The 71,003-nt window shown below is 41.6% G+C and overlaps 2 protein-coding genes across 2 annotated transcripts; one reads left to right on the top strand and one right to left on the bottom strand.

Moving 5' to 3' along the window:
* Positions 1-30,803: 30,803 nt before the first annotated feature.
* On the bottom strand, positions 30,804-37,067 carry ttc22 (tetratricopeptide repeat domain 22). The gene is made up of 8 exons (XM_082512069.1): positions 36,685-37,067; positions 34,911-35,211; positions 34,528-34,583; positions 34,340-34,455; positions 33,487-33,605; positions 32,600-32,761; positions 32,317-32,469; positions 30,804-32,234 (listed from the first exon to the last, which is right to left on the bottom strand). Exons 1-8 carry the CDS (start codon positions 36,954-36,956, stop codon positions 31,695-31,697), a joined length of 1,719 nt encoding a protein of 572 aa, XP_082368195.1. The 5' UTR covers positions 36,957-37,067; the 3' UTR covers positions 30,804-31,694.
* Positions 37,068-41,822: 4,755 nt separating this feature from the next.
* On the top strand, positions 41,823-60,737 carry lurap1 (leucine rich adaptor protein 1). The gene is made up of 2 exons (XM_082509820.1): positions 41,823-42,566; positions 53,554-60,737. The coding sequence occupies exons 1-2, from the start codon at positions 42,348-42,350 to the stop codon at positions 54,424-54,426; spliced, it is 1,092 nt and encodes a 363-aa protein (XP_082365946.1). The 5' UTR covers positions 41,823-42,347; the 3' UTR covers positions 54,427-60,737.
* Positions 60,738-71,003: the final 10,266 nt, after the last annotated feature.

Below are 71,003 nucleotides of genomic sequence, written 5' to 3' on the forward strand. Positions count from 1 at the left end.
CCGGCGCTGTAACTAACATGCTGAATGGCATATTTGACTGTTACTTTTGAATATTCCTTTGAGTTCTATAGGTTATGGACAATCTCTGCTGATAGGTGCCCGTGCCTCGAAGGAAACCCGATCCACGGATGACCCGGGACGGAGATTTCTTTCAATAATAATAACCACTTCAGCCAAGAAGAGAGCCTGACGAGCCCAGTTGTAAGTAAGCTATTAAGACTCGACTGTACACCGTGTTTGTGTTTTCCTCCGAAAACAATAAGTTCCGTTGGAGCAGCCTGTCAACGCCTCTCTCTGTCAAGAAAAGTTGACCCACACAACAAAGTAAAGCTATTTTTCGGCTACGAGCCGACAGGGACCCCGCTGTATTAGTCAGAGGTCCCTTTACTACAGTTCGGAGTCGCGGCCCTTCAGTAATAGTAATAAATCACACAGCAATAGTACATTCACGTTGTTGTAAAAAGCATGATAATATATTAAGTAATCCAAAGTATTCAGAATACGTTACTGTCATTGAGTAACGTAACGGAATACGTTACAGAATACATTTTGGGGCATGTATTCTGTATTCTGTAATGGAATACATTTTAAAAGTAACCTTCCCAACACTGACTGTATCTGTGGAAGCTCCACGATAGCCACCACACGAAGTAACGAGTAACGACCCTATCTAAATCCCAGTAACGACTAACGCGTTCCTGATTTTGGCATAATAACTAGTTACCGTGCTCGTTACCACAATAATAACATAGTTACTGTAACGCGTTACTTAATAACGCGTTAGTCCCAACACTGGTTACAGATGCTAGCCGCCTGCCAATATCACTGATATATTTGATGTGTACAAGTAAGTTACACTTAGTACAGCGGAGGGGAGAAACTGTAATGAATGTTTATGCGGATATTTCACTCAGAAAAATGGGTGGCGTTCATACACAGCCACCGACACAGCCCCGGTTGTTGTTCTGACGGTGGCCGACTGACGATCCCCTCACAACATGTTAGCTAACACAAACTAATGTAGTGCATGTAACTGTGTGTATACGTTAGTGGTACAGTGTCGGAAGAAATGAGCAAACTGTTAACTGTTTATAATGTCAGAATGACATCATCGTTCTCCTGCACTGTCAGCTCAAGAAGGAAATCATATCTTATACTCTGAGCTGCCCAGTGCACTTAACGCCTACGTGTGGAAATGGTAGGCTACACTACAGTCAACTACCGGTAAAAAATAAACTTAATACAGTATTTGATTTTTTTTTATAGAACAATAAAATAAAAAGTGCTGGCTGAGGAGTGCTGCCGCGTTGAACTTTGACCTCGGATGAACTTATTTCAAACTTTTCAGGATGATGGCCACTTCACAGGGGATTTTTTGGACAAAAGTCTTATCCAATTCTGCTTTCTCAATCTTATTCAGGTAAAAGCATGTGCTCATGCTATGTAATGTCTTAGCTGCATAAATAGAAAATATAAATATGGTTAGAACATTTTTTTTCTTTAAATTAAATACGAATTTTATTTCCATTTTAATATGTCTTGATGCATGCTCAATCAGCCAGTTAAGGAATGTTTTTTGACAGAACATATCTCACACTGAAAACGCTACATCCAGATGAACAGAATCAACTTTTTGGGATTCCATTTTAATACTTTGATGGAATGGTATTCATGTTATCAGTGGAAGTAACTGCACCTTTCTCAGCACAGGTGCATGGAGCATTTTTTTTATTTTTATTGCCACATGGTTTAAATTACTATGGAGTCTGTTACCTAGTGGTCCTTTGGGCACGGTTTCAGAAAGCAATCCTATCATTTGGTTAATTCTCTATTGAAAATATATTGTAGAATCATTGCACACTGAGTATAAAGTGTTGGGCTATCTATTCAACAGTAGAATCATGCAGCACCATTCTGTGTCCATGTGCTGTTTAGTGAAAGTGCTATTTTGTTGTTGCTGCTTGGTTTTACATTAATTAGAGGTCACTTTCTATGTCTGTTGATTAATGAGTTAATAAGCCTCAACTTTGGCTAAATCTATTGGTACATGGTCTGTTTCATATACTTATATTGTGTTGTTTTTCATGTAGGATGAACTTGATGAAGTTGTGAACACATGGAACTCGCACAAAATCCGGCCAAGTGGTAGTGCAGCATCGGGTCGACCAGTAGTAATGTACTCATTTCCAGAGCTGCACAGTGCTGAGGATAGACTGAAGCCTATTTCTATGGAGGATATCACTTTGTGTATGGACCCATATGGAAAAGAAATAGTAAAAACATATATCATTTACTCATGAAAGTGGCCACTTTCTCATTACTTTCATATATTTTTTTAGTAAGTATACAAAACATACAAGTTTCATTATATAATTTTTCAAGGGATCTTATATGTGTTTTCACTCTTCATACAAGTTTCATACAAGACCGATAAAAACTTAGAAGATTTATATATATCTTTTCCATATGGGGAAGAGTGTAGCCCAAAAGATCAACACCCCTGTGATGAAAGTCTTTGAACTGTGTTGTCTGCTTATGGTAGAAAATGAATGGGATGCCCCAGGAGATCCACTTGGTGCTGCGGATCTGTATATTAGGTTAAGAGAAGAAATACTGCAAAGTATTTCTCTTTATCTTGATAACGTGATTTGATAGTAGGTGCCATGTCTTACAGGTACCTTTTATGCAGGTATTTCTGCACTGCATTAAATGAAAGACATCTTTTAGGTGTGACCGAACATGCCATTTTTCAGGTCATTCTCTCAGAATATTGCTGTTTATTTCTGCTGTAATGTAAATTCAGAGTGCTGATAGGAGGTCAGCACCAACTAGTATCATTTTATGTTGATCATAGTAATAAATACAGTTTGGTTGGTATCTTCCCCCCCCCCAATTTGATTGTTTTTCTACATTCACACTACCATTAAACAGAAATGTTTATATATTACTTGAAAAAGCTGATGTGTAATACGCTAGGCACAGACACGCGCACACGCAGGTATGTATTGCCAAGTTCCACATTTATTGACTTTGTGTTACAGTTCAGTTGGTCGCATAGACTGACAGCTCGCGATCCCAGCTGATGTGTGTCTCTGTTTTCCTCTCTCTGGCGCTCCTCTCCGTCTCACTATAACACAGGGGAGGGAAACCATCATCAGACACAATCACCATCAGCTGTTCTTACCGCCCTCGCAGCGCTGCCCCGTTGAGTCATCTGCTCCATTCCTCCCCTGCAGCCGCGCTCCGCCACACACCACCACCGCCAACTCCCCCCCCCCCCCCCCCCCCCCCCCCCCCGCGAGCGAGAGAGGAAATCGGCCACCGCCATCTGCGCCCCCGGCCTATGGATCACCTTGAACTTAAAGGGCTGCAAGGCCAGATACCACCGGGTGATCCGGGCGTTGGCATCCTTCATGCGGTGGAGCCACTGCAGCGGGGCGTGGTCCGAACAGAGGGTGAATGAGCGTCCCAGGAGGTAATAGCGCAGGGAGTCGACCGCCCACCGGATGGCCAGGCACTCCTTCTCCACGGTGCTGTACCGTCGCTCGCGCTCCGCTAGCTTCCTCGGCTGATGTAAAGGACAGGGCGGTCAGACCCCCTCACCTGCTGGGACAAAACGGCTCCCAGCCCTCTGTCCGAGGCGTCGGTCTGCAGAACAAAAGGGAGAGAGAAGTTAGGTGTGTGAAGCAGCGGCTCCCCACAGAGGGCCTTTTTCACTCGCACAAACGCCGCCTGGCACGGCCCCGTCCACTGGACCAGATCCGGGGCACCCTTTCGAGTGAGATCGGTCAAGGGGCTGGTCAGCTGCGCAAACCCCGGCACAAAACGGCGATAGTACCCTGCCAGCCCCAGGAACCGTCTCACCTCCTTTTTCGTCCTGGGGCGCGGGCAGGATGCGATAGGCGCCGTCTTCTCCACCTGTGGACGCACCTGCCCGCTCCCCAGGTGGTACCCCAGATACTGCACCTCCCTCCGTCCAACCGCGCACTTCTTCGGATTGGCCGTGAGCCCCGCCCCCCTCAGGGACTCCAGGACCGCGGCCACCCGCAGCACATGCTCCGCCCAGGTGTCGCTGTGGATGATCACGTCATCCAGGTAGGCGGCAGCATTAGCCGCGTGCGGACGCAGCACCCGGTCCATGAGGCGCTGGAAAGTGGCCGGGGCCCCGAACAGGCTGAACGGAAGTGTAACGAATTGGTACAATCCGTACGGAGTGGAGAAGGCCGTTTTCTCCCTGGACTCGGCAGACAAGGGAATCTGCCAATAGCCCTTGGTTAAATCCAGCGTCGTGAAAAAGCGGGCCGTGCCTAACCGGTCCAGGAGTTCGTCGACCCGGGGCATGGGGTAGGCATCAAAGCGTGACACTTCGTTCACCCTGCGATAGTCGACACAGAACCGGATCGACCCATCCTTCTTCGCTACAAGAACGATGGGGCTACACCAGGCGCTGTGCGACTCTTCTATTACTCCCATTTTCAGCATTTCCGCCAATTCCCTCTGCTCGATTTTCCGTTTATGCTCCGGGAGCCTGTAGGGCCGTGAACGCACCGTCACGCCAGGCTGCGTCACAAAGTGGTGCTCAATGAGAGACGTCCGGCCGGGCAGGGGGGAGAACACGTCCGCAAAACGCTGTTGCAACGCGACAACATCCGCTCTCTGGGCCTGTGTGAGATGGTCGTCACAAGGGAGGGAGGCGGGAACGATAGAATTTGGCACCTCTGGCCCCAACTCATCTCTCTCCTTCACCAAGCTCACCAGAGAAGCGGTTTCAACCTCTCTCCACTTTTTGAGGAGATTGAGGTGATAAATTTGCGTGGCCCCTCCCCTGTCCGACCGGGCGACCTCATAGTCGACGTCCCCGACCCGCCGTGTGACCACGAAGGGTCCTTGCCACTTGGCGAGCAATTTCGAGCTGGAAGAAGGGAGTAACACAAGCACTTTATCTCCCGGTGAAAATTGCCTGAGCCTAGCCCCTCTGTCGTACAGGCGTTGCTGACGTTGCTGGGCCTGGAGCAAATTCTCCCGTGACAACCTCCCCAGCGTGTGGAGTTTTGCCCTCAGGTCCAGCACGTATTGAATTTCATTCTTGGCGGGGCTCGGACCATCCTCCCAGCTTTCCTTAATTAGGTCGAGCACCCCCCGCGGCTTCCTGCCGAACAGCAGTTCGAAGGGAGAAAATCCCGTGGAGGCCTGGGGCACCTCCCGCACTGCAAACAACAGAGGGTCTAGTCAGTGGTCCCAATTGCGTTCATCCTCGGTGATGAACTTCCGAATCATGGACTTTAACGTCTTATTCAGCCGCTCCACCAGCCCATCCGTCTGGGGGTGGTAAACGCTGGTTCGAATAGATTTAATGCCCAGTAATTCGTACAGTTCCCGCAGTGTACGAGACATGAACGACGTGCCCTGGTCAGTCAGGATCTCTTTCGGGATCCCGACTCGGGAGATGACCTGAAACAGCGCCTGCGCCACACTCTTCGCGGAGATGGTGCGCAGCGGAACTGCTTCCGGGTACCGCGTTGCGTAATCCACCAGGACTAACACAACGCGGTAACCGCGTGCACTCCGGTGAAACGGCCCGATGAGGTCCATGCCAATGCGCTCAAACGGGACCTCAATGAGGGGGAGTGGGCGCAGAGGCGCTTTTGGTATGGCCGGCTGATTAACAAGTTGGCAGTCCGGGCAGGACGCGCACCAGCGGCGCACATCCGCTCGGATGCCCGGCCAATAAAAACGAGCCGTTATCCGCTCCAGAGTCTTTTCGGAGCCCATATGCCCTGCCATGGGGTTATAGTGGGCCGGCTGGAAAAGCGTTTCCCGGCGGCCCTGCGGCACCAACAACTGGGTGTGTGTTTCCTCCGTCTGAGTGTCACGACTCACTCGATACAATCTGTCTTTCAATAAGACGAAGCGCGGGTAGGTCTGCGCGGCCTCAGGGCGCACCACGTGACCATCAATAGCCATCACTTGGTCAAAGGCTGAGCGTAGGGTGTCGTCACGAGACTGCTCCAGTGGGAAATCACCCATGGGGGACACTTCCGGAGCCGGCAGAACTTCCCGTGAGGGACCCGCCGGCTCCTCCCCCCCGGAGTCAGCGTCGGACGACCCCGCGTCACCGCTGAACGCCGCGCACACGCTACACCCCGCTTCCGGTCGTGATCGCGCCCCCGCATACTGCCCGAGTAGATGATGAAACCCCGGCCAATTTGTGCCCAGAATCAGGGGGTGCGACAGGCGCGGGCTAACCGCCGCCGTCACTCTATGTGTATGGCCCTTGTATTTTAACAGCAGCGGCACTATGGGATACCTGTGCACATCACCATGAACACACCTCACCTCCACCCATTCTGCCTCCAATAATGCCCCGGGGCGAACCAAGCCTTGGTGCACGAGGGTCTGTGTGCAGCCCGTGTCCACCAACGCCTGGCATATACCCCCTCGAGTCCTTACCGGAATGCTGTATGTCCCTCCTGGACCGGGAGAGGGCGCTGGGGCGCCAGCAACGCGAAACACCTGCCCCACTTCCATAAGTGTACAATCCCTCCTCAGGTGTCCCAGCTGCCCGCACTTCCAGTACTCCTGCCCTGGCGCCTGTGCTGCCCTCCGTGGCTCAGGGGCGGCCCCCTCGGCTCGGTTCCCCTGGACGGCACCAACGCAGCGAAAGGGTTAGTGGGGCTCAGCGCCGGTACCCGCTCTGCCTGCCCTGGTGCAGGCACCCGGCGTCTCGGGGCCGGCACTGGGGCCTGTTTGCTCAGCCTCCGGCCGCCGTGCCCGGGCTCCCCTGCTCTAGCGGCAAGGTGATCCTCCGCCAGCGTTACCGCCACCTCCAGGCTCGCGGGCCGGTGGCACCGGACCCATCTTGCCGTCTCCGCCGGCAACCCCTCCACGAACTGCTCCAGCACCACCTTGTCCACCAGCAGCATCTCGCCCTCCGACAGTCCAGGCTGCAGCCAGCGCACCGCTGCATCACGCAGCTGTCGGGCCCAGGCGAATGGTCGGTCTGCTGCAGCCAGCCGGCAGGCCCGGAACCGCCGGCGCTGATCCTCGGCGGTGAGCCCCAGCCTGTCCACCACCGCCCGGCTCACATCCCGGAAGCAGCTCCTCGAAGCCGGAGGCAGACTCAAAGCCGCCGTTTGTGCCTCCCCAGACAGCAAGGGGAGCAGCCGCGGAGCCCATTCCTCCTGGGGCCACTGGCAAGCCTCCGCCGTGGCACGGAAGGTCTCCAGAAAAACCTGGGGGTCGTCCCCCTCCTCCATCCGGGGCACCGTCACTGACAGCGGTGGGGGCTTTGGTGTGGCAGCGGCCCCAACCAGCTGCTCCAGAACTTGCGTCTGCCAGTCCGTCTGCTCTCACAGCGCGGCCAGGTGGGCTCGCTGGTCCGCCGCCTGGTCCCGGCTCATTGTCGCCATTTCCGCCAGCATCTGCGCCAAGAATTGCAGAGGCTGGGCGGGTGGCGCGGCCTGTGGGTCAGACATCCCCACGCCGGCCTTCTCCTGGGTTTCGGCACCACTTGTGGAATATGCTAGGCACAGACACGCGCACACGCAGTTATGTATTGCCAAGTTCCACATTTATTGACTTTGTGTTACAGTTCAGTTGGTCGCATAGACTGACAGCTCGCGATCCCAGCTGATGTGTGTCTCTGTTTTCCTCTCTCTGGCGCTCCTCTCCGTCTCACTATAACACAGGGGAGTGAAACCATCATCAGACACAATCACCATCAGCTGTTCTTACCGCCCTCGCAGCGCCGCCCCGTTGAGCCATCTGCTCCATTCCTCCCCTGCAGCCGCGCCCGGGGCCACGCCTCCGCCACAGCTGAATATTGTGATATTATCAATCAGTTATGAAACACATGTCAATCCTTTTAAAAGGCCATACATTAAACTGCATTTACAAATGTTATATTTTTGATTGAATCGTAAGTGGTGTAAACCTGCCTACCAGTAAATTGCAATATAAATTTCTGTGTTTTGTTGCCAGACATGTGCATAGTATATAAAATATAAACTGACCAGCTCCCTGCTCATTGTTTTCTGTATCAACCTTTACTCTTAATATTCATGGATGGAAACCCAGGCACCAGCATATGATATGCTAAGTGCCCGGGTTATCTGTGGTATGTTTCAGCAAACCATAGTAGCATTAACAATTCTAGGTCTTGACAACAGCATGTTTCTATAAACGTATCATTGTTAATATTTAAAGTCGTTATGCCTTTTGGGGAGCTTTTAGTGCAATTATATTAAAGCAAAGCTATTATAATCATTTACCCATATGAAGGTCCATCACTTAATTATTAATGTATTTCACTTCTGTTAGTTGTAAGATATTTTAGCTGGTTTTCATGTAAAATGACCATGAGTCATTGCTATACTGATTCAGTGTGAGCTGTTGTACACAAGGCTCCTTTATATCATGAATCCTAAAATTATAAGAAACATACCAAAAATATTTTGACTTTTATTTGTAGTATCCCAGCAACAATGCAACAAAACAGTTCCTGCAAGTGGAACCAAGTTATTGTCACATTAAGTGCAACATGTTTTACATTTATATTTGTGTATCTTTATGAAATGTTTGAAATTAAAAATAAATGGTATTCTTCCATGTTACTGAGCTCATGTGTGGCAGTCTCTTGAATTCTGGCATGTTCAAATAGATAAGGAGCTTGATGAACATATTCAAAACAACAATACAAATGTACTGTGTACAGTAACATTTTATTGGAAAAAGTTTACAAGAAACCTGTTCTTGCCAACGCCAATAACATGGCTAAATCTCATAACCATATAAGCTGCCCTGTAACAAGAATGACTCAACTTTTAAAACAAACTTATAGATCTCATATAGTCTTGTTATGCATCAGTGACTTACTGTAAAGATCATGAACACTGGCTATTGTGGTATCACATATTCCTTCAGCGTCATCTATGGTATAGAAATAAAAACAAGTGTGAATGGCTGAGAACATACACGCATACAAATAAAAATGCATAATTTCTGGCAGTAACAAGACATTTTTTCAGGTGTTAAGATTAATACTATATCTGAGAACATGACAATTTGGCATTACAAAAGGATGCCTGAATAATCACAGCACTTGACCACTGCACTGAACTGTACAGTGTTTATTTATGATCTCAGTAATCAATAACCGTCTTCAAAACAGACTGAATCCTTTAAGCAGCTTGAATGAATTTGATGGATGAATAACAGGTATGCTTAGAAACAATACGGCATTAAGAAAATACTGGAATTTTAAAAAATATTTTCACTAACTTTAAATGGAACCTTTGTAATCAACAACAAATGCCAAACTTTGATACCTTAACCTACCTTAACTAAAAATTGCATATACTGTAAAGCAAAATATTTTCAGACATGACAAATGCTAAAGTATAAAATTGTACTTATTCCTTTTACAATACAGTGTTGCATAACAGCATTACTTTTACGTTATAACTATGTTCAGTTTTAGCCCTGACCTAATAAGGAAATACCATCTGAATGAATTAGTCTTACTACTGATTACTTACAAAAGTATTTGACTGTGCTGAGCTCTCACACCACACATGGTGCATTAAAGAAAGTTTAAGAGCAGTTTAATTATAGTTTATAGATCTTTAGAAATCTTTCTTCATGCTTTTGCTGAAGGTTTCTGTCTTACAGCTGGAAAGCTTGGATTTGGTGAAGACAGCTCTGGATATGGTAGTAAACAGTGTACCCGTTCGTTTTGTTTTGTGACTGTATCATGTAAAACTCAAAATGATAAAAGAAAATGAAATATTAGCCAAAACTGGACTTCTAACAGAGATGAGAAACTTCTCTCTAATTAAAAAAAGTATACTGTATAAGTTCAAAATACATAAAAATACATATTCCTAACATCTCTTTACAATTATGCTCTAGTGTGCATGAGCAGTTCAAATGTAGCGCATTGCTGTCAGAGTCTAAACAAAATCCATCACCCAGACATTACTTTCAAGAACTGCATTAAATTCAGAACGAAAATCTGGGAAGTTTTCATAGCTGTTAGCTAGCTGCAGAACATTCCCACACGTGTGTCCGACTGGTCTTCTTGTAAACTCTGTCATATCTTGAAATTCCACATAAATACTGTTTGTTACTATAAGGTCAGATCCGGTGCAGAAACGCATAAATTTCTGAAGTTTAATGTTATCCAGCTCTCTGATGAATCTTTGGAGAAAATTTTTCACTTCTTTTTGTTGTGGAGTCAAATCCACAGCAAATTTCAGTAGCTGGCACACTTTTTTTGAAGTTGGTTGCAGTTCAGAGAATAATTTGGTCAGTCCCTCCGGACTGAGGGAGATATGGGAGTCGATGATCTCCCTCCAGCAGTCAATAACAAACATTGGTTTTTGGACAAGCTCTTTGTGTGCTATTTCATCAAGGATTGTAAGAAGAGTCTCAGCAGTGATTCTTTTTCTACAGCCACAACTGTCAAGAACTTCCACAAGATCATCCAAGTCAACTGCAGAGAAATCTTTTACTGCTTCCATCAAAACATCACATTCTTGGCTGCTGACAAACTGTAGAAAGTGTGCTTTAAGATCACTGTAAACACCACTGAAAAGCACTTGTTCCAGAAAAGGGATTGCAAGTTTATTTGGAAAATACTGACATTCTTGGTAACCTTTCAAGAGTATTCACCCAACTGCCTTCCATTTTTCAGCAGGAAAATCATGGCGAATGAATGGCACTTTAACGGTTGCACCTAGGGTGCATCGCTCATAAAATTCATGCCAGAAGCATGTGAGTACATCTCTTAGTATTCCTGATCCAGTGCCTGGTTCTTCTGTGTTGTCTGGAAGTATGCGCTTCACATTCAGTGTTTTGCTCAAAATCTCCTCATCAGAGAAAGCAGTAATCATGTCATGTAAAGTGTCAGTATGACGTATGGTGATTGTTATTACGTTCTCTGAATTAGGTGGACTGAGGGGGACAAGAAAACCCTCATAGACTAATGTGTCTTCTGTATCTTCTTCAGCATCAAAAATTGGACCAAAAGTAATTTCTGGATCATCTGAAATTTCTGAACCAGCGATGACTTCATCAAAATTACCCCTGACTTCCCCCACTTGCAATGGATTAATGTCACTGCCACTGCTTTCTGAGACAAACACCACTTCAGATGTCTCGCTGGCATCTTCTTCAGGATCTTTTGGTTTTGTTGCAATGTAGAAGCGTAACATTGTCAGTCTCGCTGCCTCATACATATTGCCAATAGACTGGCAGGTATCATCAGTAAGGTGGTTCTGTTTAAAGTCCCAAACCTCAAACTCAAAATCTGTTTCACATCCCTTAGGAGATATGCCATCAGGAAAAAAAAGTTTCTTTCCTTCCTGAAGAATATCTTTTAATCCAGCATCAGTGGCCATTTGAATTTTTCTAGTGCCACCTAGAAATGTCACGTCACTCCGAGGTCAAAGTTCAACGCGGCAGCGCTCCTCAGCCAGCACTTTTTATTTTATTGTTCTATAAAAAAAAATCAAATACTGTATTAAGTTTATTTTTTACCGGTAGTTGACTGTAGTGTAGCCTACCATTTCCACACGTAGGCGTTAAGTGCACTGGGCAGCTCAGAGTATAAGATATGATTTCCTTCTTGAGCTGACAGTGCAGGAGAACGATGATGTCATTCTGACATTATAAACAGTTAACAGTTTGCTCATTTCTTCCGACACTGTACCACTAACGTATACACACAGTTACATGCACTACATTAGTTTGTGTTAGCTAACATGTTGTGAGGGGATCGTCAGTCGGCCACCGTCAGAACAACAACCGGGGCTGTGTCGGTGGCTGTGTATGAACGCCACCCATTTTTCTGAGTGAAATATCCGCATAAACATTCATTACAGTTTCTCCCCTCCGCTGTACTAAGTGTAACTTACTTGTACACATCAAATATATCAGTGATATTGGCAGGCGGCTAGCATCTGTAACCAGTGTTGGGACTAACGCGTTATTAAGTAACGCGTTACAGTAACTATGTTATTATTGTGGTAACGAGCACGGTAACTAGTTATTATGCCAAAATCAGGAACGCGTTAGTCGTTACTGGGATTTAGATAGGGTCGTTACTCGTTACTTCGTGTGGTGGCTATCGTGGAGCTTCCACAGATACAGTCAGTGTTGGGAAGGTTACTTTTAAAATGTATTCCATTACAGAATACAGAATACATGCCCCAAAATGTATTCTGTAACGTATTCCGTTACGTTACTCAATGACAGTAACGTATTCTGAATACTTTGGATTACTTAATATATTATCATGCTTTTTACAACAACGTGAATGTACTATTGCTGTGTGATTTATTACTATTACTGAAGGGCCGCGACTCCGAACTGTAGTAAAGGGACCTCTGACTAATACAGCGGGGTCCCTGTCGGCTCGTAGCCGAAAAATAGCTTTACTTTGTTGTGTGGGACAACTTTTCTTGACAGAGAGAGGCGTTGACAGGCTGCTCCAACGGAACTTATTGTTTTCGGAGGAAAACACAAACACGGTGTACAGTCGAGTCTTAATAGCTTACTTACAACTGGGCTCGTCAGGCTCTCTTCTTGGCTGAAGTGGTTATTATTATTGAAAGAAATCTCCGTCCCGGGTCATCCGTGGATCGGGTTTCCTTCGAGGCACGGGCACCTATCAGCAGAGATTGTCCATAACCTATAGAACTCAAAGGAATATTCAAAAGTAACAGTCAAATATGCCATTCAGCATGTTAGTTACAGCGCCGGGAGTAGCTTGGGAGAACAAGGAAACACAGACTGCTTCAGGTTGCTTTCCCAAACCAACTCAAAGGTTTATTCATCTTACAACAGTATATATAGAGGAAAAAGGTACGTGTGTCAACAGATTCTCAGTTCAAACCGGTACAGACCAAATAAGGAAACGTCTTCCTGCCTTGTGAGCAAAGAAGTATCCTTTGTGTAGTTTATCAGTTCAGCTACAATTTATGATCATCCCAGCAAAATACACTCCTAGACATAGAATACAGAGTTCTTTCATTAATGAATTCTGAAACGAACCACCTGGCCTTTAACAAGCTCCTTTCTAAGAGATAAGGAAGGGAGGATGGGAGTAAGGAAGTGGTCTCTGTGGTATTTTCGACCTTGAAGTACCAGCCTGTGATTCTTACACATTAATTCTTAGGTCACAGAGAAAGAGAAAAACAACTAGTAAATGGACCTTATTGAGTAACAGTTTTCCTGTATAATGTCACTATAAAACCATATCCTGTAAATGCTAACCGTAGTGCTAAAATTCACAACAGTTCTCTCCTTTTATCATAAAATGATAACATAGTATAAAGACAGAATGTAATAACATAATCTAAAGACAAATCATAAACGTAAAACAAATCATAAATGTAACTGGTCCTTCGAGCAAGCTTAATATCAAAAATTCTGAGAGCGTATACATGGTATCACACAACAGACAATAATAATCAAAAACAAAATAATACATAAGCGTACTAGGTGGGTGTCTTGCCAAATGGAACATGAGGTATTGTCAGCAAAATACGACCTGCAGAAATGTGAACATGGTTGCAGTCTACAATACAAAATAGCAAAGAAAATTCCTAAAGTTAATGCGATAGATATGATAAATAACCTAAATATATAAGAAAAAATATAAGAGAAACAGTTCTTCAGTTGTCTCCTGGCCTGGTCCCAGGTTCGAGAGACATAGAATAAGCGTCGTATGATGACAATGGGCATTTCATTTTCTCCATTATCAAGATGGAATGAGTCTATCTTTATCAGGTTAGACATCATGTGGTACTCTCGGCTTTCTGTTCCTGCTGAATGTTCGAGTACCTTGTTGTTGTTCACGTGGAGGATCAAAGAGCTCTGAGCCTTGGCTCTTTCAGGCGTTGTGTGTTAATCAGTGATTGCGTGTGTGTAGGTGTATTGGATCCGGGCGCTGGCTCGCCGGAGACGTCATCTACCTGTGTGTATTTATTTGTTTTGGTTCCCGGCGCTGGCTCGCCTGAGTCGTCGTCTGCTTGATCCGACACCTGAGATGGTCTGGTTGGGCTGGTCTTAACCCTGCTGGCATGAATCCACTGAGGTTGTCCGTCTGTGAGGATGCTGGTTCTTCGTCACTGCCATTACAGTCTGGGGGCTGGAAAACGCGCGGCCTCCCCGAGTGTCCTTGGTTTTAGCGACTTCACCAACACCGCGTCTCCTTGTCTCCACTGATGGAACTGTGGAGGGGAGAGGCTGAGAGAGACAAACTTTCTGATAGTTATTATTCAGTGTTTCTACCAGATTGTGAACATAGTAACAATGCAGTGTCTATGTCCCCTTCCAATAGCGGTGCCCCTCTGGAGGCTGACCATGGTGTTGGGAATGGTCTTCCCATGATTATTTCAAATGGAGATAATTTGGTTGCTGCGGATGGAGTCATAATGTATGAAATGGAAAATCTGGTTGTGATAAATGCTGATGTTTCGCTTTTGGTCTCCCTACATTAGTTCGTGCACATGTTAGACAGGTTGCTAATATGCTTTTTACTGCATGCAATGTTTTTTCAATTACAAATCTCGATTTTATTGCCCCTATTACCCCTCCCTGTCCGACATGACCCACACCGTGAAAATGTCGGACAAGGACTGGCAGCAGGGAAGATGGGAGGGCAATCAAACCCTCAAGATTTTTGTATAGGCCATCTCTGTCATCTAAGGTACAGTCATTATCCTCCCAATAGGTGTAATCAGATGTAGAGGCTTGCTCTTGTATAAATTTCAAATCAACATTTGTTTCTAAATAGTCTGGAAGTGTAACAAGTGGCAGCTGTAGGGGCACAGATAATACTTCCTGTGGAGGTGGGAGCTGTGACGCAGCTGCAGCCTTGGCAGTCACGTCTGCTAGGGCATTACCTGCTGCTTCGTCTGTGTCAGCTGTACTGTGTCCTTTCGTTTTAACGACTACAACAGCCGATGGTAGCTGTATAGCCTGCAAAAGTCTTTGAACAAGATCAGAATTTAGCAATTGATTTTCCGTCAGCCGATCTAAATCCTCTTTGTCTCCACAATGTGCCAAAGTCATGTACGACGCCAAATGCATAACGGCTGTCCGTGTAAATTGTCACACGCTTATCCACATGTAGCTCACAGGCGCGTATTAAAGCCATGAGCTCTGCTTTTTGTGCTGAGTGAAATGGTAATGAATGAGCCTCTAGTATGATGTCAGGCAATGTCACCACTGAATAGCCACAAAGAAATGAGCTGTCATTCGGCCTTGGACAGGACCCGTCCACATAAACCGTGGCTGAGTCTGGGATAGGTGTTTGCTCTAGATCTGGACGTGGTGCTGTGGATTCCTGTATACGTGTCATGCAGTCATGAACGTCAAGCCCGTCTGAGCCATCCTGTCGGTCAGAGGAACACAGCATACGGATCAATAAATGTGCTGGCGAATTAGGTGTGCTGCTCGCCTTTATAGTAAGATTTGCTGTGGAGGTCAGTGTAGCTTCATAACCTTAGCGACGTTGTGCAGTCATGTGTTGTGTAGTTATGTTTGCTAGAATGGTCGTGACCTGGTGATTGGTGTGTAGAATAGTGTCATGTGAGAGTGTGAGCTTCTCGCAGTCCCTTATCATGATAGAGCAAGCTGCTACTGCCCTCAGGCAGGCTGGCATCCCCTGAACAACCACAGGCAGCACCTTTGAGTGGCGGAGGTCAGCACTCCCTTTAATGTTTTGAAAGAGGCAGTCATTTCTGTGGACCACAGTATTCGAGGAGGCTTGTCTTTTTTACAACAGTCACGCAGAATGTGGTCATGAAAAGAACAGTCTGGTATCCACTGTCTGCAATAGTTCACCATGCCTAGGAAGGACAACATTTCCTTCTGTGTAGTGGGCCGAGGGACGGAGGTCACAGCTTTGACCCTGTCTGCAGTCATGGAACGTTTTCCGTGAGACAGTGTGAATCCCAAATATTGAACAGAAGTCTGACAGTACTGCATTTTCTTTGCTGATGCTTTGTGGCCAGTCTGTTGGAGGTGCTGGAGAAGCATGTGTGTAGCAGTTTGACATAGTTCCTCACTCGGAGCACAGAGGAGGAGGTCATCAGTCATTTCTGTATCAAGGTACAGCCCTCCGGAGGAGTGAAGCTGTCCAGGGTAGCACGGACCACCATTGAGAAAGCAGCAGGGCTATCTACCATGCCTTGGGGCAAACGAGTCCAAGTGTACTGCTTATTTCTATGTGTGAATGCAAATATCGGCTGTGTGTCTTCATGCACAGGCACTGAGAAAAAAAACGGAGCACAGGTCCACCACGGTAAAATGTATAGCTGTGGATGGAATGGATGCTGGGAACGTCTGGGACGAGAGGTGGCAGAGGCATAATGACTGCATTAATTTGCCTTAAGTCTTGTGTAAAACGCCATACGCCAGGTTTGTTAGGCTTTGGCACAGGATTGACAGGAGTGTTATATGGAGATACTGTGGGCTTTATTACTCCTGTAGTCAATAAATCTCCTATGATGACATCTAGGGCTGCGGCTTTTTCGGCGGAAATGGGATATTGCTTGACATATACTGGCTTGTTGTGTTTCAGCTGTGCGTGATAAGGTGTACAGTCAACAAATCTTACATCATTCTCACCCTTTGACCATAATGTCATATTCTGGTATTCAGCTGGCAACGTAACTGCAGAAATAGTACAGTGGATAGAGTAGGTTAGATCTATGTCTGAGTTATGTGACAAAACCACTGTTTGACCTTCACTGGTGTGAGCAGTTATCATGTTGTTGAACAGTGTGAGAGAGACAAAAGTGTGGCTCCCAGATGTGCGATTACCTGTTAGTTGTGTCTGTACACGTGTTTGGCACAGTGTGACATTGAGTACCGGACAAAAAGGATGTTGATTTCATTCTCTGCTGAGGCGTCCAGCTGACACAGAGGCTGTTCCTTCTCCATGATGTCGGTGCATAGGGCAGAAAAAACATAGCTGTTATCAGTGTCAGCAAACATTTCACCCTTTGTGTTAAATGAAATACACAAATTCATTTTTGCTCTGGGTGTCTGCGGCTGCTGGAAGACTGAGCTAAATTTGCACCTCTAGCTTGTCTACCTTGTGGGTTAAAATGCGGATTAAGACTGCAGCCTGGATGTGGGGCCATTATTGCATGCTTCCCGTTGTTGCCAGTTACCTTGACTGGAAGAGCTCTGCTGACGCCTAGTGGCAGGAACTTGTCCTGCGTTCTGTGGTTGAGGCGCGCGTGCTCTATTGGAGGCTGCATCATTTTAACACTTTTAGCTTTCGTGGTAGTAGGGAAAAGTTCTGCACTGGCCTCCAGTTTTACTGACCTGTTTTCTGGCAATAATCGTTTGGGATAGGGCTCCGGAAATAAATTAGAATGCATTGAATTTACAGTTCTTAAGTTGTAGACAAAGTCAGTCACGTAAGTACTTCCGCATGTTCTGGATACATAATCATGGAAGTCTTCACCGATTCGCGGACGTGGGTTACACGTAACCGGAAGTGGGAGTCGTACTGAGCCGTTATTTGTAACTTTATATTTTATTTTTTGTTTTGTTTTACAGTTAATTTCGATTTTTTCATCGGACCTGTCTGAGGTCTTTGAATTATTCTGACCCATGTTCAGTGATTTCCAGAGGGGTTTACACGCTTGAAGGATTTATGTTAGTATTTTTGCTGAGGCAAAGCTGAGGTTACTTTCGATTTTATTGCTAGCAATTTTCGTTTTCAAAACAACAGGCAACCTCCTGTGTCTCTCTGCTTTTAATTTACTTTATTCGGGGACTAAGGAAGATTCGTCAGTGTATCCCATTTATCTGGGCCACTAAGGAAAGCTTCGTCAGCATATCCCGTTTCTTTATGGGTCACTGAGAACGGTATAATACAGTCCCATATAAATATAAAAGACACGTATTTACCTTCGTCAGCATATCCCACTTCTGACACCAAATTGAAAGAAATCTCCGTCCCGGGTCATCCGTGGATCGGGTTTCCTTCGAGGCGCGGGCACCTATCAGCAGAGATTGTCCATAACCTATAGAACTCAAAGGAATATTCAAAAGTAACAGTCAAATATGCCATTCAGCATGTTAGTTACAGCGCCGGGAGTAGCTTGGGAGAACAAGGAAACACAGACTGCTTCAGGTTGCTTTCCCAAACCAACTCAAAGGTTTATTCATCTTACAACAGTATATATAGAGGAAAAAGGTTCGTGTGTCAACAGATTCTCAGTTCAAACCTGTACAGACCAAATAAGGAAACGTCTTCCTGCCTTGTGAGCAAAGAAGTATCCTTTGTGTAGTTTATCAGTTCAGCTACAATTTATGATCATCCCAGCAAAATACACTCCTAGACATAGAATACAGAGTTCTTTCATTAATGAATTCTGAAACGAACCACCTGGCCTTTAACAAGCTCCTTTCTAAGAGATAAGGAAGGGAGGATGGGAGTAAGGAAGTGGTCTCTGTGGTATTTTCGACCTTGAAGTACCAGCCTGTGATTCTTACACATTAATTCTTAGGTCACAGAGAAAGAGAAAAACAACTAGTAAATGGACCTTATTGAGTAACAGTTTTCCTGTATAATATCACTATAAAACCATATCCTGTAAATGCTAACCGTAGTGCTAAAATTCACAACAATTATATTTACATGCTTCCAGCTCCCGTTTTTCCTCGATGACAACTCGTACCTTTCCACTCCCCTTTTTCTCCCTCCTCGCGCTCACAGACCCATAAAGTGTATGGCAGTCCATTCTCCCTGCAACACGGACTACACTGCCCATGATGCTACATTCTTTAGAGCTATGCTTGTAGCATTCTGCCTGTTAGCTTAGAACAACAACAACGAAAAGGCGCTCTCTCACCCAGGAAACACACAGTCGCAGAGAGAGAGAGAGAGCGTCGCCATGTAACCATGGCAACCATAACGCTGCCGCCTGGAACAACAGAACATAGCTGTCAAACAAAACCCAAACAGTCCTGACCCGCGACAAAATGAAACAGGAAAGTACCGCAGTGTAATCCATTTATTTCACCAAAGTAACTGTATTCTGAATACCACCTTTTTAAACGGTAACTGTAACGGAATACAGTTACTCATATTTTGTATTTTAAATACGTAACGGCGGTACATGTATTCCGTTACTCCCCAACACTGGATACAGTAACATTAGCAAGTGGTGGAAGCCAGCAGGTGGATGAAGGAAAAGGGAGGCAAGAGGAGAGACCCGAGGCGGCCGCCGGTCCAAGTGTGAATTGAACTTCAGGTAAGAAGTTATGACCTGCAGTCTCTCTGGGTCAGATATAAACCAAGTTTAGTTGGAGTTTATTTTCGTTATTCTGACTTTTTCCCGTACTGCGTGCTAGCTAGCATGACGGAGTTTCTATACAGCTGGGTGGGTGCTATGTTACTGATGTTGAACTTTATTTTGTTCATAAGGTTAATTATTAGAGTTTCCAACCGTCCCATCTGGTATTCAGAGAAAATATTACGCCTTTCTTATTGAGGTGAAAAGGAACAGTTTGTCCCGTAATTCAGCTACAATGGAAAAGGCACAAAGCTGGAGTTATTCTGTGTCTTTACGCTGCACAGCTGCCTCTTCTTCTCTCATTCTCCCCCCTCCCTCTCCCGTTTCTACTTCAATCATGAAAACTGATCAGTGATCAGCTGATCGGCTCTCTTGTTTGTTTATCGCTCACTTTGCGCCGAAAGCGGAAACCAGCAGATGTCGCGCTAAACAACAGCAGCACGTTTAAGCTTGATCAGCTGTTGTTAGAATTTATTTAATATTAATTTCTAGTATCAGCTGATGTTTGCTGGAGCCACAGCTGTAAAGCTGCTGGTCATGATATGGTTTGGTTATCTGGTGAGAGGGAAACATGAAGATGAAACCAGGAGATGTCCTTACTGAATCATCAGAGCTGTGATGGAGAAACAGGTTTACCTTTTAGGTGACATGAATGAGTTGAAGGGAAGTTATGAACTGTTTCTGAGAGACAAATAACCCCAGGATCCTTTTTTACGTAGCTGACAGCTGGTAACTGTGCAGGTGCGGATCTAGCAAAGTGTTGCCAGGGGTCAGGTAGGGCATTAACAGGGAAAGGGGGGCACAAAGAAATACTTTTCTTTCTTATTCTCATTTAAAATGCCTAGCTTTTAAAAAATAATTATCTGAATCTTACAAAAAAACGATTGATAGATTGATGCATATATACCATCAAAACAGTGTACATCACTGTCACAACAGCGTTTGTTTTCATTCAAAGGCTTTATGATTTTTCCTATAATGGTGGGCCGGTCTCTAGTCAAAATGCCCGGGAGGATTTTTTTGTCCCAGTCCAGCCCTGTATGCAGCTCATCTGCAGTCTGGTGTTGCCTACATCTTCCTATTCAGAAGGCAGAATTTCCGAGTTCTGAGTACAATCGAAAGCACCACGACTGCAGTTTTTGTGTTGGATGTAAAAGGCACACATGACACTGTGACGTAGGCTAGAATCATGGCAGCAGTCAATGACGGTCCAGGCGTGGGATTTCTCTTGTGGAAATATGCACATTATCTTTTCCTTTCTATTGGTAAGTGGCACAGTGCACTTGTGGCAAGTAAGCAAGCTAGAAGACTGGCAAAGTTATGGAAGAAACGCATTAACAAGAGAATTCTGAGTAAAACCAAAGTTACTTTCCCTAGTAACTAGTTACTTTGAAAGTAACGAGTAACTTGAAGTAACTGAGTTACTTTTGAGAGAAGTAACTGGTAATGTAACTAAGTTACTATTTTAAAGTAACTTACCCAACACTGTCTGTAACACAGCTCCACTTAACTGCCTTGAAAAACTCTGAAATAGTAGAACAATAAAATAAAATGCAACGAACCCATCTGGGATGATCCTGCGATCAACAACAGTTAAAACGTCAATTCACCTAGTATACTGTAACATCGTGAAACACGTTCATTCCTATATAACATTATAAGCTAACAAGTATGCTAACTGTAACTGTACCGTAACTGTTTTCCTGTAGAAATAGGAGACACCAAACTATTTCTCTTTTTGTTACTCACCTTCTGCTCTTCCATTAATAAAATAGCATCTTCGGGGACCCCTCGGCCACGCAAAAAATCACTTATATCCACCATATTTAGTGAATTAGTTCTCCACCTGCCAAACTGGACACATCGCTGTCACTGAAGCTGGAAGCCTGCAGGTGCCCACCTCAAAATTCTGAGATTAAAGTCAGAATTCTGAGATTAAAGTCAGAATTCTGAGAATAAAGTCAGAATTCGGACTTTAATCTCAGAATTCTGAGAAAAAAGTCAGAATTCTGAGATTAAAGTCAGAATTCTGAGAAAAAAGTCAGAATTCTGAGATTAAAGTCAGAATTCTTTTTTTTTTTTCCAGTGGCCCTAATCCTCTTCCGTAGCATTTAGTACAACTGGCTTCAGTTGAGGTATTATTTCAGCTTTTCTAATGCTAATCAGCTGCTCCTGCTTGTAAACCCACTTGTTCCCATGATTACGCATCTTAACTCATCATCGTTATTCATCTATGTATTAATTTTATGTATTAGTCATCTATTTGTTGTAATCATCTATCCTTGCAGTTGTTTATTACACAAAATAAATTATATTATCACACTTCTGCCCACATAGCGCTGATATTCACTGCACATGCCCATATTAACCTTAACCAGAGGGTTTAAAAAACAAACCAGTGTTTACATACCATATCTGCTTCTGCCGTGGCCTGGTGGACAAAAAATTGGTTAAGGGTTCCCCGAGCTTTCACGCCCCTCATGTTCTTCATGTGCCCACCGCTAAAAGCATGCCTATGGAAAAAGTGCGCCGGCACACAGTGCAGTGCGCTTTATAGGTGTTATCGTGCATTTTCCAGGCCAGGTGTTTTTCTTTTCCCATTCCTCCCTGTACTTTTGCAGCCTTTTTTTCTTTCTCTGAGGGGAACAAACATTGCTGCTCTAATGCTGGGCTCACACTGTGCGATTTTTGACCAATTTTGAGCCGATTTTTGAGTCGTGCGACCGATTTGGTGATCGGCCCAATTTTGGCCTTCATCGTGCATCGTGTAGTATACGTGGGGTAACGAGAAGCGATTAACACCTCGAGCAGCTCCCGATCATCAATCGCTCGTGAGGGTGTCACCACAGGCGCTCACACTGCTCATGCACAAACACGTAAACGTCGGTGAAAAAGATGGAGCAGCACGGCTGTGCAGCATGTGATCTGGACACAAGCGATGGAGGCACAACTTGTAGAACTTTGGAAAGCTCATCCGAGCTTTTTCGATGTGGCATCACAAAATTATCACGACCACAACAACCGTGAAAATAGTTGGATTTACATGCTGCTCAATCACAGCTGCCTGATCAATGTTTTTCATTAGCAATTTAGCAAAGTTGATGGTGGTGGTGTGTCTGTGTGAGTGAAAGACAGAGAGAGAGAGAGCGACAGATTTTCTGTTATAACCTTCCTTTTATGGAGGCACAGTGTGAGCACTCAGGTCACATCAGAGCATCGGGCGGTATAGTGTGAGACCCTGCATCGTGACCTACCAACTTCTAACCCCTGCGAGTCAATCGTGCAGTTTGAAAATCGCACAGTGTCTGTCCAGCTCTAGGTGTACTGTCGTCCGAGACTTGCACCGCAGTGTCAGCGTTTGTTTCCCTGTTGGCCATGCTTCTTGTTGTGGTCATCTGTTGTCTTCCGGTATTTTCTCCGTAAGCGACCTTTCCTCGACCAATGAGATGAGCGGTAATCTGAATTGTCATACTCGAATTGTCATAAGTGTGCTGTCAGCTCATTGGTCACAAAGCAGGAGAGGGGCTGGGAATTATGTTTTCCAACAAAGCGTTGATTCCATTAAAAGTTATAGACTACTTTTGATTATCACTGTATTACGGGACAAAGTGCGTCCCTTATTAGCTCAATACGGGACGTGTACTTTTGTTTCTAAATACGGGACGATTCCGTTTTTTAAGGGACGGTTGGCAACCCTAATTGTGGTGGATGTGCCAGTTGGTCATGATCGACTCTGGGCTGGACCAATTGCAGCCGAGGAGGTCGAACTTTAAAGTTGAGGTGAAAAGGAATGTGATTTGTCTTGTTCCTCTTCATCTATAAAGTTGCTAATTCAATCATAAAACTGATCAATGATCAGCTGATGCTTTTCTCTCTGCGCCAGAAAGAGGAAACCAGCGGATGTCGCACTGAACAACAGCAGCACGTTTAAGCATGATCAGCTGTTGTTAGAATTTATTTAATATTAATTTCTAGTATCAGCTGATGTTTGCTGGAGCCACAGACGTAAAAGTTGCAGGTCATGATATTGGTTTGGTTATCTGGTGAGAGGGAAACATGAAGATGAAACCAGGAGATGTCCTTACTGGATCATCAGAGCTGAACAGGTGATGGAGAAACAGGTTTACCTTTTTAGTTAACAGGAATGAGTTGAAGAGAAGTTATGAACTGTTTCTGAGAGACAAATAACACCAGGATCCTTTTCTAAGTAGCTGACAGCTGGTAACTGTGCAGGGGCGGGTCTAGTAAAGTTTTGCCAGGGGGCCAGGTAGGGCATTAACAGGGAAAGGGGGGCACAAAGAAATACTTTTTTTTCTTATTCTCATTTAAAATGTCTAGCTTTTAATAAGTAATTATCTGAATCTTACAACGAAAGTTTTCATCTGATGTAAAATGTATAGAAATCCATTATTGTATGTAGTAAATATTAAGTCTAGTATGTACCCTAGTAAGTTATAGAACTTTTTCCTCTGGGAAGGTACCATCTGTGCAGTCTGCAATTCTGTTTTAGAAAGATGTTGAATCTATTTAATTACTGGAGAAAAATAATAGATTTCTGTGAATTTGTTTTATACATGAATTAAATTAAAGTCGGCTATGTAAATTAACCATCTTGAGGCGGAGGGTGGGGGAGTGGTTTACTATTTTTTTTTTTTTAGGTATATGTAATTATTGATTAGGTTGTTTTATATTTTTGCTAAGTGCTGTTTAGAATACCAGAATACGCAGGATGGTGTAGTTTAAGTTTATTATAAAGGCTTTATGGCTTTTCCTATAATACGTGGTGGGCCGGTCTCTAGTCAAAATGCCCGGACCGATTTTATGTCTCAGTCCAGCCATGGTGTTCAGTGTCAGTGTATTCTGTTTTGCTTCCTGTCTTGTAATGTCCGATTAGTCACAACTGTGTCCAGCTTTTATTGATCCATGACAAAAATTGCAACAACATTTCCAGTTAACAGTTTCAAAAACATGCAGTGCTGGATTGCCTGCTCATTCTGATGGATAAGTAGATCATTTTATCAATAGAAATTACATATTTGAATCACCTTAGATTATGTAGTCAACAGGTCACAAAACTTGTCGGATCTTAACATTTAAACCTCAATTCATAAGCTTCAGCTGTAAATTTATCCGTCCATTCTCTTCTGCTTGTCCAGTTCAGGGTGGGAGGGGGCCTGGAGCCTATCCCAGCCCTGCCAGCAGCCCAACAGGTAGGGTACACACTGGTTAGACTGCAAATCTGTCACAGGGCTAAGACAGACTGATGACCATTCACACTCACATTCACAACTATGGGCAACTTAGAATCACCAGTTAACCTAAACATACTGACTATATGTCTCTACCCAAGAACTTGTTGCTGTGAGCCAACAGTGGTAACCACAGAGTGACTGTACTGCAGTAAATTCATTCATGGGATAAATTTATCGCTCCAGAAGTGTGTTCCTTTCTCAGATTTACTCATTCATAATTAGGTATAAAATTGTATTTTAGTTTTTAAAGTAAAACTTTTTCAAGTGAAATTTTCTGTATTTACTTCCTGGATAGCTAACATATTATATTTTCCTTTTATCAAGCATAGTACAGCTGTGTGATCTGAGTCAGACAGGCTCTCTCTCACACACACACACACACATCGAACAGACTGAACACACACACACACACACACACACACACACACACACGCCATGAAAGATAATCGGGGAAGTGGATACAGCTGGCAGAACAGGACAGGTGTAGACAGTTAAGACAATGACAAGGTGGAACCCGAACTCAACAGAAAACGAGCTAAGAAAACAGGACATAACCCAAAAGATAAGAGATAAATACTGAACGTAATATGATGGGAACACTGGTGTAACTAAACACAAGTAACAAACACCACAGAAACCTCAAATAACACACAGCACAGGCTTCTTCTCACTATCGGTGACAGTGATGCTATTCTAACATCGAGCTTGCCGGGACAGGCGTGGGGGCTTGGGGGTCTGGGGGTGCTCCGGCCCCTGGCTGGGGCTCTGGCTGGGCCTTGGGGGCTTGGATCCTGGTTATTGAGTCGCCAGGTTTGTGGGCGGGTGGGTGCATGGGGGCTCAGCCCTGGTGCAGTGGACCTCTAGTGCATCGGCCCACCTGGAGGGCTCTCCAACTGGTGGGCAGGATGTTACATCTTTGCAGGAGGTCACCTCTCTCCAGGAGCTCACTCTGCTGGTGGGGGCAAGATATAGGAGAGGTGGAGAATGAATTCAACCTGGGTGTTTATTGTCTTGTGTAGTCTGGAAGATGAGCGGATGATGGGGTGGGTGCAGTTTTCTCTGCGGTGGGGTCGGGGGGGCTGCCGTACTGGTTGTAATCCATTTGAAATCAGCTGTGTTTCTGCTCCTAGGCTCTTTGGAGACATGTCAAACACAAAGATGTATTTGGTTTGTGAATGAATGGACATCTGTGTACCACAAATCTTTCTCAATACAATTGTATAACTGTGTTAAACCATTTAAACATTCTTAATGACAGCTGAGAAATGTATTGTTTATAGAATACGCCTCCAAAATACAAAAATTCAATCATTGACTTTTGGTCTGTTATTTTGCTGTTTGCTGTTGCTTTTCTGGGTGATTGTAACGTGTACTTGGGCCAGTCCCTAGGATGCCTCTGTCCCTGCAGCAGGCCTCAGTCTCCCCCAGCGGTCAGGTAGACCTCCAGAACTGTTTTTGGAACTTCTGTGCTTCATGGCTTGACTTGGTCTGTCTCGTCACTGTTCCCACGTTCTTCTCTGTGTTTCATCCTTTGTGTCTCCCCAGTCTGTCGTGTGTTTCCATGTTTGTTTATCCCCATCTTAGCTTCAAGCTCGCATGTCCTTACCTGAGTCTCAGTGTTCGTGCTACTTCTTCTTTTATTTTGTTAGTCCTAGTCTCATGTGCATTTTGTTCAGTTTTGCTACCCGTGCCTTGTTAATCTCCAATTGTGTTCCCTCTGTGTTCCCTCAGAGTATATATTATCTCTTGCTATTTGTCAGAGCATGTGTTTGTCTTCCTCTGTGTCTCTCAGGTTGTGTGTGTCCAATGTTTCTCAGGTTCTCCCATTTTCCCCAGTTTAGCTTTTCTGTGTAGTTCCTCATTTCAGTTCGGTTTTCTTATTTTGTACTGTTTTGAATAAACAGCTCACCTTTTGTTAACGTTCTGTTCCTGCCTACATTGTCATTTGGGTTGAATATCTTCTTGTCCATGTCCAGTATAGCTCTACTTTAATCATTTAGCTTCAATGAGATTAGTTCCTAACGTATTTAAGAACAGCTTGTGATTGACTAAAAATATCAAAAACGCCTGTTCCATGTTATGTACTTTTTCATGACAGGAGATCCATATGCTGAAACAGTTATCATTATCATGAGGATCACAGAACATATAGTGTTTCTGCTAAACTGTAAAAACATATTGCTGACTATGGCTTGGAAAATAATATGATAAATCTAATTTCTTCACTTGTGAAAGATTATTTCATTTGTAACCATCCAAACCATGAATAATGTCACAATTAATGACAGTTAAATAAATAACACAACACAAATTACCAACAAATTTACCCTACAATTCATAACCAGCAATGGTCTGTTTCCTAGCTAGGTAGTTTAAACTAAAATGGCACACATTAACATTCTGTTTCTGCTCCACACCAAGAAACAAACAATGGAAAAGCAGGTTGTTAAAGGGTTAAGAGAAGTTGTTGTTTTTTTAACTAAGCTGTCATACATCTGATGGTATGCTTTCTTGGAACATAGCACAGTTATTTTTATTTCACTTTGTCTTTGGCTCAACGTCTTGAAGATGCAAAGATGTTTATCTTTGCATCCATGCTTCCATGTAAATGTTTGATGGTATTCTGAGATGGATAACTTACACTCACAAAGAACACAAAGTGAGTTTTCAAAAACGGGCAAAACATTGTTCAAATAAATGAAGTTTCTGAACATCTTTTAAATCAAATTATATGTTACAGTAATAGATTAATAAATTTCTTAATTCATCCAATAATTCCTCACTTTATACTACTTAATGTGCCGATCTGTGGGAGCCCAACAAGCAAGTAGCAAGCTATTCTAATACCAGGAGCTCCCTTTTCAGGTATGTTTACACACAATGTGCAAACATTGTGTGTAAAAAATATAAAATGTAACACAAAATGTAACACATTGTGTGCGGGAGTGAATGTGAGTGCGAATGGTTGTCTGTCTCTGTGTGTTAGCCCTGCGACAGACTGGCGACCTGTCCAGGGTGTACCCTGCCTCTCGCCCTATGACAGCTGGGATAGGCTCCAGCGCCCCCCACAACCCTGAAAAGGATAAGCGGAAGCGAATGGATGGATGGAGGTTATCAGAATGAGTGCATAACTGGCTGTTTGGATGGCTCAGTGAGTTGTGAGCTTAGTGCCACATATTTGTCCACGTGAACATATTTGTGTCTTCAATTCAATTTATTTAATTCAATTCACTTTTATTTACATGGCACCAAATCAGTCGCCTCAAGGAGCTTTATATTGTATGGTTGACCCTTGGCTGGTTCCACAGAAGAGGGGCCTGAAAACTGAAGGCTCTCCCTCTCATTCTACTTATAAATACTCCAGGAAGAACAAGTTGGCCTGCAGTGTGAGAGCGAAGTGCTCTAATAGGGTGATATGGTACTACAAGGTCATTAAGATAAGATGGGGCCTGATTATTTAAGACCTTGTATGTGAGGAGCAGGATTTTGAATTCAATTCTGGATTTAACAGGAAGCCAATGAAGGGAAGCCAAAACAGGAGAAATATGCTCTCTCTTTCTAGTCCCTATCAGGACTCTTGCTGCAGCATTTTGGATTAGCTGAAGGCTTTTCAGGGAGCTTTTAGGACATCCTGATAATAATGAATTACAGTAGTCCAGCCTGGAAGTAATAAATGCATGAACTAGTTTTTCAGCGTCACTCTGAGACAGGATATTTCTAATTTTAGAGATGTTGCGCAAATGGAAGAAAGCAGTCTTACATATTTGTTTAATGTGGAGTCAACAACACATTTGGCACACCTACAGAAATATAAACCCATGGACACATGATTCCTAATGTACATTATTGTTTTAACCCTTTTTCTGGCAATAATTCTGGTTCTACAACATTGTTTTTGCCAAGTGATTGTATAATACAAAAGGCACAGAAGGCATGTTCTTTCATATTTACCTGACTTCACAACAACATACCCAGCTTTGACAGGTACAGTTTTTTTTGTTGTTGGTTGTTTTTGTTTTTTTCGTGTTTCTTCATAGGAAATGTTATGTATTGTGATTGTTATTGAAAGACATAAAGCAGTATATAGTACTAGCATAAAGCATGAAGTAGTTTTTAAAACATGCTTAGGGCCTGTAACTGATGTCTATTGGCATTGTGTGTAGATTTAGTGTTTTTGTCTTTAAAACTTAACATTGACATTTATGTATTTCAACTGTAGAAGATAGCAGGTTGGGTTTTTTCTGTTTTAATGTTGTTACTATGCATTTCAGCATCCAAATCAATGTTCCGCATTTGAATCAACAACAAATATTTGCTGCTGAAAGTGACAATTTTGCTATTTAGGTGCTGTTGCTTGGTACTGATTCCTATGTATCAACAGGTAATTTGAATTTATTCTGTGACTAACATTCAACAACAATGGAAACACAATCATCGACAAACTAGAGTACCACCCTTGTAAGCATGAACAACTCTCTATGCAATTCTTCAGCTACAGTATGTGTTGTCTCATGTATTACGACGTAAAACTGCAGTTGTTTTCAGGCTGCTATGGTTTCTGGTGCTGCCCTTGCCTTACCTGCACAGTTGTAGGACAGATGGGAGACCACCGCTGTGTCCCATTATGCGACATGTTCAGCACAACTGATCTCAGCCATTGGGATACCAAATGTTATACCTCCTGCTGCCTTGACCATTAAGGTTGGGATTCGATATAAATACGGCATCAAGTTAAATTTGTCAAAGAAATTCTTGTTAAAAATTTCTGCTGTTTTTTACATTCCCACAGTCAGAAATAAAGAGAATCAAGTATTAGTAATAGTTCAGTTCAGTAATAGTTAATTCAATCCAATCTTTTTAAAGGCACTTTATTTTTTAAGGTAAAGACCCTATAATAATAGAGAGAAAATGCCAACAATCAAATGACCCACTTTGAGCAAGCATTTGGCAACAGTGGAAAGGAAAAACTCATTTTGAACAGAAAGAAATCCATGCTCAGGCAGGGGCAGCTATCTGCCACAACCGATTGGGGTGATGGGAGGAAGAAGAAGCTGTAACTAATGACTGGATAAAGTGGTAAAAGTGTATAATTACCAAATATTTCTCTACAGGGTTCTATCTGTAAGGACATCATGAGTTCCTGTTTCTGTGTGTGGTGCTCTTGGTGTGAGATGCACCGTGAGTTAAAAATTCGCAAGAAAAGCACAAGTGTCATCAACATGCAGCCTGCACCAGTTAAGTCCACAGGCAAAGATGAGAGTCTGTTATGGCTTCATGCCAGGGTTGCTTTTCATTGGTGTGCTCTGTCTTTAAAAAGGCATTTGATTGAGTTTAACTATGTTTGGTGTGACTAAGTGAACTGGTATTTGGTTTTGACTTTTTTTTTAAAGAGCTGGTAAGAGGTTTGCTTTGATGATCTAAAGACAAGAACAATATGTTTTATTCATGCATATTTTTAATTTAATCCCTGTTTTAAAGATCTCTGACTCATCAAACACATTTGCAATAAATAAAACAAGAAACGGTCAAAGGCCTTACGATGGGGGATCAGACAAATTGTAACTCAAATCATTATCATAAATCTAACTTTTAAAGAAAGCAGAGTTAAAGTTTGTCTTTGCCTTAGCTCATTCAGCATTCAGTCTAGGTTTACTTTGTGACTTTCAGTTTTCTTGTTTATGATTTGATAGAACAAAAAGATTAATAACATTTTTGAAATCTTTGTGTAGTTCTGTAACTTTTTTTCACGTGGTTTTTGTCCTTCATGTAAGTTTCTATCTTTCTGCACCGGCGCTCAACAAAAGAAGTTGTCAAATGAACTTAATAAAAGCATTTTTCCTTTTATGTAAAAATTTACAATGTAATTTTCCACTGTTTTATACTTTTGAATGAAATCCGTCCTGACCATCCTGTTATATGTTATTTTCTGAATATTCAGAATATGTTATATCCTGTAAACAAGATCTCATGAGTCCCCAGTGTAGTGGCAGTGAAGTCAGCAGAGGCGTCTGAAATGTGTCACGACAAACTCAAGGCTACGTGAACATATTTGAGTAACAATGGAATGGAAATCCATTTTGGCTTCCACAGAAAGGTGGAAACTGCTTCAGCTGCTTTTGCAATCACTCACCTTCACACTCGACTCATTTTGATATCCTTGGCAAGACAAAAAAGAAAAAAAAAACATATATAAAGGTTTTACTAATTTGTATCTTTTAAAAAAAAAAAAAAAAAAAAAAAAACTTTGGCAAAAATAATCTTTCCAATAATCTTCTTTCCAGACTCTTACTTTCATTTTATTTTCACTTTCTACTGTACTTTCCGGTAAGTATTTTTAAGTACAGAAGATTACACCCCTAATTTAGAAATGTACCTTTCAAATATTGGGGAAAGAAAACCCTTAAACCAGCTGTACTTTCCTTAACGGTAACTAAGGCTTGCGTATATGTTAGTATAAAAAATACAGAGTCCCAACATACATTTCTGTGTGATTTTATCCTTCAAATTGCAGCAGGATGAAGCAACAGGTTTGCTTTGTATATGTCATCATAACTTATTCATTTAACTACAAATTAATAGACATGTATTTAAATTAAGGAAAATATCAACAATCACTGTGTCAACTAAATGCTTGTACCCCCTCAAACCTGTGAGATTCCACATCTGCAAGAGTTGGTGTATTAAGTGTTCCAAAAGTAATTATTTTATTAAATGCAATTTTAAATGTCCTATAAACACTTACATCACACTTCTCAAAGGCTCACAATACATTGTTGCCAACTCTGTTTTTGGTTCAACAATCTTATGGTATATACCCCCATCTGCAGGTCATTAGTGGTAAAATATCTACTAAGTGAGAGGTAGTGGGACAGTGTGTGGGTTTTGCAATAGCAGTAAGACTGCTTAAGATGTAAAACTACTCAGTTTGCGAAGCACTCTAAAAAATATGATACCTTACAGCTATTATCTTACAAAAAACAGAACGATAGATTAATCACAGTTTGGAGAAAACATCCTGTAAATGCTGTATAGGCAGCACTTAGTAAGAGCTGTTTATTTAAATACATGAAATGATGTTAAGTCATTCTTTAATAACTGTTCAAGCCATATCTTTGCATCATTTTAATGAGACCGACCTAAGGACCAGTGATCTCTTTTTAGCCAGCTGTTTAGGCACCACTGTATCCAGCAGCCTCCTCACTAGGTCCAGGCGTCCTGTCTTGATCAGAACCCTCGATAACTCTGTAACCTCTGCCGTGTGTGTCGTATAAAGGTACCTCAGCTCAGCCTTCACTATGTCCTGAGAGTACAGCTCCTCTGCCTTGAGCACCCACATTTCCAGCTGAGTGATGACAATGCCAGGGTCAGGGTGTCCCTGCATGAACAGAGTCAGGAGAGCCTGTAAGAGGCAGCGCAGGGCTGTGGTGTCTCTGCTCCCTTGTTTCTCTAACTCCAGAGCTTTTTTGAAGCAGTCTACGGCGTTCTGCTCCTCGCCTTTCACGAGGAGGCAGCGTCCTCTGAGCACATGAAGTTCCGGTAAGCAGTCTCCCAGCTCAAACTTCAGAGCGTGAGACAAACTCACCAGGGCACTATTTATTGCACTCTCATCCACCAAAAGGCTCTCCTGGAGTGCATCTACACCCATGTAGTAGTATACCTGAAATGAAAAAGATCAACTTGAAAGCCTTGTTGGGACATGAAACACAGAATTTGACCAGCTTTGCACGTTATGCTTTTACCTGTGCCATCTCCAAATGTGTTCGAAGACAGGGGCGTACACCGAGTACTTTGTCTAAGTCTTTTCTAGCTTCAATTAGCTTCTGTCGGTCTGGGATTCCACCATCACCAAGCTTTGCCTTCTCGAGGTCCCCCATGTACAGGATTATATTGATCTACACAGAGAACATGTTGTCCAAATATGTAAACTTTTTACATGTACTAGCCACTTTAAACTAATACAGCTATTCTGGCCTTAAAAGGAGCTGTCATAGCAACTGACTTGATTAGTCGTAGCTACAGTACCTTGGCACGGGTGCAGTGAGCCTGCCAGTTGAGTTCTGGATCTGGCAGCACATTTAGGGCCATATTGCAGATCCCTGTAGCCATTTCATGTTTACCCAGCAGAGAGAAGACTCTGGCCAGAAGGTTCAGGATAAATGCATCGTCACTGGCCATATTTATGGCCTGGAAACACAGACAGAGCTGTTATTATCTCATCTTAAAAGGGAACAGTGCAGCAGTATTTCTTAAACCCATCCATCCATTCGCTTCTGCTTATCCTTTTCAGGGTCTGGAGCCTATCCCAGCTGTCATAGGGTGAGAGGCGGGGTACACCCTGGACAGGTCGCCAGTCTGTCGCTCATTGTTAAACCAAATGAGCAATTAGTAAGTGAGTGAGTTAATGACTTGTTCAGCAGTTTTTAGCTGAAAAAAACCTTCTGTTGTCCTAGTTAGATACATATTTTTCAATCTTTTGAACTGAAAAGTCTCAAATAAAAAGCATTTCACTCACTGGCCCTCATTTTAGGTTTGACAGCATTTTAGCAGATAAAGGTGAATGGCTTAAACATGAATTGAGCTGAAGTTTGGGGAAGGCCTCGGAGAGGACTGGCAGCGGCTCCCGGGCCTGGAAGATCACCGTGTACTAAATAGAAGTGAAGAAGTGAAAGAATTGAAAAGGGGAGCGAGGGAGGGGCACAAAAACGAACAGCTTGTAGAACTGGGGGAACATATATAGGTAAGAACCTGAAGGAGCGTGTTCGGAGGCGAGGCCCCACTCCTGAAATTCAGATACTTTATCGCTAACAAAAGTCAGATGACAGGCTGATTGCAGAGGTTTAGTCCTAACAGTTTGAGGGAAAGTAATTGTTTTTTTCCCAGCTTGGTGAGAGGTGCATGAGTTAACTCACAGTTCCATAACAGGACAGAGGATCCGAAGCCGAGAAACCGCAGTCGTGTATGGACATGGGCACAGGGGAAAACTCCTTCTTCCTTTCTAACATGATGCCGACATAACACCAAGCTAGAGCTGATGGGAGAGACGAGAAGATTTGGTTTTTCAGCTTTTATTTTTTGTAAATAGCATGTACTTGAGGAAATAGACAAACGAACTGGCCTGTAGTTTTAACAAAATGATTTCAGCAACAAAAACTAGTAGCTCATTGATATGGATAATACACCTTCACCGACTTGCAATCAATAATAATAATGATAATATGATAATGATAATAATCATAATAATCATAATGAGACTGTTGGGACTATGTTGAATGTTTTTCTCTTGATAATAATCTTTCCCTTGTGCAATGATTGACTTTGACTTTCCAAATTGTTTGGGAATGACCTCTTCAGACTGACGCGTAGACAGAATTGGTTGTGTAAGATCATTGTAGACGTTCTTTTAGAAATATATAATGTCATGATCTAATATGTTGTGTGTTGTAGTTTTAATCTGAGACCTTTAAGGACCACATGCAGAACAGATTTGTATTTCTTTTTTCTCTCTGACTCCATGACTGAAAGCATTTATCATGACTGTATTGATCTGTCTTTAGTTAGTTTGTATAATCAGATTTTAAATACAAACACCTTTTTGCAAAATTTTGCACAAACTAATACATTTATAATCAATCTCTGATTATTAGAGTCTGGTGTGGCCAGTCTTCATGAACACCTTTAATTTTGATTTTTTTTGCTGTACTGAAACTTGAACATCTGTAAGAACTGTGGATTAATTTCAATACAATACTGTCACATGTTTACCTTTGTGCTGTGTTTTCTCAGATTCCAGTGTTTCTTTCAGAAACTGGAGTCCTTTATTGTAGTGCGAAAGTCTGGAGTACTCAGAATCCTCTTTGGTCTTTACTATGTTGTCCAGCCTGCAGACAGAAAATAACTTGAATATTTTCACGCTGTGTGGTGATAGTAATCTAAATCATATCACCCTGTACCTTATGTAGATTGTTGCCATTTTAAAATACCAGCTTCGTTTTTCCTCTATCGGTATCTGAAAAACAGCACCACAAGTTAAGTAATACCCCACTTAAATGCTCCCTACAACATGAAACAGTGATTTGAAAGCTCTTATCTGCTACTAAATTTGTGATTTTAGACTACAACAAAGTAAAATGGCCTCATTGTCTTCCTGTGTGTAATCTTTTGAGCATTGTCATATTCCTTCAGTTAATTCCAGTAGAAAAGCTAGAATGATGTGAATGCTCACCATCTAACCAGTCATTATATCAGTGCTCCGCTTTGTCTTTACACTCTGCAATGTGATTCTTGGCAGTTAACCATGTGTTGTCTCTTTATTTAAAGTATTCATATCTCTCACCAGGTCACCCCCATAATGCAGGGCTCTGTTGTAAAAAGACAGTGCAGTGTTCAGTCGCTCTCTCAAGTCGTCGTCGCTGTCCAGCTCTATATCGTACGGAAAGACGTAGGCCTGCTCGACCAGGCAGCGTGCAGCCATAATCCTGATCTCATCCTGAGACGCCTCACCGCCGTCTAAGCCCATGAGGTTGGACACTTTGTCCACACACTCCCCTGCATCCAGTTCTCGTCCCAGCTTGTCGTACACGTAGCCCAGGTTTGCCCAGGCATTCAGATTCCCAGGGTCCTCTTTGCAAATGCCCCTGAAAGGCCAGAACACACAGACAGTGGGGCTTAGAATCAGGTCCAGATTAACATAAAGAGCTATCAGATCCAGGAGGCACTTAAAGACATTTCACACAGCATCTAACTAAAAAAATAAGAAATGGCAGCTGTGAGTGAAGTTGGAATTTTAACTATAGAATTACCAGCTACTGCAGTTATGACTATGTTGCAATGGGATAATTATCTTTTCTTCATTTTCTTGTTTCTTGTACTGTGCAGTAAGAACTGATAATTGTATATAGTGACATATTAAAAAAGGAATACTTGTGGATAGTTATAGTTGAAAAATTAAAGTTCAATTTATAAAGATGTATGTATTCATATATTTATTTATATGTGTTCACACTGTATAATCAAAACAGACATGTATGATGAACTAGCTAGGGGTAGGAATTAATAAGCATTTGCTTCCTCCCACTCTGTTTTGAACTGGGAGTGGTCAGCATTTTTTTTCTCCATGTGAATAGGATGGCTTTCAATGATTTCACCTTTATTAGTTGTTTTTTTTTTGTCCATTATTGTTACTTATATGTTCAAAATATAGATCTGATTGATTCATTACGATAGGGGTGGACACAGACACCTGGCCAGGTAAAACTACCTGGCCAATTGCTGTGCCAGTTGAATGACACCTCCTGTTTAGTCTTTAAGTGAAATTTTACATAGCTTACATGAACAAAGTTCTCATACTTGCAAAGATATTTAATCTAAACTAATTTTTAGATTACTACTCAAACTAAGTACTCAAAGGACTAAGTGGTCTGTCCTTCACCCAACTGATGATGGATGGATGGATGGATGGATGGATGGATGGATGGATGGATGGATGGATGGATGGATGGATGGAAAGGTGGATGGATGGATGGATGGATGGATGGATGGATGTATTGACAGAAACTGACATTTCTGTCACCTGCAGCTGTGAATAGTGCTGTCAGCCAAATGCTAACGTGTTAATATGACAAATGAGTATTTCTGATTTTCATTATTTACCAATTCTTCTTAAAGATACTTTTGACTTGTCTCTTGTCACAAAGGGTTATAGCAGCTAATACCACATAGTTTTGTATTTCTGGCTGGCATTAAACCAGTCTTCTGTTGCTTGCAGAAAAATGGGTTCAACTTGCAGCACCATAAATGTGTCGCTGAATCATACGATAATAAAAGTGTCAATAAATAGTAAAAATTGGACAATCGAGCGCCATTTTAATGTCTAAAGTCTGCAGAGAGCTAAATTACTTGAATTAAAATAAAAATGTGTATGATGTTTTTTACACATATAAACCTTCTTCACAACCTTCACAAGGCAGCAAAAACAAAAGAAAGAAAAGAAAATGCCGTCAAGATCTCTGAAGAAATCATGTATTCACTGTGTATTTAATATCCTTCCTCTGACTCAGTGAATTTTCTGCATATTCTTCCTTAAAAAAAAGATGGCAGTGAATATTCACCTGAATATTTCCTCAGCAGTGTCCAGCTGTTCCAGGTTAAAAGCCAGCAGGCCCAACAGATTTCGCACAGCATATTGCAAATATCCAACTTCTGCTTCTAGCTCAGCTCGCAGGCTTTCCTGTCTTAAATAAGTGTCCCGATGTCTCAGCTTCACTGGCCCAGTAGGATCACAGTTAAGATTTAGATCCAGGTGGAAGTGACCAGGGATGTAGTCCATGTCCTCCATGAGAGTCTCAATGTCCTCTGTGTTTTCCCTTTCTGTGGCCTCCATCTTCTCTTCTTTAAGAAACGCTAAAAATGCTAAAAAATAATCTTAACCAGGGTAATGGTTAAGGTAGCAGAAGATCGTACCTAAGAACACACCTTGTCCTCTTTAGTCGACTTTCACATAAGTCACTCTTGTGCTCCAGGTTTGGACAGGTTGAACAGGTTGGGCTTGGGAGTGACTGGGAGTGGAAAAGAATGATAACTGAAGATAGTGTGAAGCTGTTGAAAAAATATGTTTGCCCACCTTTTTATTCTTATTGCACAATCAGAATTCTTGAATACATGAAATCATCTATATTCATGTTTATTGTCTGGAAATAAAACTGCCACACTTCTGTTCAGCCATGTTTCTTTGCCTAATTTGTATGTGCGAGCGTGCGTCTCTCTCTCTCTCTGTGTGTGTGTGTGTGTGTGTGTGTGTGTGTGTGTGTGTGTGTGTGTGTAGGTGGGTGGGTGGGTGGTAGGGTGTATTAAAAGTCCCTCGTGACAGGATGATTTAATTTCTGACTGAGTTTTGTAAAATTATCTTTGTGTCTTTGTTTTGAGAGATATTTGAGATTCTTTAGCCTTCCCTCTAAGCCTGTTTTATCACACACAAGAATGCAAACCATCACACTCAGAGTGACTGAGGAAACAGTCAAACCCAATCTGTGTTCTTAATCATTATTTGGGTAGTAAGTATGATTTGAAAATGGTATTTTTTTCAAGGCATAACAAAAAATGGTCAGTTATAAAAACAAAAAAGAAAGCGTGTGTATTGGAGATATGCAAATACCTTCAACAGTTCAACAAAAGCAGTGAATCCCTGTAAATCCTCACCTTATCATTCTGTCTTTGAAAATCAGATAAAGATGAGGTGAGCACTTTCTGTTACTGCGTGCTCCTGCGAACAAAACCAAACTCTTCCACTAGAGGGTAAACTTGCATTGTGATAAACCAGCCTGATGGTGCAACAAAGGGAGCACGCTCGTTCAGTGTTACAAGACTTTACTGACACTGAGTGCAACATCACTTTTATCAGAGGAAAAAATCTATCAGATAACGTAGCTAAAGGCAAAGCTCCAAGCTTGAAACAGCATAGGAATGGGTGTCATAGTCTCAGGATTATGTGCTGTGTCTAAAACTTGAATCTTTAGTTAACAAATGTGAGTTTTGGATTTGTGTTTAGGTTTTTCTGTATTTGAATTTAATTTTTTTTTTCATATTTTATAATACTGAGGCTCATTTTTATTACACGAGTTCTAGCTACAGTTTTTTTTTTCATACCTTGTGTCAATTTTACTTCCTTCTTTGCGTTTGTCTTGATTATTTTCACCATGTTTCCTAGTTACCCTGTTTCCCATTTCCAGTCAACCCTCAGTGTGTAACTAGTGCATGCTTTTTGTTGTGTTACGTTCCTGTTGTGCCTCCCTGTAGTCTTTGTGAGCTCTACTGTTTGTTTAACCCTTTATACTCTGTTTTGTTGCATCTCTGGTTTTTGTGAAAGTAAATTCCAGTAGTAACAAATCAATATTTAACATGAACAATAAAAATTTAAGACACCCAGGAGGAGCTAAAGTTAAATAAACTTTATGAGTTTATGAGTATTTTTTACCATAAACTAAGTTAAGTTTGATAGGATAGCTTTCCAAATTAAGTTTTGAAGGTTTCCCTGCAGATCAGGGGTCACATTTGTGGAAAATGTACTGTACATGTCTGGTGTTGTAATGGTATTTCACCACTCCTCGTAGTGGCCAGTGTTACTGCAAAATAAGCAAACTAACATTAAAATCCTTTGCTGTGGTTCTGAATTGCAGCACTTTTGAAAAACAAAGAGGGAGCGTTTACACAAAGGTCAGCGAGCAAACTATCCGCAGTCCTAAACATGCAGATTTTAGTTTGACTGGAAACTTGAGCGCTTGAGGCGAACCCACGCAAATAAAGAGAGAACATTCAAACCCACATGCAAAGGCCTCAGTCAGATTTGCACAGTGCTGATGCCTCTGAACGACCGATCAGAAAGTGTTGTATAACATGCATTTGGTACTGTAGATCTCCCTCAGTGGGCAGCCCTTTTTTCCATTTGTACCACGTGGGTGTGCAGAAATCAGAATTTTCTGCTCTCAACAACCGTTGCCATGGTGGTCATCATGGATACCAGGCTGATAGCATGGCAACATAATGATTACAGATGCCTGTTTGTATGACTGTACGCCCCAAAGAAGCAAATTTAAAGGCATTTCTGTCGTAAGTGACCACATGCTAGTGATACATTTTGAATTCTCATCTAACAAACACAAAGAGGTTTATAATAGTGACCTGACCCCCCAGAACACCCATCTGGCTTTTGTTGTTTACTCCCACCTAAATTGAGATTATAATAGATGTTTCAAATGCAACATGTTTTGCTTGTAGACTAACACCCTGTTAACCTCCTTAATTGTTTTGATGTCAGTCTTAACCTCATGCACAGACAGTGTATTATGACTGACATATGCAAAACCAACACTCAGCCTGACAAACAGCATCACATTTTTGCACAAATATAGCATTTTTTGTGAAAGCTGCACCTGTGTACATTTCATTAAGGGTCTTTAAATTCATTTCTGCAGTCGAGTTAGGATGCTTGGAGCCTCCAATGAGATGTGAGACTGAATACACAGGAAAGTGTCATTAAACCAGAGATCTCTCCAAGCTGCTCTCTCCTCAGCTTTTGTTAAACCATTACAATCAGTGCAAAATACTGGTTCTAGAATCAACGTAGCTTAAATAATGAAAAGTAGACATAGTCTTATATCCAAGCTTAATCTTCATGCCATTTCAGAAAGAATGAGACAGCCTTAATCCAGCTATTAACCCATTTTTATTTGCTACAAATTTAGCCCCCCCTACCTTTCCTAAGTAGAGTCTTCCATTTTGTCCGTCTGAGACAGACATGCACAATCACTAGCTGCTAATATTTGGAAACCCCTGCCTTTGCATCTCACTTCATTGCTGTCCACTACAACTGTATTTCCACTCACAGTCAGCTTCATCCTGGCAGCCCGAGCAAGTGTTCACAGTGAAAAGCATCTCTTCAGCTCTCCAGAGGCCCTTCCTGACTGCAGATTATGCCACTGAATGTGTCTTTGTGGTGTCTCTGGTTGTGACAGACATTTGTAATAAGAATGCAGCATTTTCAGTAAGTTATAGCAGAAAACAATTACTGAAAAGGATGACTATAATCATTCCTTTCTTTCTTACATTTTTTGATATGTATCTTTATTAGTTAGCGCCTGGAAAACAAAAATCCAGTTATACATCCAAAGCCATAAGGAAAACAAAAACTTGGTGGAAAACCTGTGCCTGCTGTGGATCTTATTGAATTGTCCTTGACAGCAGCATTTAATCTCCTTTGTTCCAAAACATTGACCCACTGGTCTTTTAACCACAAGCTTTAACCTGAGCTCCAGTTCCACATGAGGGGGTCCAGGCCCGTTAAGGAAAAGTCTGCCTGGGCTGAGTTTGTGTGGGCCGGGAGAAAGTTTCCATATAGAGACACAGGGTATGAGTAAGTGTGTGTTTAGTGTATTAAGAGTAAAGTAATCCGGTCTTTGCCACAGAGATCTGTTGTATTTCATTACACTGATTAGACTCTTCATTCCTTCTCTTGGGCGGTGACCCATGTTAAAAGCTTCTAAGTTACAGCGGACCACGAATTCTAAAATAAATTCTAAAATACATTATTAAACATTTGACCAAATATTTTTGATTTAATTAATTTAAATGAAAACATTAAAAAATATTTAATTAGCTCCCATTTTAATTAATTAATGCATCATTAATTATATTTTCTATTCATTTTGGCACTTGGGGCCTTCCATACATGGTCACACCATCACCTGCTGTGTTCAAAGAAGAGCCTTGCTTTTCTTTTTAGTGCACAATGGACAAAACTATGAGTCCACATCTTTTAATCTTTGAATTCAGGTGTTTTTAGCTTTATGAAAGCCGTGCAATCTGTCTTTACAAGCATTTGTGAGAGAATGGGTCGCTCTAAAGAGCTCACTGAATTCCAGTGTGGTGCTGTAACGGGATGCTGCCATTACAACAAGTTCATTTGTGAAATTTCTTCCCTCCTAGATATCCATGATCAACTCTGAGTGGTATTATTACAATGTGGAGACATCTAGAAACCACAGCAACTTAACCATAAAGTGGCAGACCACGTAGAGCAAGGGAGCAGAGTCGACGACGCTCACAGTTGTAAAAGTTGCTAAACCTTTGCTGACTCACTACTGCTGAGTTCCAAACAAAATTAAGCACTGGGAGCATCATGCCATGCGTTTCCATTACTGAGCAGCTCCCTGAGTGTAATGTGTCGGTGGCCCACTGCTTTTGTCTTTTTAGGGCATTTCAGATGTTTAGATTAGTCCTTTTTAATAGTTTATTAATGCCCACTTAATTTTTGCGTGGAGGAAAAGCTATCAAGTTTTTCACAAAAAGGCAAAAGCAAAAATAAGAGCTTCATCTTGTGCTTTTGTCCTTTTGCCTGCATAAATGTGGACAACAGGCAGATGGATACAGACATCACATCTTCACCCAAAGGTCGCCTTTCATGACTATGTTTAGATTATGTTTCTGTTCCATGATGCTCACACATATAACTGGTTGATGTTCACATATATAACTTGATTGGAGTATCAATATTAACAAGCTTATCTTCTTCTTATAAAACGCACAGACGTCTTTCTGCAGAAAGGAGGATAAAAGGACTTTTTTGTTGTTTTTGTTTTACTTTGTGCTTGTCGTTTTATTTTGGTAGTTCACCGTTTTCTCCGGTACAGAGCTTTCACACAGATTGTATTTTGAAAGTTTTCCCGGAAGCTACCGAGGGTTATCGCTGGTGACTTGACGCTATCGGGTCTCCTCTCCCACTCTGCGGTTCCTGATCGCTGTCATCATGCAGGTGGAATCTGCGCAGTGTGGCTCAGCGTACAGATCCCAAACACCAGCCTCACCGAGCTGCAGCTCAGGACTCGGGACTCCGGAGATCAGACTGCATTTACAGCTGTAAAGGAACCAATCAAGGAGGGGAAAGCAACAAATTGGATTTCCCCCCTCCGCTATCACTTGATGACCATCAGCAGTTTAGATACAGAGGCTTCATCAATTTAACACAACATGATGACTGAGTTAAAATAACCCACATATCGAGGATTTCTCTCTGTATCATACTGCTGGAATAAGCTCACACTGCTGTGTTGATACTGTCAAACAGTTTTCCTTGCCTGGCGCAGTCCAACTCAGCAGCAGTCGCATAGGATGCCATACAAGCCTATAGGAAGTGACTCTCGCAGCTTGACAGGGAACAATCTCCGAGGAACCCGAAGGACGTAATCTTTGTCCTGCGGATCTTATCGGTGTAAAAACACTCATGGCGATGGACGAAGGTACTGTCAGCGAGAGCATCCCAGACCTCAAAGACATAGAGGCGAAAATCGGCCGGAAGACCCCCGAGGGTTTGCTCAGGTGGATGCGGGAAGAGTCGTCCTCTCTCCGGGCAGACGCCAAGCTGGCCCTCGCGCACGACACCGGTAAAGAGACCGGGATGAAGAGTTTGGATGAAAAGATAAGAAAACTGAAGATGGAGATGGTAAGAATCCACAGTTCTCATATATGTGCCCGCAGGATGCGTGGCAGACTCTTGTTTTCCAGGATGTGTCATTCACGAAAGTCAGCCAGGTACAGAGCTGTCATTATGACGATGAATGCTGAGCCCGGCTCGGCTCCGGCAGACAGCCTTGTTTCGAGTACTTGAACATTTATCAGCAGATCGGGTTGTCATTGCTGGGGTGTATCTGAAATTATGTGCAGGTACAGAAGCCTGCACAACTCCTGAGAGCCCAGAGACAGAGGTACTTAACATGTTATCTGACTATACAGCATGCCATTTTTAAAATTTCCTTACTTCTCTTTATTAAGTTCTTGTTTTCTGTTCAACTCTTTATATTAAAATAACTGAATGTATAAGTAACAATCCATAAAGTAGTATAACAGTATAATTTTGACCAGATGAACCTAAACCACATCATGTTCACATGATCACTAGCCTAACACAATAAACTGTAGTGTAACGCTCCACTTGACAGCTGAGAAAAAATAAATGACTGTGTTTTATACTCCAAGTCGTCCTTCCTGCTCCCACTGTGCGCTCAGAGCCCACAGTGGGACTCACTGCAAAATGTCAGCATTCTTTAAAATGACCATATAATCTGTATTTCAGAAAGCGCTAAATGCCAAATAATTTTCTTATCCCGTGCCTCTGGTGATGAATGATACTTTAGGACAGTGAGATTTAAGGATGCTTTTAGGGCCCCTGCTAATTGTTAGGCCTCCGGTAAGCTCACTAACCTCAGCTTTTTGGATATTCCTTAATTATTGTGTGGGCTCACACATTTAAAGCTATAATAAGTAAGTGTTTTACCTTAATGTTGGGAATAATACCAGCCTCAGCATGATTTCTGAGTTCGCTGACTCGTAACAGCACCAGTAGCATCTCATTTGTTCCCACTCCTTCCCTCAAAAGTGTCAGTCTGTATGTAACTTGGGAGAATGTATACAGTTTTCCAGGAAAGTACATTTCTAAGGAGACACTGAGGGCAGAGCTCGGCAGATTATGCCTACATGACACAAAATCAAGTGGTTTAGCTGCTGGTTAGACACAAAGCAAGAGCAGGATTACTTTATTCTAATAACTTGCAATAGATGCCAACTTTTCTCTTATGGCTGTTTGTGGCTAAAATGTTCCTAAAGTTAGGTGGATGAAGAGTAAACCAACAAATTCTATTCCATATCAAGATGACGATTTTGTGTTTCACGGCACATGGGTGCCCCTCCGTGAGCCTGGTCTGCTGGATGTTTCTTCCTTTTAAAGGGGAGTTTTTCCTTCCCACTGTCTCCAGTCTCCAACTGCTTTCATATAGTGGGGTCGTCTGATTGTTGGGGTTTTCTGAGAATTATTGTGGGGTCTTTACCTCACAATATAAAGTGCCTTGAAGTTACTTGTATTTTGATTTGACACTATATAAATGAAACTGAATTGAATTGTTTGTTGCGCGAGCAGCTGCTATGATTTGTTTCACTACAATTCAGTACTGGAGCTTAAAAGACTCCAAAGTCCAGAGGCCTTTTATTACCAGTTGAAGCTACAGGGGCTGCTGTTATCACTGAGTAGCAAACGTTACATACGCCTGCTTTAAGAATTATACTTGCCAATGGATGTTTCAGCTTTTGGAAAGCTAAATGTTAGCATCAATCTCTCTTTAATGTCTTAGATAACGTAATTACTATGTTATCAACATGTCAAAATTAGCCAGTTAGGTCAGTGAAGTATTAATGTATTTTGAATCCAGCATAATTAAATTCTACGTTTACACCCAATGCAACACTTGCTGTGTCTTTCTGTACATTTCTTGTATTCTTTGGTAATGTTTTCACTTAGGATCGCCATAGGAGGTAAAATTAAAGATGTGACATTGACTTTGCTGTCGCTGTACGATTATGACAAAAATAATTTGGAATTTGTGGACTGATATCACACTTTTATACTCAAAGCACTCTATACAACACATTCACTTTCTTTAAGCTTAATGCTTTTTCTAACTACATTCACACTCCGATGGATGCATTGGAGAGCAACTTGGGGTTAGCATTTTGCCCAAGGATACTTGACATGCAGACTGGAGGAGCCAGGGATCGAACCACCAAGCTGCCGATCAGTAGGTGACCCGCTCTACCTCCTGAGCTACAGCCTCCCCTAACATGTGTGCAAACTAAATTTTAATATGAACATTGCTCTTATTATTAAGTAGTATAATACTAAGTAGTATAAGAAGAAAATCAGGAGTCTACATTCGATTATTAAGATGAATGATTAATGATGAATTTGTGACTAAATGCAACAGATGTAATTTTACTTTGACTGGACTTGAGTAATAAAATGTGAAGGCCCCTTGTATCCACTCATTCAATAATTCAAGCTGCTCTTCGCTCTGCCAGCAGCTGCACTTTGTTTGGAAATAAGTGGAGGTAAAAATGCACACAGGACTGTGGTGAAGGCGCTCTCTTCCTATTGTCTAGCTGCGCTTGCACCATTTATAGAAAGTAATTTTTAACATATTGCATACATTTCTATCTTCAGTCCACTGGGCTTAATTTTGGTGTGATACATACTCATATCATACCTCTGAACAAGACTGTTTTTCAGTTTCTCTTATTAAATGATTCCATCCCTCGTTTATCCACAGCAGGCCGCTCTGTGTTTCTTCAGAACTGATTATTTCTTCTACAGCAGAGCTTCCGTTCAACAAGTACTTCTCTGTTTTCTTGTTTACATCAACCCCACCTCGCGTCAAACAGTGGAGGTCTGTAGCAATAATGCACCACTCTACAGTTGCCCCCCCCCAACCATGTTCATGTATGTCATACATTCCTGCGGCAGATGCAGGCATGCACCCCGTCTCCCCATCTGTGGTTGTGACACAAGAGCGTGTGCGCTGCCACAACCGAACTTCCAAACCAAACAAGCTGTTTTCTGAAAGAGTCGCTCCAAAACACATTGGTTACATTCAAACATCCAAAAACACATTAGCAGTTTGGTCGCATGGTAGAAATAGAAGCTGATTTCACTCCAGGACTCATGATGGTGGCAGCATGTGTCTTAAGTTCGCTTGCTTGGTGTAAACAAAGTTTTCAGAAAGAAAGATGATCGGCTGTCATCGTCACATTTGTTTAGTATTTTCTGCCACATGTCTTTGAGTTTGAATTAGGCTCGTATTCCTTGAGCCTGTGTGTGTGTATATCTTAGGTTAGCTTAAATAGCTGGTGAGTAATAAAACGCTCGCTCTTAGGTTGTTGTATCAGTTCAGGGCTTTTGGTGACGGGTGTGGTCTGAGAACTAACTGATGTAGGCTCGTGTGAATCCATTGGAAGATGGATCACAAAACCTTTTTTTATTTTTTCAGAAGTGGTGTGTGTGAATGACTCAGATTGTTTTTTCCTCTTTTTCCCACAGAAGTCTTAAAAAACCCTTTTTCACATCACATCTGGGCCAAGTGCATATGTAGTCCTACATCTGAGTCATATCTGATCTCTGGACATGTTGACCACAATGTCAACGGAAATACGCATACGCGGGAGGTTTAGTGTGAACATCACATGGGTTCTGTAGTTGCAGCTTGCCTGTCTGTAATTTTGTGACCAGAAAGGCGCATTGTAATGGTAAATGGTAAATGGCCTGCATTTGTATAGCGCTTTACTCAGTCCGTAAGGACTGCCACCTGAGCTACAGCCACCCCGTAGTAATGGATGTGTTAGCTCTAAAAAGCAAAAAGTCTGAGTTTTAAGGTGTTTTTTTTCTTCTCATAATACATATATGTATTGTAAACATGGCAATATTTAGATATAAATCAGAATATAAATGAATAAATGAGTGTTAGTGGGTTAGTGTGTACAGAAGAAAGCTCAGCTGCTGTTGTAGGTTGTATAGTACCTAACCTAATTGCATATTTAGCCCACATTTGTATTCACAAGGCATCCAGACTTGCTGGAAATCTGTTAAGACTATAGAAGCAGGCTGGACTGTTAGTAGTTTTAGTCATTTATCAAGTTTTTTTTGCAGAAGCGGGAGGACAGAGAGAGAAGTGATAGTGATGAAGAACCGTTTTCTAACTCTAAGGGAGTGAAACTTTCAGTACAGTCCGGGCTGCTCCAGTATGTGAGTGTGTGTGTGTGCCCGCGTGCGTGTGTGCGCATGCAATTGTGCATGGTTATTTCATCTGTGTGAGTGGTGCTGTGTAATGAGAGTGCAGAAGAAGAGATGGGAGCATCATCTGAAATCTGCTTAGTAAGATGTGCAGTACTAATGTGTGTGCTCAGAGGCTGCAGGGAGATACTAAATGGAAGAGCTCTCTCGTGCACACAGTCGTGCACACAGCCTAGCAAAGTCACCATGTTGTTTTCTTCCCCAACATTTTCTGCCATGCTGATAAGCTCAAACGAACAGGCGGGATGTTAATGAGTCGGCTATAAACTGCTTCTTTTTCCACTCTGAAAGTGTGTGTTTGTGTGGACCCTTCTGTTCCTCATTCATCTGTTACTTTGTATCCATAACCACACTGTGTGGCATTGGTGGGCTGCAGCATCTGCCTGTGTAAGATCAACACTGTGCATATTTGTGTGTGTGTGTGTGTGTGTGTGTGTGTGTGTGTGTGTGTGTGTGTGTGTGTGTGTGTGTGTACGTTACCACTAATATTGAAGTGTTACTCTTGTTAAATAGCAGGAAAAACAAGAAGTCATGTTACATTTCTAATACAGTACGTCTTTGATTTAAACAAACATGTTGCATAACTCTCAAGTCCAGAAAAACACACTGATTCGATTGGCCTAAAGTACAAAATATAAATCAAAACGAAACTACAGATCTTTAAAATTAGCCTTTAAAATTGTTATGGTCATTAACATCCTATTTCCTGTTACTTGGATGATAGACATGGATCATCAGAGACTTTTAAGACAGCCAGCTTAGAGTCACCAAACAGTGACGTAGGATCATTATTCAGGAAAGCGAAAGATACGGACACGTTTTTTTGCCCAAATGATACCCAGCTAGTTCAAAACCTAAAAACAATACAGTTTAACAATTAAGAAATCTGAAAATAATGCAAGTCATCACACAAGTGAACCTGAGTTGGCAGTTACTATATTTGTTCAAGAAAACTGTAATACTACAAAAAAACGAACAAAGAATTCATCAGATATTCGATGCAGCTGCTCTAAATGATTTATTATACTGTAGCTGTAGTGTGATTACTGACTCTAGCAGAGTAATGTGTTATGTAACTGCTTCCAGACAAATGTGTTCATGTGTTTGCAGAACACGTTTGTCGCCGGCTCGGCTCATGACTTGATTTGGTGGGGAAAGAGCTGAAGGCAGATAAATGTTGCTGAGAATGATTTTAGTGCTGCTGTTCATCTCTGCGGGAGCAGTTTGAAAGCATCTGTCTTTCGCATTCGTCTCCAGCAATCTCCACTCTCCACTTCACTGATCTAAACAGATTTACTGGATAGAGACACTCCTTTAAAGCCAGAGAAGACTGGCACTAAGCCTTACACACACACACACAGAGACACACACACTGAAGGGCCTTTTATATATAAGCTGCTTTGTGCATTTTATTAATGATCAGCATCTGTATTTTAAGCTACCAAAGGGCAAATGTTATGCTGTTGCTCGAGGTATGTCCTTACTTTTTGCTAACTCCTCCTTTTTTATTCACTTTAGCTTTCCCATGTCAGCCTCTCTCTGTCTTCCACCTCTGGGCAGATGAATGTCAGTGCAAAGTCAGCTCTCCGTGCAGAGCTGAGCTGTAGGGAATCAAAATCCAGTCTGTTTAATCTCAGGCTTCTTTCTCTAACTGGCTACTGGCTATGCTGTCACTGATGTCACAGTCAGTACAGGGTTTTGTTAAATTCAATTATTCCTGAGTGACCTGCAGCTCTTTTATTCCTCCACCACAATTTTGTTTCCTGTTTTCTCTCCATCTCATTTTGTTGCTTGTAACCATAATATCAGAGAGCCTGGTAGGTCTTCTGTCCAGGCTTCATTTCTTCTTATGTGACAGCAGGTTTAGACAGTAATGTTTGCAGGAAGTAGATGGACAAACAGAGAAGGGGCTACATCAGCTTTGAAGAATGAGCCTCTGCTCCTCTTTGTATCCATTGACTTGCATATTATGCTCCATGAGGGCCAAAATTCAGCATTTCTTTGTAGTTTGCGTTGCTATTTCATAAGACAGTGATCTTCACTTGGCTTTACTTGTGCTTACGGTGAAATCTCGCATGTTGCCATTCAGCATTCTGTCCTGTAGTAAGAAAGAAGAAAAGGAACAGTAAGAATGGCATTCAGACATGAATGCAGACAGATGGAGCAGCTGGCGAGTTATGGAGGGCCAGGGCTGACCTTCTGCTGCCTAATGGAGACTAGAGGGTCTCTGCAAGGACGCAGTATGTCTGAGGGCCCGAGTTAGATTGGGAAGGTGAAACAGCAGACACGGGCACCAGGGGATACGAAAGAGAGAGAGAGAGCAGTGACTGTGTTTATGTTGCTGGTATTCCAGCTGGCAGTAATTCAGCAATCTGTTAGGTTGCTGTGAGATGATAGGAAGCCACATGGGACAGTGTGCGTCATGGATCATACCCTATCACAATCTACAGGATGATGATGATGATAAACTTTAATTTCGGACATGTAAAGCAAAAAAACAAATAAATACACATGTACATTCATTTATTCACACACATACATATGTGCACAAACAAAATCAACATAACATGAAATGCCAACTCAATCATCATGTCTGAAAGAGAACAGGAAGAAGACTAGAGGAGACTAGAGGGTCTCTGCAAGGGTCTCTGCGTATTAATCACTACGCGTGCTCAACACTCTCATCCCCACAGCTTGACAGAAAATGGTGTCCATAAAAGTACTGAAGGAAAAAAAAAGTCAAAAAGGTGAATATCTAGAGTAGTAAATTGTCCAACAATTATAACGTGTTCTCGTTGTAAGGTTCAGAACGCTGAAAGCATTTCGGGGCACATTGCGGTTCTCCATTTGTTCTGTTGACTCTGAAAGGGATCAAAGCAACGTTAGAGAAGGAAACCCTTCAACAATTAAATTCCCTCAGATGAGATCACTCAAGTGTTGCCATCAGTCGTCTTCTTCTGTTGATATTCTTAGAGCTAAAAGATTTTCCTCACGTCCCACTGTGGGCACCGTGTGCTCCAGCTACAGTATTTGCACATTTTAAGACCACAAGTACTCATTTACACTGTTGGTTTGTCTGTGTTGTGTTTTTTGTTTTTTTTGTTAATTAACTGATCAGATACCAGAAACACGTCTTCAAGTTATTTATTTCACTGTTAATGTGGAGAGCTAAAGATAAAGATACCTAATGATGTTATTATGACGTATATTTTGACACTTTATGAAGCAGTACTTTTTGTGCTTTCATTACACAGTAATAAATATTTCCTGAGGCGGATAAATATTACAAAGATTTTAGCAGGGATCCAAAACAAATGAAGTCTTTCTTCTGCACCAGAAATCTTTTAATATGAAACAACGAGTTTGACTTGTTTGCAGAGTGCAGGTACTTGTCTTATTTGATAATATAAAAGGCAGGAAAATTAGCTTTCCAGAAACCTGTGGGTCTGCCAGCTGGTGCGTGGCTTCATGCTGAGTAAGGAAGCAGGAGTGTGTTTGGCGATGTACCGATGTTTCAGGAAATGCAAAAAACATGATTAATGATATTAAATCCTTAAGGCTGCTTAGTCCCATTCACATTAAACTTTGTTGGCCCCACTTCGACCTTTTTCATCCTTTCTTTGATGTGCACGCTTGACTTTGTTGTGTAATTAAATGCTTCAAATCAGTCTCAAAGTAATGAATATAGTGGGGATTGAAACAAGTCCCACTTGAAGAGCAGCAGAGCAAACAAAGCAGGAAACAGCTGACACAAACATGATGGATTTCACTTTTAGCAAAAAGCTGGAACACGTGGCTGTCATTGTTTAAATTTCATTACGAAAAAACTTTGCATATTTTAATATGTTGATTTGTAGGCAACTAATCTATTTTGTGACCTCAGTAAAGAAGGCATGCAGAGTTGAGATGACAAAGATGATTTCTTTTACATTTTTATTGAAGATTTTCCACTAACACTTTCTGAGATATTGTGTTATGAGCAAATGCCATATATCTAGTTGTATTTCAGAGGCAGTAGCCTTACAGAAGAATTATTATCCCCCCAAAAAGCTAAGGTGTGGCAGCAAGGCCACTCACAGATGGTCCCTCTGCTTGTGTAAAATTACATACTCAAATGCATCTCTGGTGTATAACTTGTTTTAATTTCATGCATTGGTGAATTTGGTTAATACACAGTATAAAAATATCATCTCTAACCAACCACCCAAGTTACCCAAATTAATATCGCAGAAAAAAAAATGACCTGTTGCGACAGCAACAGTTAAAGTCAGTGTAGTTCTGCAGCAAAGTGTTCATAGACTGGTGGAGCTCATAGCTTTGTTAGCATTGTGCCACCTCAGCGCTGACAGGCACGGAGCTACTTTTATTGCCACCCTCATTAAGCACTCGGTCTCTGCCAGCCAAAAACCTCAAGCCTTGAGCCCCACCCCAAAACTTGTGTGTGCCAGGATGCCGGTGGGTTCATACCCACATATTCATGAACAAAAAGCTGTATATACATATATATATATATATGTGTGTGTGTGTGTGTATTAGAGCTGTGTCTGCCTGTGTAATTTAGCATAACCACTGACTTTGGCTTCAGCATTTACCAGAACATTGACCACACAGCTCAATTCTCCTCCAGTAAAGAAAGTAAAATGAAACCCTTCTATTTCATCTCATATCCACATTTTTTTTTTTCTGAAGTGTGTTGCCTGTGTTTACTTGTGATAATCAACAAAAAAGCTGGTTCCCATAAGTTCAATCTTGTGTGTTTTCTCCACAGTTAAAATTACACTCTGGATAAGGTCTGGTTATGGTTTAGTCATGCTGTGGTTATGTTCTACAAGTCACGTGAGCCATTTCAATCTTTCACGGCACAGACTAAGTAAAAGGTTTTTGAGCAAATGTGGTAAGCTCAAAGAGAAAGTTAGTATTCTTTAGGTGATGGGCACCAACCAACTTTGAGCATGCAGTGATTAAAACTGCTGCTTCCCATTGATGAGTTTGACAATTGTTGGTTACGTTTTTTTAATCATGATGCACAGAGCCGGACTCTGTGGTTGGCCTGTGGTGCAGCCCAAGGTTCGAGCATGTTACGGCATAAGAAGGAGAGACTGATGAGCCAGTATGTGACAGCTGTGCCAATCAACCCACCCTGACTCTGCTCCCTGAACCATCCTGCCCTACCTCTCCCTCCTGCAGCTGAGTCAAACCACACTTTTAGAAAGATTCAAGAGGTCAAAGTATTCAGCAGTCTTAGAGGAAAAAACGGGGCAGAAATGATCTTTTCTTAATACCCAGTTTAGAAACCACTGATGTCGATCAGCTTCCTGCTGGTTTGATACTGAGGAAGATGGAGGAAAACCACTCAACATCAGTGGATTGAATTTGCCATAGCTTTTTCTTTCTTTCCTTTTTTTATACCAAGCAGCCTGTGGTGTGGTCTTAAACAGTGAATGGCTTATCCAAAGGTCAGCCACTACCTATGCATAGAAACGAAGTATGAGACATATTAATTCATGCTCACGTGCACCATTTTCCATCTGGATGGAAGAACGTCAGGCTTTTAAACACCCCATAGAGCAGCTTTCTTAATTCTTCTGCCAGTGTTTTCATCAGAACTGATAAACATGAGTAACTTAGTAGGTTGGATCAATCAATTCATTCCATCAGACTGATTTATTGATTTATAAGGATCAATTAAACTGTTACACTTAAACTCCAAAAGGTCAGAAAGATCTTAGTGGCCTGAGGCCTCTGCTCCGAGTTTTTTGGGGTGTTAAACTTACTCAACACTTTATTATCCCAATGCTGTGTTAGCGCTGGAATATACATAATGTTACACTTGCAGGATTTTCACTTTTCACAGTGCGATGTAGTAAAATAAAATATAAAAAGACTGTAAAACTATACTTGTATATTTTGTCTGTCTGACCCAAAATTATCTGAGATGAAATACACAAATATGTATAAATTACCACAAATTTTAATGATTCCCAAAAAGGGATACAGCCAGCCTCCCGGGGCACAGTAATAGACCAGCAGAAAGTGATACATAAGGAGGAAACTGAAGAATACTTTGAAATCAAAGGCTCAAAGCCGAGGTGATCTCAGTGGTCAGAGCTTTGAATGTTGTTGCCATATATCACCTCTGGGCTCTGCACTTTGCTTTGAGAACTTCTGCAAATGTATTCTAGGGAAGAATTTTCCATGACTGCAGCCATCTTTCTCCTTCTAAGTCACCATTTAGCTTTCTTATCCTCCCACACACATATTGTATTTGAAGATACCCATGGCTGCTAGAGGCCCGCTGAAGCAATTATTGCTTTATTTATTTATGACAGAAGTTGTAGATTAACTTTTGAATCCTTTGCACCATTTACAGCATTTAAAAGTCAGCTGAAAAGGAAAAAAAGACTTTTACTAATGCGTCTTACTTTCCACTGTATCAAATTTCCATCTCTCACTAGCTTCTCCTACAAACTCAGCTTCAGTCACATTCCCTTGTAATATCCATCTGTAACCTTGTTTCCCCTCCACCTTTACTTTGTTTGTTTCCCATTTTTAGTATTGTGGACTCCAGGCAGTTTCTGTTATTAGTTTCTTCCAATTAGGGTAATCTGGAATAGTTTAATAGCATTATAACGGTGTTTGCACTTGTCCCTAGAGCCAAAGCTGACAGCTTTACATAAATATGTGCGGTCTCCTAGGTTCAACATCTGTTTAGATTTCTCTTTTGTTGCACATTGCACACTATCAAAACATGACCACTGTGAAAGTAAGCATGCATCATTATTGTAAATTTAGAATATCTCCTTTATTGTGTCCGCAGGCTCACTTGCGCTCGGTGGACGTTAAGATCCTGCAACAGCTGCTGGCGGTGCACGAGGGCATCGAAGCAGTGAAATGGCTGTTTGAGGAGCGCAGCACACTGACCAGCCGCTGCAGCAGCCTCACCAGCAGCCAGTACAGCCTGGGGGAGGGACCCGACACCTCTTGGAGAGGCTCCTGGAGCAGCTTGCAGGACCCCAATGACAAGCTAGACAACATCTCCATTGGCAGCTACCTGGACACGCTGGCAGACGACATGGATGAGTACTGCCCTTCCAGCTCCGAATCCGTCATCTGCTCCACCACACCTCTAGTTTCAGAGGCTACTGCTGGGGGCCGCATGGTGGGAGGCTCCGTGGCCACAGCCACTGCAGCGGTGTCAGGGCCCGTGTTAGGCCTGAAGTCCGGGTCTAGTGCTGTGGGAAGTGAGAATGGTACTGGGGTTGGAATTATTCCAGAAGTGAAAGGTGGACCTGGGAATGTTGCCATTGGGAAGGGAACTGGAGGAACTGAAAGTGGGAAGCCAGCAGCTCCTGGCAGCTGTCCACAAGCCAAGTCTGAGGGCCTCAAGCAAGGTGCTCCTATCTGGACCAAGACTGCAGAGACAGATAAGGGAAGCCCCATGTTTAAGGTCAGTACTCCAACGCAAGGCCTTAAAGCTAATGGTGTCCTGGAGAAATCAACCACACAAAGAGGCAGCCCGACCCGCACCTGTCTCAGTGAGAAACTGGCAACCAGCCAGAGCCCCAAAGTTAAACCTTACAAAAATGGAAAGATTGACTTGGACACGTGCAAAATGAATGGCAAAATGCATCTGGAGTACGACGCCCACTGGCACTGGGTGCAGTCGCAAGAAGATGTGACGTTTTTGTAAGAAGAATAATCACAGAGAGGGACTAAAGCCACTATTGAACACTCCTTCTGCAACATCAAAACCCAGATCACTGAAGATTAAAAGAAGAGTGCACTGATGTTGTGAAAGGCACATAATGGGGCTTTCCCCGGTGAAAGACACTGGGTATGAGAGACAATTACCTGTTTCTTCTTTTGTTCCTTCCTGTAACTGCACTAACTTCCTATAAAACATTGATGTCAGTATTAAGGGATTTTGGACCATATATAGCCAAACAGGGGTGCCTCACAAAATCAACTTTAAAATCCTGTGTCACAGATTTTCCTCAGGGTCTTTTTAACAATCCCTGATATTATTTCAGTTTCTTTTCTTTTACGTTATTTTGTTTTCCTGAAAAATAAAGCACAGTGAGACGATCTGCCAGAGAGCTGAAACATGACTTCAGATGGTTTGACACATACTTTATCGGCAAGTCAAAATTGAAACTTTGCCTTGACTTTGACTTTTTTAAAAATAATCTAGGAACAATATTGCCACCAATATATTAATTCTGAACCTTTACAAAAACTAGTTATTATTAGTTACTTTGTATAATCAATTTAACATTTTGTGGATTCTGTATGAAAGTAATTCCCAACTTTTTATCTTTTATCCTCTTCAAATGAAAAATTATTCAGTTATGGTGATAGTTTCTGGGTAATAAGGTAAATGTAGCTGTGCCAGACGATAAAAAATGTACTCCTGGACTAGTTTGTAGAGGTATTAGAGCAGAAGATTTAATGCAATATATATAGACAAACGTATCGGGCCACAGAGTCCCTTAATCCTTCAGGTGTTTTTAGTTTCATTGTTCTAACTCTATAACATCAAGCACCTAACCATGCAGTCTTCCTTTACAAACATTTGTGAAAGAGTGAGTTGTTCTAAGGAATTCAAGCATGGTACTGTAACAGGATACCGCTGTACCACTGTTGCAATACGTCAGGTTGTAACACGAAAGTGTTTGGGAACCACAGCAACACAGCCTCAAAGTGGTAGACCACATAAAGTTACCAACTGCTAAAAGTGCACCTGGTATAAAAGTCACCAATGCTCATCTGACTCAGCAGTTGCAGACTTTCAAACCTCCTGTGATATTAACATCAGCACAGCATCTGTGTGCCAGGAGCTTCATGGCATCATTTCAATGGCTGAGCAGCTCCTGTTGGTGTAATGTGTGGGTGGGCCGGTACTTTTGCCCATATTTTGTGTATTTCACAAATCAAAAGCAAATGTGTGATGAGAAATAACCAAATGTTTTGTGTATTTAACTCTTTTGTTTCTTCTGAGCTCTTCAAATTTACCTCAGGGCCCATTTGAAGGGGCCTGACCCTGAGGTTGGGAATGACTACCGCACTCCACAAACAACAGCTTTTATGAACCCCAGTGTACTGCATATAAGATAGTAGTAGAGTCACTCCCGACGCATAATATACTAACGATTTGTCACGTCCCGAGGCGTTCCATGGAAACGCGAAAGGTGACCTTCCGCGTTTCTAAGCTACGCGCCAGATTGTGCGATTTAAACAAATTAAACATACATATGTAGAGTCATTCCAGACAGTTCTCATGTTTTCCAAACTCATAATATAGGGACGTGTTGGGCAGCCGAAAGCATAATATACTGACGATTTGTCACCTAGTGTTATGCTTTGGGAGTGAGAACGTGTTGAGCAGTAATAGTGTAAAATCAACCTCTCATTGAAATCCTAAATAAAGATTGCTATATTGATCCTTGTTTATTGATAATATATCACTACTCTTCCAGTGGTTAATGACCGCCTTATTGTTTCAACAAAAAAATAGAGAAACAATGTGATTTTCTCCCCAACTGTTTATCCCCAAACACTTTCCTGATCAGCACTAGAAAATATGTCAAACTTGCAATAGAAGACGAAGCACTGAGATAAAAGTTTAACACATTAAAAAACAAAAAAAGTGCCAGTGATAGCATTTGTGTCTTTGTGAAGCTAATCCCTTCAGTGCGTTACCAAACATGTGCACGATTGTATAGTCACTGAGTTGTAGTACAGCTACCAGTGCACTGGTTACTAGTTGTGACTGGTTATAGGCAGATCTTGACTTTGGATGAAAATCTTTCTTCTGTTTTGACAATTACGCTAACCTGTATTAGTTTTCTTTAAAGCAAATGTTGTGCCTGATTGGTGTAAACCTTAACTACATATGCCTGTTTGTTCCCTGAGATGACTGCACTGTTGTGATGATAATCTTTTATTAGTTTTGCCTCTCCGTGGGCTTTGCTTGCGTGTACAAATAGCTAGACCAAAAGTCTGTGTGCTATTCAGTATCGACTGGTAAATGTGTTATGCTGGCTGGGTGGATATTGCTTGCCCTGTGCTGACATCTTTATTGGTTGATTTGTGAGCAGTACGCGGAAGACTGAACACAGTCAGTGAAGAAAAGCAATATTTCCTGAAGGCTGTCTGCTGGCTTACATAAGCAGCCTCTTCTCAGCAACTGAAATTTAATAATACTGTCTGATCTTCAATAGATGACAGTGCTACTAATGAAGGAATTGTTGTTCCGTTTTTTTATGTGCATGTGCGAGAGAAAGACACAGCCGGCCTCCCAGGTATGAATAAGAATAGATGAATCCCAAAGGATCGCAGATTTTTTCAGCTTACTCATCACAATGTAACTACATCACTCACCAGTCTGCAGTTATTCATGTTAATGGTGCAGGGATGGTGCAACACATGTGGTAAATGGAGGGGAACATATTACATAATCTGTCCAGTTTCTTTCAGTGCCTGGAAGTGTTTGAAACTATTAAATATGAGTGTTGATAAAATATGAGCTTTGATACTGGTTCCAACACAAATGGGCATTTTTCATACTTTCTGCACATTTCAGTCATCTTGGTTCCATAACAACATAACATTTCATTTTTCTTTGAAACAACCAGATGACTATTCATGCAGCCATTTTGTATCTGAATGGTCACAGATTCTATTTTCACATGCCACATATGCAGTTTGGGGCTCAGATACACGAGAGTTAGCTTCTCATTTCACTATTGCTAGCTATAAAATTTTTCTGCACTGACCATAACACTATGACTTATTTATTTTGGAAAAAATATCAAGTAAGGAGGAGTTTAAAAATGCACACAGGAAGCTACATAAAGGCTCAGTTGCACAGGCCTCAAGCCTCCAGCTCCTTGCAATTCCTCTGGTAGTTAGCAGGCTCCTGCAGTTGTCCATGGTTTGTATGGAAGACACAGACTGGTTTTACTTTGGAGGTGAACAGTATTTTGTGTGTCGCACTGTTCAGTACTGCTCAGCAAGCAGCAAGTGTTTGCAGACAAGTTGGCATTTCACATGCAAATTAGAGGTAACCATGGCGGTCTGCATGTGACCAAAGTAATCGCAAGGTTTTAAATGCAGCAGCATGTGTCTCTTTGCAATCAATTTAAAAGCAACATCAAGCAACCATTTGTCAAACAGTCAGGCTATAGACATTATATTCCGATGACCCGAGGAGCTAGCCGGGCTCTAGACCTGCGTAAGTGCAATTTAGCAATAAATGTTACTATGAAACACCCATTTTTCTTGGTTGTCAGCAAGTGGTCTGTAGGCCTGTGTTACTGAGGCCTTGGATAATATTGGCTGTAGATGCTGGAGGCAAAATTTCATGACTAACTGTCATAGGATAATAATAAAGAGTAAACGTGCAAGTTGTGACCTGAGCTTTTGTACGTAACCTGCTGCCAGTCAGTGTCACTTTAGCTAGATAGGACAAGTTCGCTTTCTGGTAAAAGCTCTATTTTCGTTGACATAATTTAGAAAAGACATTCTAGATTAATGAAATGATATGTGATAAAATAGCCTATCTGGCTCAAATTTTGGATACAAAATTCTCCCAAGTGTACTATTAGAAAAGAGAATGTGATGACTTGGCGTCAATTCCCTCCATCCTAATTTAATCATGTTCTTAAACTCAACAGCTCCATTTGTTTTAGCCACTGAAGTGTTTCCTCTCTCCTCCTGCTTTTCTTTTCGTCCTACTTTCCACCACCACACTGGTTTCATGGAAATGTTCAGTCAGTGCCAACACACATCATGCGCACACAATGCCTTCTCACCGAAGACAGCACCATACAGCCGGCACCACAGACGCAGTGACTGTAGGCTAGTCCTCGAGACTAGGGAGGAAAAGTGAGATGAAGCTCAACCTTGAACTGACTGTGAAGATGTTAAAAATCCCATCTTTTTTATCCCTAAAGCCAAGCAGAGCATCTCTCCATCCCAGGATAGTTACTTCAGCCATGGTATATCCTCCGACCACAGTATAGACATGAAGTCATTTGAAACCATTTCCCTTTTTAACATATGCTGGCTGTAAAGCTATGCAACATGCCAAAAAAATGTCTGCTCCGCCAGTTTGTGGTTTTTTTCCAAATTAGCGGAGGCATATGGGGAAAAAAAACTACGTTTAGTTCAGGGAATGAGCCTGTAAAACACATTATATGAAGCTATAGTGTGTCTTTCTGAAGTTATACTCTGTCCTCTAATGGTTTAATGTGTTTTCACTGGGCACAGTTGGAACATTTGGAAAATGGACGATGTTTTAAACCTCTCCTTGGCAGAGAGTGTTGACAGTTTAGGTGCCAGGGGGAACTGCTTGTGATCTGACTGTTTTTTAAAGTGAGATGATAACGGCTGTGTGCATTAGCAACAATGGAAGTGTTACTAAGTTCTGAAAATCTTGTGAAAAATACTTTTAATCTAGAATGAGAGAAATGTCCTCTTTCTTTCTAGAATTTTTCATAGGGTATGAAGGTGAACATCACTGGGCAGATCGTAAATCCTTCTCTTCTGCTCTCTCTGTGTCCAAGATTTATCAGATGGCCGGTGCGCAACGTGTTTGCATTGGCTTCAGGTGCTTTTGGCTTCAGAATACCTCCTCTGGCTATTCTGGGTGCAAGACAAACAGTGTGATTACATAGACGAGCGGATACCCACACGAACATGGTTGCCATGACAATGAGGCCAAGCAGGCTTGAGCTCTAGTGGCTACATAAAACAATGTTTACTGCAGTGCCAGTAACAGCATAGCAGTACAGTCTAAATGAAAGCAGGTGAGATAAAATCTGTGATAAATGCAGACAGCAGACATCCAAATTATTTGACCATTATACGTAAGGTCAGTTCATAAAAAAAGTATCAAATGTAGTTAGTAACAATGTAAAAGACTTTTAAAAATATGATACTTTTTAAGTGATTCTGTTTTAGAACTCATTTTTAATCCAGTCTGTCGAGTACCAGTGACAGATTACATGTGACACATGTAATCGTTGTAGACAGCCCCCTATGTATGTTAAACACATGAAATGCAAAACACAGATCTTTCTCACTGTATCTAAAAATTGTGATCTGTACTTCCCAGTGATAACCACATCAAAGCCCCAAAGTCCATTTTTTAAAGCAGAGAACAGAACTTTTAGTGTCCTCAAGAGGCAAAAATAAAATTCAGTATCACCCATTCATTGCTCTTCTATTACTTTAAAAATGATACGAATTCTGCATTTTGGGGGGAATGCTGCAGAGGAAATTGCTCATTTCTGTTTTTTTGACATTTCCTGCTTCACCCTTGGTATAAAGCTCAGCTATCCTCTCTTTCAGCCACCTAAAATTCGCCCAAGAGGCCTTTTTCTGCCATTTTTTACCCATTTTTGAAAAGTGAGAAGGCAAACTGGTGTGTCTCTCTGGAGGCAGAGTCAGCGGATAAACAGTGAGCCGAGTGCACAGCGTGCAGCTAAAAGGAAGCTTCCACTCCCAGAGTCTTGCTGTTTTCTTCCTTCCTCTTATGCATACACAACACCCAAGCACAATTTATCCTGGGACTGATATGGGTCTCTAGATAGCTGACAGCATTTCCTTCTTTTAAGGTTCTTTTATATTTTAGTCTCATGTTTCTGTGTATTTGTTCACATCTCAGAATGTTCAAAGTAAATGCAAGAGAACTGAATCAAACCCTACTGGATGCATGCTGGGTGCTGACCCAGGTCCAAAACCTGACTTAAGCTAAACAAAATCTAGAGGATTAAAAGACAAAGGCCAGAGAGACTGACTGCAGTTCAGCTGAATCAATAAAGTTAAGCTTTATTTTGTTATGCAATATGCCTTCTAGAAAAAATGTTTGTCTTTTTTTCCTTGTAAAGTCAAAATGTTCAAAAATTAACAGATTATGTTCATTGATGTGGGCGATATATATCATGAAGTATGTAAATTATACGAGTGTGTCTAATAATTAAAGCTATTTTAAATGTTTGGTTCGTGCTATCATTGCATTTTATTTAGAGCATTTTGAAGATCACAGTCATATAACGCTGTTTTCCCTGAACACTCATTTGGGATCAATTTGAGAAAACTTTTCAGTTTATCAGATTCCACCAATGAGAGCAAACTAACTGGAAATTCAACACCAGAATCTCCCTGATTAGCTGCTATTTCAGCTTAATGTAAACTACTGAGTGCTTTCAATAGTGGATTCCTGATCAATATTTAGCCCGACCAATGAGTGCAGCGAAGATCCATTAGCACTCAAAGCATTCATGGACTCCATTCTCAAGAATGTCATCGACCACAATACTGGTATCCATGAAACCACCAATACTTAATATATGCACAGCTCTGTAGATGCACTGATATGTAACGCACAAGAATCTTAGACATTTCAGCTTCACCTAAATACCAACAGAAGATACCTGCATTTGAAGAGCGAAGTTCATTACTACATTAGACTGTGATGTCACAGGCCTAAACATATTGTTCAAGGGTAGAAAGCATAAAGAGTGCATACGTGCAAACATCAGCCCATACCAGAATTCAGTTTGTGTTTGTGGCAAACCCATTTATTTTCATACATCCATTCATTCATTTTTCTAACTGCTTATCTGAATCATGATCATGACTAATGACGGCTCTCACAGCTGTGGGAGAGTAAACTTTGTAGATCCCATCAAAACTCCTCTAACTATATTTTTTCCCATGGACCATGTTTACTAAGAAAGTCTTTCCGGGCTAGATCATGGATAAGGGAAGGCTGGGAAACAATATAAGCTAGTATCGACAATAAGATGGTTTGCACAGACACAGCAGTGCTAACAATGTCCGTGCAGACATGCAACAACAACTGCTGGTGAACAGCATAAAATCAAGAACTTTTAGTATTTGAAGAAATAAATTAAAAGTATTGGTTGAAAGAATGCTGGCCTCTTGATGGCACCAGATAAAAAGGAAGCTTTTACAAAAGGTGTGAAAAACGATCCTGAAAAAAAGGGAGGGGGGAATCACAGCTGCTCAAGGGTCAAGGCACAAAAGCCATTACTATGATTTTAGGGGGTGTCAAACGAGTATGTAGTTTTTAACAGCTTCATAAATCAGCCAGTTCAACATATATGAATCCACAGGGATGTATGTATGTAGTTGTTTATTTAGAAATCAAGTATTCTTCTAGTTTAGATCCACCAGAGAGGACAGGGATGTAGTCTAACAGCAACCTCTGAGCTCCTGTTTGCTGAACATGTTTAGCTGAGTGGATTAAAATGATGGTAGTTGTGTGTTCTCAACTGATGTAAATGTAAATGTTAGGCTAACAGACTGAGGTGATGTTAGCGAGGTGTGACGATGCACACTGGGTTGGTGAGCACTGAGACACCCAGCTGCCAAACCGCAGAAGTAGATAGTTAAAAGTGGAGCTTGTCTAGACCAACAAAAAATCCTTTTAAAACCTTTAAGAACTTTAAAGCTTATTAAAATATTTTAAGCTTCTTTTATCTACGATTTTTAAGTGTGTAATTTCCCGATCAAGTTTGTCCACTTTTTTTGCACAATATCGGTTATACAAATATCTTATTAGTTTCAGCTATCACTTAAGTGCTCAATGGGTGCAATCCACGTACTATAATGTACTAATAATGTACTAATAATGTACTAATAATGTAATATTTACATGGTGATGACATTCTAATATCTTTGCCGATGTGTTTACTTTTTTCAAAACTGTATACTTAAAAATAAAATAATTAAATTCAGATATACTCATATCAGCCTTCCACTCACACAGTAATTCTCACACCAACTCTCGCACGTCTGTGGTGCTTAAAGTTAATATCTACAAGGATAGCGCGTTTAATCTGTTGGGCTGTGTGGTAAAATTCCATCATGAAAAAGAAAAATGCACAAACGGGACAAAAACATCCACAGAACCACCTATTAAAACCTCTAATTCTGACAAACATGTACATAATTAGAAGTGAATGTACGGCATGCCTGAGAGTTTGCACATTAAAATTTCCCTGGTAAGTAATAAAATCATTGCTCTCTCGTCCAGAGAAACCAAAGCTGTGTTGATGACGTGGAGCTCTTACGGGCTGCTGCCAGTGTCAGTGTCAGCCATTGATTTTCCCTGTACAGGAGACAGTGGTTTCGTTTGGAAATGCACATGTCTGCTAATTGAAGCAGGCAGTGTTTGCGGCTGGTGTTTATGTCTGTGTCAGCAAGGACTTTAATTTTACAACCTACAACCACAAGAAGCCCCACAGATGCTTAGAAGGCTGTAGAGAGGCAACTTTTAGCTTGCAGTCAATTGACTGATCGTGTTAACCTGTATTCAGAGCACTGACACGGTCTCTGTTTTTTTCCACTTGAGCATGTTTTCTTCCACAGTGGGTGACTAGTGTATAGACTGCACATAGATGATGTGAGATGCCGGAAATAAGGAGGACTTCCTGCTTACATTGTCGTGCTTAAAAAAGAATCTTCTTAGTATATTGTCTTTGTTATCCTGCTGGACATGAGAAAGTTGTTACCACAGTCATTTTAGAGTAAAGCTAGAGCCACAAGGCTGTTAGCTTAAACACTGAAACAGAGGGACATAACAGAATCTTCCCTCAGCAAGGAAATAACTCAACAGTGCATAACTCCTCCTGAAATTAAGACTACTGCTACTTCAAGTTTTACTTTTTCAAGTTCCATATTTTTATTCCTGGACTCTGCTAGAGCATTTGGATTTGCTTACATGGACTACTTGTACATACAATGATGTCATCACCTGGACATTAGACATGTTTAAAGTGTGTATCTACCTTTTGTAACATAAAATAAGGAAAAGCATAAAACATGCTCTACAAACTTTGTAAAATTGTTTTATTTTTCAGCTCATGTCGTCTCTAAACTAACTTTCTTTCTCATCAGAAATATATGACGGTAGTAACGGGTAACGAGAATCCATGATCCACATTTCCCCAAATCTTTTAATGCTATATGGAAAAATGTTTGCAATCAGAACACATGAATAACAGATTGACAACTGCACACTGTTAGTATATGTCTCTCATTCCAGTAATAATACTATTTTTTTTAAATAATATCAGTAAATAAATTAATGAAGTTATGATGCTTTCTGACGGATAGTGCATGATTTTTTTATTATTTCTGTCAGCAGACAGTGATTTCCCATTTCTATCCAGTGAAAACTGTTCAGTCCTGTTATGTGAGGAGTATAATCTGAATTAAAGATAATAGTTATAATGACCCACAGATCCCAGCCACACAGCATCACCAGTGTCCTCAAGCACCACTCGATTTCATGACAGCAACCATTCAAAATACTTTCAATCTTCCAAAACCAGGAAGAAAAAGCCCACAAGGTTTCCCTTTTTTCCCACTCAGCCACAGTGTGGTGCGCGAGGAAACCACAGATCAGGACTGCTTCATCTTTTCAAACCCAAAAAGTAAAATATATTTATAAGTTAGAGTAAATAAAATACTGATTTCTAAGTAATTTATCTACTCTTACATGAAGGCAGAAATAAATTTGCCCATTTTATTGTTATTATTCTTTTTTGACTCCTACACTCACTTCAGGTTAACACATTATACCTTTCATTTAAAAAAAAAAAAAAAGTAATTCGCTTGTTATTCCCATTCTGTATGTGTGATCTTTTAGTTTTATATCCACTCATGTCTTCCTGTTAACTACTACTTGGACCCTGTGACAGTTTGTTAGGATGTTTCCAGATGCTGGAATGTGCAAGGACGTCCCACGAGCTGTTTGCTACTGTTGAGTGTTTTTCCTGCAGAAATCTGTGGGCTCTATGAGACACCAAGGGAAGAAAACAAAGAGGCAGAATTAGGCTGTGGTGTTCCCACAAAGTGACGTAAACCAGAATGGGTCAAGGTCACCAGAGGCCAACTATTCAGGAACTATGGTTCATGCTTCTGATGGCTACACAAAGATTTTGCAGTGGAGTAACTCGTTACATGGGATGAGGCCATCTGTTTTGTGTTAACGTCCCTGTGTGTGTGTGTGTGTGTGTGTGTGTGTGTGTGTGTGTGTGTGTGTGTGTGGGTGCATACTCTGTAGGTTGCTGCTGTTGTTGTTTTGTCATTCCATCAAAAGATACAAGAACAGTGACAAAGGATGTAAATATGATATTACTTTGTGGTCATCTGATTGTAGGAAACACGGACAGGCAGAGAGCTGTAATATTGGACATTTCTTTCATTAGACAGGCTTAAAATGTGTTTTACATAAAAAATATTCCCTTCATGGATGTGCATACAGGCTAACATGATTTGAAGTTATGGATAGATAAATAAATAAGCAGTGGACTGTTCTGGAGGGGGGGGGGGGGGGGGGGGTCAGTTTATACTCTGTAATGAAAAAATGTCAAACAAAAATAAATAAAAGAAAATGAATGGTTCATATTTCACATTTTGCTTTAATTTTCAGAGATGTTAACTGATAATTACCATCCATTTCTTATCCGATATGATCATCTCAAATATGTCTTATTGTGTTCAGGTCCTTTGACGCAGAGTTTTGAGTAGACCTTAAGTATATCTGTTAAACTTTAAGCCTTTATTTTCAAAGTAGGTGAAGTAAGGTCGAGTAAAGGTTCCCAGGACAATATGAGCTAAGGACATTTGCCAAAACGGAAAAATTGCATATTTTTTTAGGAATACAAACAGTATATTTTTAAACAGCATGTTTTTTGGTTTACATAGTTTAGTCCCCCCCTGTCCACGTAGCTCCATCAAACCCTAACCCTAAGCCTTTTTAATGGAAATACTAAATTAACACTATCAACATATTGGAAATAAAACTGCCTATCCCTAGCCTGGTAGAGGAGTTTAAATGTGCAAAAGTGAGGCTTGAGATGTCATTCACGGACTTCCGGGACCCCATAGTGAGAGTCACTGCTCCCACCCTAGCAATGGGGAGGAAGTGGACCTCAGCCACATCTGTGCTACAGGCCAAATCTGCTCTTCGGCATTGTGACATGATGGGTCATGTCCAACAGGGCAGAGGAGGATTTGGTCTTGGAGCAGTAACGCCTCTGTGGCAACAGGCATCTGTAACCGAACGTGGAGGAGGTGGGAAGACAGGAGGAAGCAGCCAGACATGCTAGAGCCGTAGCACTGGCCAAGCAGGGTCGCTGGATGAATTGAGAGAGTGTTGAAAAGAGGAAACTCTCATCGAGTGAAATCTGGGGAATGGAGTCTAATAGACTAAGTTTCATCATCCGAGCGATATGTGATGTGCTACCTTCCCCAATAAATCTGCAGATGTGGTTCGAAAGGACCCAGCCTGCCCCATGTGTATAGTCCCAGCCACACTCAAGCATGTCTTGGTTGGTAGTAGGACTAGCCTTAGTCAGGGCAGATACACACAGAGACACAACCAGGTCCTCAGGTGTCTAGCCGAGAAAGTTCAGCGCAAAAGAAAATCCATTAACGCTCAACCTTTGACGAACCAAGAGGAACGTCAGTTTTCATCAACATTTGTCCGGGAAGAAGACAAACCTGGGCCCACTGAAGGTTGCCAGGGATTGGCAGATGCAAGTGGACTTGGATCAGAGGCTAATTTTTCCCACAGAGATCATAACAACTACTCTGCGACCTTTGGTCTAACTCCCAAAAACTTGTGTATGTCATTGAGCTGACGGTACCGTGGGAGGAAGCAATTGAGGAAGCATTTGAGCGTAAGAAGCTGCGGTATGCCAACTTGGCATGTAAAGAAAGTGTTTACTTTCTTTACTAGTAAAAAAGAAAATGGAAACACGATTATTAATCATTGTCTTTCCACAGTTTAACGTGTCAGATCTGCATTTTGTTAGCAGAAAACTTTGTAGATACTTTGAGTTTCAAGAAATCCTGAAGTATAACACGTCAGTATTAGTTTTATAATACTCTGTCTCAGGATGATGCTAAAAAACTAGTTTGGACATATGCTACTTTAACACTGAGCTAGTCTAGTACTAATTTTTCCTAAAGAGACAGATGTTATTTATCCCAACATTAGCTTCTCTTTGATGTCTCCCTGTTGAACTGAGTCTTAAATCTTTTGTCTCACATCCAAAGTCCTGAAAGATCAGGACCCATTATGTCTTAAAAATCTCATAGTACTATAATACTATAATATCTAAACAAAGCACTTTGCTCTGAAACCACAGGTTTAACACCACAGGCTTACATGCAGTTCTTAGAGTTTCTGAAAGTAGACTGGGACGGAAGTGCAGTTGGGCCCCTTTCCATAGAACCAGCTCATAGTTTGGATTCAGGAGAAAGTTTTTTTTAAGATTAGTCTTGAAATTTTCCTTGTTGATCAAGTTCATGGTTAGGGATGGATTAGGTGACTCTGAATCATCTATTAGTTAAGCTGCAATGGGTTCAGGCTGCTGGGTGTCTACATGTGAGACAATGAGAAACTATCCCTATTCTAATGTGTTTTGTCCACAAACTTTCTTCCCCTTAACCAGTCATGGCAGGTGCCTCAAATATTTTATAGTCTTTACCTTACATACTTTAAGCACCTTGAACTGTTAAATGGTGAAATATAATTAGAAGTGAAATTAACTACTTCACTTTTCCTGTGAGACTTAAAAACCAAAGTATAATGTAGGAGTTGCATGACTACACTAGTAAAAACAAGTCATAACCACACTGATATTTCTTCTATATCATGAATGTGTGGGCCTATGAGGAGCAGTGATCTTAGGAGACCTTCCAATAATCCATGATAGTAAAACACACACACACACACACACACACACACACACACACACACACACACACATAAAATATAAAGACAAATTAACTGTGCTTATACTGTGGATCCATATTAGCACTTGACTACATATCGTCACGTGTATACCAGTGATCCTAGGGTATTACTCTCAGTGCCCATTTAATTTGGGATTCAAATGAAATGTAAAAACACTCAAATTTGTCTCAGACTGCTGCCTATCTTCATGGAGAAATAAGCTGTCAGCTCCTTGGCCTACAACCTACTCTGTTTGCTCACAGATCAAAGGGATATTTCTGGAGGGGGGAGTCAGAAAATAGGGAACAAGTGCACGGAAGCCTGGGGTGTTGCCTTGCTACATGCCTGCATGGACCCCAAACCAATTAGGCTTTAATTGAGTGTCAGAGTGAAAAAAGGGGGCCATTCAGCCGAGCCTCTTTCACCCTGTTAGCTAGAGACAAGCATGCTTTGTGACACACATTCTGACTGATGTGGAGGCATTTCGTTTATTCGACCCACTTATAACAGACAAAGCTGGGTGAAAAGGCTGCCCCAGGTCACTTTCAAAATCTCATGTGCATCTCACGTTTTCACCTACAAACAAGTGGACAAAAAGGTTTTGCAAAAGATTGGGGAAAATTTGGTTGAATGTCTGTGCGTGCCCTGTGAATATGTAGGGTAACGGTTGTTTTCCACTTTTTCAAAGAAGCAGAATAATGGATCACAATGACAATGAGGATGAGCTGCTGGATGATATCCATCACTTTGACATTTTGGAAGGTTATGATCACGAAAGTCCTGGAATCTAGATGTGCGGTCTGAAACCAGCAGAGCTTTAATTACTAGGAATATGGGCTATTTAACCGAATTTAAATTACTCTCGGGAGGGGTTGTTTTGGAAGGGGGGCATGGGGAGCATGTTTGTGAGAAGGGGAAAGGCTAGACAGCCATGTGGCCTCAGTGGACTTGCAATGTGGCTGAACTTTGGCCATTTATAGTTTGGTCAGTGTATAGCAGTCTCAAGTGGGATTACATGCATATTTGACCATGTTATTTTCTGGGACTTTTAAAATGTTCATCCCCACCCACAGAAGATATTACAACAGTTTTTTAGTAAACGTAGTACTGCTTTTCAGTAATGTGGTGTAAAATGAGGGAAAATACAAGAAGTTTCTCTTTGAACTAGAATGTGCAAAATAAATATTTATGTACGCAATGCATTGGCGATCCGGCACCTCTGGAAACTCTAAAGCGAAGATAAAATTCTTGAGGAATAAATAATATTGGTCTCTAGTTCATCTGTAACACCTGCCCTATTGTATCAAGGCTCTTGAAGTTGTATACAGTACCTAGGATAGATCACTGGTAAAATTCTTGCTCTGAAATATCGCAGGTGTTTGACGAGATAGCAAAGGGCAGCAAACAGCTTGGAGGGCAGCACGGCTTCTGTCCACATGCTTTCTTCCTTACTCTGCTTTCCCTTGTTTGCTCTGCTCTGCTCACCTGTTGTTACACATATTGTTACCACATTTGTTTGATATTTCCTTGTCGATCCTCACGAATGTTGATAACGCTGACTTTATACCATTGAGCTCTCTCTGGAGATTACAGCAAGGGAAAGAAAGACATTCCTAAAACTCCAAATCTTTTCAGCATGCAGTGCAGCGGTCTCTCGCAACCAAACCAACTTTTCTTTATTTATAGAGATAATATCCAATGCAAAGCACACACACAGCTCTAAACCAGCAGATTTGCCTCATTTCAGTTGTTATCTTCTTATTTTTTTGGTGAACTTGTCACATTTTGACCTTTAACCCAGATGTTAAGACCTTCAAAGCCAACTTGGGCAAACATCAGTGGATAAAGCCTGTCACGATCAGTGCACAAATGAATGCCAGGCAATCAATGAGGGATTTACAATGAGGAGCTGCTAAATCGTTCTCCCGATTCACATTAACGGGGTTGATGACAACAGCTGGAGCATGAAGAGTGATGTCAGAACATGCAGACGTATTTGCAGTTTAGAGCAATCTGTCAGTTCACTGACGGTCAGGGCGACAAGGCCATGGTGTGCAAAACCTTTTCACAAATCTAATAAAGTCATTCTGTTATATCAACCTAACACATCACAAGTAATAGTATCAGTACTTGGTCTAAACAACAGTAAACATTTCATGGACTGCCAGCTTAGTTTTTATTTTCTTAATTTTCTTTTTTCTCTCTCTTTTTGGGCACACTCACCGGCCATCTGGTATTACACAAAATGACTAATTGTAACCGCTCTGTCTGGGAAAATCCAGAGGATTTTTGTAAACGCTTGTAATTAAACAAAAGTGGGTGTTTCCTAACCACAGTTAATCACCGTGCATTGCATCTGCATTTTAGAACCTAGCTCCTCCTGGGCTAAACATACTGCTGACACCATTTGAATTTCTCTTAAACCTCTAATGTAAAAGTTTCAGCTCATTATTATGCATTGTTGCTGGTTTTCACTGTTATGTAACTGTACTGTTTATAAGGTTTGGGAAACCTGCTGCCAGTTGAGACTAAAAAAGGCTGATGAAAATTTTCATCCAGATGAACTGAATCAACTTTATTGGGTGCTAAATGGTATCTTCTCCAACTTGAAGAATTATTTTGGTGGCTTGGTGACTTTTAGTTTGCAACCAAAAACCTTAAACTGGACAAATTCTGGTCAGAAGTTTTATTTATGTTGCGAAAAATCACAACACAACAAAACAATCGACTTAAGGAGCTTGATATTGTAAGGTAAAAACCCTACAATAAGAGAGAGAAGACTCCAAACTCAGACAACCCCCTGTGAGCAAGTGCTTTGGCGAGAGTGGGGGAAAAAAACTCCAGAGGAGGAAGACAGGACAAAAGACATGCAGTGGAAGAGAGGCAGAGATTAATAATAACTAATAATTAAATGTAGACTTGTGTTTAAGCGCAAATTGAGTAAAAAGGAAGGACTCACTGTCCATCAAGGGGAAGTTCCTGATCAGGTTTAACCATAATGAAAGTTTCAAACCAAAGCCTAAAAGTAGAGAGGGTGTCAGTCCCCATGATCCAAACAGGGAGCTGGTTTCACAGGGGATACTCTGCAAATGCAAAGAAGTCTGGTCTGCCAATGCTAAGATAAGATAAGATAAGATAGGACTTTATTAATCCCTCGGGTGGGTTCCTCTGGGAAATTCGACTTCCAAAAAAAGCACAGCAACGACCGAAGTTACAGTTACAGAATTGTTATATATATATATATATACACACACACACACACACACACACACACACACACACACACACACACACACATATATATATAAATACAGAGACAAATATAAATAAAATATACAAAGGGGATAAATAGAATAAATAGGAATAAAAAATAAAAATACAAGTGAATTGCACATTTCAAGTATTGAGTCTATTGCACTGTTGACTATTTACAAAAAGTATTGCACAAGGTATTGTACAGTGAGGTGAAGAGGCACTACAGCTTA

This window comes from Aulonocara stuartgranti (assembly GCF_965226115.1).
Source record: "Aulonocara stuartgranti genome assembly, chromosome: 17".
NCBI lineage: Eukaryota > Metazoa > Chordata > Actinopteri > Cichliformes > Cichlidae > Aulonocara > Aulonocara stuartgranti.

Bases quoted from the DNA above. Each gene is read 5' to 3' on its own strand.
- ttc22 (XM_082512069.1), bottom strand. From the start codon at position 36,956: ATGGAGGCCACAGAAAGGGAAAACACAGAGGACATTGAGACTCTCATG. The intron at 34,456-34,527 runs GTACAGGGTGAT...TTCTGTCTGCAG, and splicing joins ATGGCAACAATCTACATAAG to GCTGGACAACATAGTAAAGA. The intron at 32,235-32,316 runs GTAAAAGCATAA...TTTTCATTTCAG, and splicing joins CACATTTGGAGATGGCACAG to GTATACTACTACATGGGTGT.
- lurap1 (XM_082509820.1), top strand. From the start codon at position 42,348: ATGGCGATGGACGAAGGTACTGTCAGCGAGAGCATCCCAGACCTCAAA. The intron at 42,567-53,553 runs GTAAGAATCCAC...TTGTGTCCGCAG, and splicing joins GAAAACTGAAGATGGAGATG to GCTCACTTGCGCTCGGTGGA.